The sequence below is a fragment of the Mustela erminea genome, chromosome X, assembly GCF_009829155.1.
Source record: "Mustela erminea isolate mMusErm1 chromosome X, mMusErm1.Pri, whole genome shotgun sequence".
NCBI lineage: Eukaryota > Metazoa > Chordata > Mammalia > Carnivora > Mustelidae > Mustela > Mustela erminea.
Window position 1 is genome coordinate 113,619,131 of NC_045635.1, and position 62,151 is coordinate 113,681,281.

Here is a 62,151-nt window from a genome sequence, read left to right on the forward strand (position 1 = left end):
TGGGGCGCCAGCGATGTGGGCTCAGCCAAGAAGTGTCGGAGCCGACCGCGGCCCCTGGACAGTGACTCCAGCAGCTCGCCACCCACCGCGTCCCCCGCCCCCGAGGGGCGGGCCGGCCTCTCACCTGCGGCGGGACCCATCGCCCCCTCCTCCCAGAGACCTCTTCTGCTCCTGCCAGATGGCGGCCAGGTCCCAGGGGTGCCTGGCAGCCAGATCCAGCCGCTCGTTTTCTTTCTCCCGTGGACCTGTTCGTTTTGCCCAGAACCCAGTTCTCTTCTCAGTTCGCAGCTGTCTCTCTGAGGTGTGCCTTTTGTTCCACACAGTAGTTAAGCCCTGCACTCTGCCCAGCTCTTCTACACTACCTGGACAAACATCTTTTCCTTCTTTTCAATAAATGTCAGACGCTATTAAAAAGAAATTGAGTCTCGGTGAATGGGGCACCCCTGCCTCCCCGGGCCGGTGCGCGGGGTCCGTGGGTGTCGTTGAGCAGGCGTGTCCCCTGCCGCTCTGTGGCTGATGTTGACTCTGACGTGGTGAAACACAGCAGGGGGTCGTGTGGTGGTCCTGGGGACGCACACCCCATCCACCGTCTTTCGGGCCCACGTGCTGACCCTTTCAATCCAGTCAGCCCCATGCCCCTCAAGAAGTGGACCTCCATCTGAGTTTGGCCAAGGGGGTATCAGGAAAAGGCAGCTGGGAGGCCTCTGGAAAACATTTCCTCCTTTCCAAAAAGCCGCTTGAAGGTGCAACACCTTTCTGTGACAGATCAGGAATCCCACACATATGTTGCTGAATACCCGTCAAATTTTATTTAATGCATTCATTATTCAGGGACTCAGCAGAATGACAGGTTCTTTAGAAAAAGCATTTACATTTATAAAGCCTTGGTTGTGTGAGTAGAGAAGGGAATGCAGAAGTGTGATTGTTAATTTAGCACAAACCTGGCTGATGAAATTACAAATTTCTCTGAAAGGCAGAAATGGAAAAATGTTACTTCTTACTCTTCCTCTGCCTGCTAACCTCCGAAATCTACAGTGCTGAGAAAAGCCTTGGCTAGCTCATCTACAGCTGGAAAAGTTAAGTATCCGATTAAAGTAAAAAAAAAAAAGGTGAGCTTACAAGGCAGCACTCAATCAACTCTGCCTCGTTTCTAATTCAGGAATCTCACAATTCTGATTTACAACCCAAAAATGTTTCATTTCACAAAGAAAAATTTCAAGTGTGGTTGTGTTTATTTGCCTGGGTGGCCGTAGCAAAGGACCATAAACAGGGGGGTTTAACCAGCAATTAACTGATTTTCTCAGGGTTCTGGAGGCTAGAAGTTGAAAATCAAGGTATGAGCAAAGTCTGCTCCGTTTGAGGCCTGTGAGGGTGGGCCCTCGAGGCCTCTCTCTTCGCCTGGTATTTGGCTGCCCTCTCCCTCAGTCTCTTCACGTTATTTTCCCTCTATGTGTATCTGTCTCTTTGTTTAAATTTCCCCTTTTTTATAAGGAAACCAGTCCTGCTGGATTAGTGCTGCTCTAATGAACTTTGTAATTTGGGTACCTTCTAAAGACCCTATTTCCACATAAGGTCATGTTCTAAGGTACTGTGGGTTTTGGGGGAGACACAATTTATCCAATAACTCCTCCCATGCTCATATCAGTGTCTTCAAGAGAAAAATTCCCTGGTCTCTGCTGTCCACGTGACTCCCTTTATTCCAGACCCTGTATGTCATTTCACTCTGAAAGGAGTAGAAGATGTGAGGCATTTCACCAGCTTCTAAATAGAGACAGGGAGGGAGAGGGAGAATTTTTACCTTTAACCTCTGTATTGGCCTCTTGAGCATGTACACATTTTTTTTCTGCTGGGCGGGCTTGCACAGGTCTTCAGAAAACGTTCTGTAGAAGCCGGCATACTTGGCCATCCTCTCCTCCCCATCAGAACCGCCCCCCAGTGAAATGAGTCAGACAGAGAAAGATCAGTACTGTACTGGATGATTTCACTTGAATGTGGAGTCTCAGCTAAAACAGATAAGCAAACAAAACAGAAACAGACTCATAAATACAGAGAACCAACTGATTTGTTTACCAAAGGAGGGATGAAATAGGTAAAGGGGCTTAAGAGGCACAATCTTTCAATTAGAAAATAAATAAGTGGGGTGCCTGGGTGGCTCAGTGGGTTAAAGCCTCTGCCTTCAGCTCAGGTCATGATCTCAGGGTCCTGGGATCGAGACCCTCATCAGGCTCTCTGCTAGGCGGAGAGCCTGCTCCCCCCCCCCCCCCCCCCCCCCGCCTGGCTCTCAGCTTACTTGTGATCTCTGTCAAATAAACAAATAAAATCTTTTAAAAAATTTAGAAAATAAGTAAGTCATAGGGATGTAATAATGTACAGCATACAGAATATAGTCAATAATGTTGTAACAACGTGGCATGGTAACAGATAGTGACTAGAATTATTGGGGTCACCATTTCATAATGTATATAAATATTAAATCACTATGTGGTACATTTAAAACTATTACAGTAGTGGATATCAGTTTTTCTTCAGTTAAAGAATTGTCTCCTAATTAGTAGATCTGTATATTTGTCTGAGCACTTGCATAATTTTGGACTTATGAATTGTCCTAATAATTTCTTATACATCCCAAAATCTCTATATGACATTATAATGTACAGACGCAAGAGAGTGCTAGCAACAGAATTCATGCTTTTACAGCAACGTGTTTGAAATTTGAAAGATTAGTATATTGCTGGTGAATTACATTGGTGCATTCAGCCTCTCTCATCTTTAGCACATTATATATCTTAGTTGGTTAACACATGCTACAATGCCTGATATTGGTATAATGCTTTCACAATTCATTTGCCAATCTTCTCTACAAGACCTTGATTAATTGACTTTTCCACTCATTTGTAGGCCAGTCACTTATTATTAAGTACTTCATGTGTCCCAGGCACCTTACTATGAACTATGGATACATTGCTGCAAAAGGACCGTCCAAGTTTTCCAGGAATTTAGAATCCAGTTGGATGTAGTGGAAAAGCATGTCTATGGCGTTTCAGTTTGGGATTTGGTTAAGAAGGGCTTCAGTCCATGCTCAATCACACTAGTCGTATGACACTGGACAAATTTCATTACCTCCTTAAGCCATTGTTTTTTCCTATGAAAAGTAGGTGAAACAAAATTTATATATTGGGTTCCTTATGAGAATTCAGTGAGATAACAGATATAGATATCTGAGCACTCAATAAATGCGACTTGCTATAACCATGATAACAACAATCATTTGTATTATGTTTTTTTAGGGTATGATAATGACTTAGTGCTTGTATATGGCACAGTGGGACTATAAGATAAAGAACATTATTTTAGGGGCACCTGGGTGGCTCAGTGGGTTAAGCCTCTGCCTTCGGCTCAGGTCATGATCCCAGGGTCCTGGGATCGAGCCCCACATCGGGCTTTCTGCTCTGCAGGGAGCCTGCTTCCTCCTCTCTCTCTGCCTGCCTCTCTGCCTACTTGTGATCTCTGTCAGATAAATAAAGAAAAAATCTTAAAAAAAAGAACATTATTTTAAAAGATTTATTTATTTTAGAGAGAGAGAAAGTGCAAGTTGGGGGAGGGACAGAGGGAGAGGGAAAGAGAGAGAATCCTCAAATAGATTCCCCATAAGTGTGGAGTCTGTGAGAGGGCTCAATCCCACAACCCCGAGATCATGACCTGAACCAAAAGCAAGAGTTGGATGCTTAACTGACTGAGCTATCCAGGCACCACCGATAAAAACCATTTAAACCTGCTCCAGTTGAGGCAGGGACCATCTCCATGGAGAAAGTAGTACATTCGTTGAGACTTGACTCGAATCTAAGAGGACCACCCGTCTCTGAGGCTCTGAAGAATGAGACAGTGTGGTTAATATATAAAAGCCAGGAAAACTCTTGTATGCCACGCAAAGGCATATATCAATTACCGTGTAATCACTGGGGAACAATGGAAAGCTATTGACTAGAGCACTGTTGGGATTATATGTGTGTTTTAATGTTCATCCTGGGGCTGACCTTGCACGTAGGTTGTGGAAGGGTGGAACATGGGTCAAGTCCAGCAAAGAGTGTTTTGTGGGTGAAAGCTATTGAGGGCTTCAAGACAAAGAGGATGGAAAGATAAAGGTGATATTGAGATTCATTAGAACTCTTAGGAATTCGTTGGGAAGTGGAAGTTGGGGAAAAGAGGAATCCGGGATGGGCTGAAGTCTCTGGCTTAGGAATCGGACCATTCTTGGATCTGACATGGGCCAGACTCTAGCTTCTTTATTCCTTTGCCTGGGGTATTTTGTATTCTTTGTTTTCCCCTGATTTTTTAAAAGGATTTTATTTATTTACTTGAGAGAGAGCACAAGCAGAGGGGAGGGGCAGAGGGAGAGGAAGAAGCAGACTCCCCGATGAGGAGGGAGCCCGAGGCAAGGCTTGACACAGGACTCGATCCGAGGACCCTGAGATCATGACCTGAGTCAGGTAGATGCTTAACCGATTGAGCCACCCAGGTGCCCCTGCTTTCCCATAATTTTCACCAGGCTAATAAGACTATTTCCTACTTGTTGGATCTGTTTATTTCATTCAGTTCTTCCTGAACCACCAACTCTATTTTAGTGGCTCCTCTCATGGGCATCTCATAGGTCCTCAAACTTGCATATGGCACCATATTGAAATAGGACAAATCTCATTAAATTGTGGATATTCAATCCATTTTGTGGCAGGGTTAAAAATCAACTTTATGGGGGCGCCTGGGTGGCTCAGTGGGTTAAGCCTCTGCCTTCGGCTCAGGTCCTGGTCTCAGGGTCCTGGGATCGAGCCCCGCATCGGGCTCTCTGCTCAGCGGGGGCCTGCTTCTTCCTCCTCTCTCTCTGCCTGCCTCTCTGACTACTTCTGATCTGTCAAATAAATAAATAAAAATCTTTAAAAAAAAAAACAACTTTATGGGTTTCTGTGTGGCTCAGTGGGTTAAAAACTCTGCCTTTGGCTCAGGTCATGATCTCAGGGTCCTGGGATCAAGCCACATTGGGCTCTCTACTCAGCAAGGAGTCTTCTTCCTCCTCCCCCTCTGCCTGCCTTTCTGCCTACTTGTGATCTCTCTCTCTGTGTGTCAAATAAATAAATAAAAATTTTAAAATATCAACTTTAGGGGCACCCAGTTGGCTCAGTGGGTTAAGTGTCTGACTCTTGAGCTCAGCTCAGGTCTTGATCTCATGGTTGTGCGTTCAAGCCTCGAGTTGGGCTCCATGCTGGATGTGGAGCCTACTTAAAAATAAAATAAAAATAAAAATCAACTTTAAATTGAATTGTAATTTACATACATTAAATTCACTCCTTTAAAGTTTAGGTTTCAGGGGTGCCTGTGTGGCTCAGATGGTTAAGCGTCTGTCTTCCGCTAAGGTCAGGATCCCAGGAGGCATCAAGCCAGAGTGTGGCCCCCTGCTCAGTGGGGAGCCTGCTTTTCCCTGTGCTCCCTGCTCATGCTCTCTGTCTCTCTCTCTCTCTCTGTCTCTCTCTCTCTCAAATGAATAACTAAAAATCTTTAAAAAGATAAATGCAACTTTACAGTGTGTGCTATTTTATGTACAGCTTCTGTAGGGGCCAAGGGCAGACCACCCACAATGTATGATGGCATACTGATTATTTTGAACTGAAGCTGCTGGGGAAGCAGCCAGTGCAAAGACACTCAGACCCTCCTCCGTTCCCCCCCCCCGCCCCCGCAAAAGCAGGAAATCAGTCTCTCATATGAAAGTTACCCTTCCTGTACTAAGAAGTAAAAGGACATCCTTATCACCAGAGATAGGAAATTTACAGCCGAGAAGACTGCAGAAACAAACCCTGTTGCTTTTTTATCTCCTGCCTTAGCCCAACTTTCCAACTTAAAACTCCCAACCGTCCATTTCCATCACCCTGATAATTCCTCACAGATCTTTTGTCAGTTTGTAAAAACTACCTGTGTTGGTCATTTCTTTAGGTCTCATTTTTCATGTGTGCGTTAGACAATTTGGGTTATTTTCTCCTGTTACTCTGTCCCATTTAAAAATAATTCTTGGGAACACCTGAGTAGCTGAGTCAGTTAAGCATCCGACTTGATTTCAGCTCAGGTCATGATGTCGGGGAAGTGAGATGGAGCCCCAAGTCAAGGTCCACACCTGCTTAAGATCCTCTCTCCCCCTCTGCACTCCCCGCACCCCTGCTTGAAAATATAAATTTAAATCTTTTAGTCCAGCTGGACGTTTATGAGAGGTAGAGGGAGTATATTTCCTTCCCTATACTTCTCTCACCTCAGTGTAATGTTTTTAAATTCATCTGTGTTAGACCATGAGTCAGTAGTTCATTCCTATTGTTGCTAGGCGGTATTTCATTCAACACATGGATGTACCATATTTGTCTTCTTGATTAATCTGTTTGATGAAAATGTGGGTAGTTTCAACTTTGAGGCACTATAAATAAAGCTACTATGAAAATAATTATGCAAGTCTTTATTTGAGCATATGTTTTCATTTCTAGGGCAAATACCCAGAAGTTGAATTTCTAAATTATATGGTTGGCATATATTTAACTTTGTGAGAAAGTGCCAAACTGTTTCCTTAGATGGTTTTACAATTACACGGTCCTGCCAGCAATATATGAAAGGTCCATTTCCTCCACATACACACCCACACTTGGTATTGACATTATTTTAATGTACTTTTAATTATTTTAATTTTTTAAAAGATTTGATTTATTTGAGAGAGAGAGAGTGAGAGAGAGAGAGAGAGAGAATGAGAAGGGAGAAAGTCAGAGGAAGAAGCGGACTCCCCATGGAGCTGGGAGTCCAATGTGGGACTCGATCCCAGGACTCTGGGATTATGACCTGAGCCGAGGCAGTTGCTTAACCAACAGAGCCATCCAGGCGGCCCCTATTTTTAATTTTTTTTTAAAAAGAGAAAGAGAGCGAGTGGGGGGTAGAGGCAGAGGGTGAAGGATAAGGAGAGAAGCAGACTCCCTACCAAGGATGGAGCCTTTCCTGGGGCTTGATCTCACCACGCTGAGATCATAACCTGAGCTGAAGGCAGACGCTTAACCAATGGAGCCACCCAGGCACCCCAGTAGTTCTTTAGATATAGTATGTAACACCCCTTTGCCAGGTTGATTGATCGATTGATTAGGTACATGTATTTTATTTTTTAAAAAAAATATTTATTTATTTGAGAGAGAGAGAGAGAGAGAGAGAGAGCACAAGCAGGGGAAGAGGCAGAGGGAGAAGGACAAGCAGAGTCCCCACTGAGTGGGGAGCCCAATGTGGGGCTCGATCCCAGGACCTGTAGATCATGACCTGAGCCAAACGCAGACACTTAGCCATCTAAGCCACCGAGGCACCCCAGATACATGTATTTTAAATACTTTCTCTAGGCCTCTACCTTGCTCTTCCATTTTCTGAAAGCTATGTCTGGAAATGCAAAGTTTTTTATTGTTTATATGAAATCCAATTAATAATTTTTGACTTTCATGATTTGAGATCCTTTGAAAAGCAGATGCCAAGATAGAATTAGACATTCAAGAGAATTACTGGGAGAAACAACCTGTGGAGGATAAAGAAATAGTGGAGATGAAAGGCCAGGAAATCTCTGTATTCTACGCCTGAAACTAATAGAACACTGTATGGTAGCTAGCTGGAATGAAAATAAAAACTTAAACAAGAACAAACAAACCAGGTTTCAAAATAGTATAGCTTCACCCCATAGGATTTAATTATTTTGGATAAAGTTAATAAATTTAAGAAGCAATTATTTTTACTAATGGATCTTCTGTATTTGAGAATAAAAAAGGAGTGTAAAGGGGGGGAAAAAAGAAGAGGGGCATCTACCTGGCTGAGAGACAACCTAGAAGATGTAGATTAGCGCTGGAATTGGTCTCCAGACCACAAGTGATTCCTCTTCTTCCTCCTCCATCTATTCTAAAATTCCATCATTTTTCGATGCCACCTTGCAGGTCTTGCTTATCTGGTAGTAAACTTTATCCATTCACCTATTGATGGGTATTAGGTTGTTTTCTTATCTTGGCTATTATAACAAATACTGAAATGGGGCACCTGGCTGGCTCAGTTGGTAGGGCACATGACTCTTGATCTCAGGGTTGTAAGTTCAAGTCCCACACTGGGGGCAGAGATCACTTAGAAATAAAAGTAAAAAATAAATATAAAATAAAATAAATAAATATAAAATAAAAAGAAGCTTTTTAGTTTGATGAAGTCCCACTTGTTTATTTTTGTTTTTTTACCTGTGCTTCTGGTGTCATATCCAAAATAATCATCGCCAAGACCGAAGTCAAGGAGCGTTCCCCCTGCATGTTCCTGTAAGAGATCTGTCAAGTTTTCCAGTAGGTTTTGAGTTAAGTGTTCTTACCACACACACACACACACACACACACACACACACACATACATTAAGGGTGGTGGGAAGAAAGACTGGGAGGTGATGGATATGTATGTCTATGGCTTCAGTGACAGTCATGGTTTTACAGTTGCATACTTATCTCCCAAATCTCTGAGTTGTATACAGTAACTATATATAGCTTTCTATGTACATATCATATCTCAATAAATTAACCAAAGGGGCATCTGGCTTGCTCAGTCAGAAGAATACACAACTCTTGATCTCCAGATTGTGAGTTTGAAACTCATGCTGGGTACAGAGATTACTTAAAAAAAAAAACAAAGAAAGAGAAAACCAAAAGCTCCCCTGGTCCCCTCCCCCACTGCCCAGCACTGTGTGAGGATACAGAAAGAAGGCAGCCATTTGCAAGCAAATAAATGTGTCCTTACCCAACACTGAATCTGCCAGCACCTTGATCTTGGACTTCCCAACCTCCAGAACTGAGAAATAAATTTTTGTTTTTAAAGCCACCCAGTCCACGCTCTTTGTTATTATAGCCTGAACTAAAGTGACTGATAATGGGTGTGAGGTTTCTTTCTGGGGGTGATGAAGACAATCTAAAATGAGATTATGGTGATGCTCAGGACACTAAACCAAAGGCTACTTTGTCCCCTCTGTGTCTACATTATTAAATTTTTTATCCATGTGAGTAACAAAATTTGTGGTGTTATCTTAATTACAGACTTCATGTCAATATTGGCCCCAGCCTCCCCCTCCCCCCAAGAAAGTTTAATTGCCTTTTCTCTCTCATGCCCCCTTTTAAACGAAAAAAAAAAAAAAAAAACAGTCTGGAGACCCTGGTTGGCTCAGTAGGTTAAGCAGTTGCCTTCAGCACAGGTCATGATCTCAGCGACCTGGGATCGAGCCCCACATCGGCACTCTGCTCAGTGGGGAGTCTTTTTCTCCCTCCTCCTGCTTGTGCCCTCCTGCTTGTGCGTGCACTCTCCATCTCTCTCTGACAATTAAATAAGTGAAATATTTTTAAAAAAATCAGTCTTTATGTTTCTCCCTCCCTTGGTGTTCGCTTTTGAGGTAGGGACTCATGGTGGAGGCAGAGATGAAATTGCTGAGAATGGGATGCCTGGGTGGCTCAGTGGGTTAAAGCCTCTGCCTTCTGCTAAGTCTTGATCCCAGGATCCTCAGATCAGTCCCATGTTGGGCTCTCTGCTCAGCCTGGAGCCTGCTTCCCCACCCCTCTCTCTCTGCCTGCCTCTCTACCTACTTGTGATCTCTGTCAAATAAATAAGTAAAATCTTTTAAAAAATTGCTGAGGATGCTGGGAGGGAAACAAACCGAGGACAGCTGTTAGGGGTGAGGTGACAACATCATCTGTGCCAAATGTGTGTTCCCCTCCCAAATCCATGTTGGAGCCAGTGTGACGGTATTTGGATGGAGGGCACTGGTGGACCTTATTAGGTGTGGATTAGGTCATGAAACCAGAGCCACTGTGGTGGGATTAGTGCCCTTGTAAGAGGAAGAGACCAGAACTCTCTATCTACCTACCTCTTAAGACCATGAGAGGAAACTGCAAAAAAACAGCCATTTGCAAACCTGGAAGTGAGCCTTCACAAGACACCTAATGTATCTATCTGTCTGTACCTTGACCTTGCCTTTCCCAGCCTCCAGAACCGTGAGAAAAAAATTTTGTTGAGGGCACCCAAGCGGGTGCATTTTACTACAGCAGCCTGAAGGGAGACACTAATGAAAAAGAGCCTGCTTTCTCCCCTTAAAAATTCCATTTCTTCCTTCTCTCCCTTTATAGAATCTTGTGAAAATGCTAAGGATTGATTCGTGAGAACTATTAACCATGTCCCAGACATTCTTATCACAGTAAAGGATTGGGGACGGTAAAACAAGCATAGATGAAGGAACAATCCTGAAGAGTCACGCTGGCAGGAGGGAGAAAACTGCAGGGCATTTTTGTTGGGAGGTGGGGGGGCGCTGACATCATTCAAAATATACCTGGAAGCCCCGCTCTCCTACCTCCATCTATAGGCAGGGGGACACACAGAGTAGGGAGAATGCTAGACAGATTCCATAAAATGTTTCCAAACACTTTCCAAACCACTTCAGCAGAATCTCTTTAAAACCCAACAGTAAATATACTTTAAACGATCATCTTTATACTTTAAAGATACTATAAATATACTTTAAAAGAAACTATAAATATACTTTAAATGATCAGGCCAACTGTCAGCACCTTGAGTTTGAAGCTCATAATTAGCCTGCTTTCAATTATTTAAAGAACACTGTGAATTTTAAAAACTTCATTTCGTTAAGCTACTCCAATTTTTTGCCAGACTTCAAGACTTTGTCATATTACAGGCCAAACTGCAAGTTAATGGTGGTTTCTCTATTTGGAGGAACAAAAAACCAGTCAAGGCGTGTGATACAGGTAATGTGCCTCCAGCTCCACGTACAGTCCTGTGAATCATAACAAATGAACGGCAAATGCTTACCTATTCAAATGAGGAAAGAGATGGAGAGAGGAATAAGAAGTAAAACCAGCCAACCAACCAACCAACCACTGGTGTGATTATTCTACTATCTGTGTTCCGGAAAATCACCAAAACTTGGAAATGAGACAAAAAGTTGATGGCACAACCTTTAAACACCACACCACGGTACTTACTGCATATAAACCCACCTATGGGTCATCTGACTCAGGATATTTAATTTTGATTGGACAATTGGTAAGGGAACGCAAGCTTTTTAGAGTACTATAAAGTTATACTGTGGATAAGGAGCAATGAGGGATGCCAGGGGGCTCTCAGTTGGTTAAGTGTTTGCCTTTGGCTCAGGTCATGATCCCAGGTCCAGTGGCTTCCCCCTTAGCAGGGAGCCTGCTTTTCCTTCTGACTGACCCTCCCCCTGCTTGTGCGCCCTCCTGCTCCCTGACAAATTAATGAATAAAATCTTTTTTTTTTTAAAGGAGCAATGACTTCCTTGCTGCTTATTAGATAAGTTTATACATTTATTGTTCTATAGGTCATCAACCAACTTTGTACATAAACAAACTCATCTGTGCATGCTTCTCTCCCTACCCCCAGTCCCCACATAATGAAGGTTCTATAAATGATTTTTATTTTTTATTTTTATTTTTATTTTTTTTTAATTTAAAGATTTTTTATTTATTTATTTGAAAGAGAGAAATCACAAGTAGGCAGAGAGGCAGGCAGAGAGAGAGGAAGGGAAGCAGGCTCCCCGCTGAGCAGAGAGCCCGATGTGGGACTCGATCCCAGGACCCTGAGATCAGGGCCTGAGCCGAAGGCAGCGGCTTAACCCACTGAGCCACCCAGGCGTCCCTATAAATGGTTTTTAAAGCACCTATATCATTCTGCTGGTTTCCTGGAAAATGGGTTAACTAAAACTTTAACATGTTTCATCATCTATGTGGGACGCATGGTCTTTGACAATTTGGGTACATTCAAGTGACTTTTTGGAAATGAGAAAACCTTTTCAGAGTAACCTCCTGGTTGAGTTCTCACAGTGCCTTAGGCAAAATAAAGATCCATTTCTTAAGAGGCTTGGAACAATCCTAACTGGTTCAAAGGAGTCATCATCTGGGATTGACCAGTTGCCAGTGGGGTCTCCATCCCCGACCACCAGAGGATTCTAACGTTGATGTTTTATATGCAAGAATCAACAAAGAGAAGAGTGTCTCTAATATTACTCATAGAATTGACAGGGAAAGCTCTTCTGAACAAGACATGGACCCCTTTACAGAAACAGGGAAGGAGGAGTGCCATATTTACTGAGACATTTCTTTTTTAATAGCGTTACTGAAAAGAAGGAAAAGACGTATGTCCAGGTCGTGTTGAGGAGTTGTGTAGAATGTCAGAGTTATAATGCTGGCCAAAAAACACCTAACTAAGAAAATAATGCAAACTGAGAAGAGAACTGGGTTCTGGGCAAAACGAACAGGTCCACGGGAGAAAGAAAACGAGCGGCTGGATCTGGCTGCCAGGCACCCCTGGGACCTGGCCGCCATCTGGCAGGAGCAGAAGAGGTCTCTGGGAGGAGGGGGCGACGGGTCCCGCCGCAGGTGAGAGGCCGGCCCGCCCCTCGGGAGCGGGGGACGCGGTGGGTGGCGAGCTGCTGGAGTCACTGTCCAGGGGCCGCGGCCGGCTCCGACACTTCTTGGCTGAGCCCACATCGCTGGCGCCCCAGGCCGTCGAGGGCGCGCGGTGGACCGCGGTGAACGGCGGTGGCAGCGCGGGTGTCCGGGCGGCGCGCTGCAGGCCTGGCGTTCAGTCTGGCGGAGGCGGCCCGCGGCGGCCGGGCGGTGGGTGGTCTGGCGGGTGTGTAACGGGAGCCCGGCCCGCAGCTGGAGCGCGGGCCCCAGTCCAAGTGCCCACGGGAGGGGCCCGGCTGGCCGCACAGGGCGGCGGCGCGCTCCGGAGGCAGGCCCAGAGGTAGCGGCGGGGACCTGGAGCGCTATTCCTGGAACAAAGGCAAGCACTACGCGGGAGGGGACAGCAGCGCGGGGGAGAGCGCGGCCACTCGAGCGCGGCGAAGGTGGGGGGGCGGGAGGCGCGGCGGGGCGACGCCCGCGGCCATCTGGGCTGCGGCGGCGGCGGCGGCGGCGGGCGCGGCGGACCCTCCCCCGAGCACCCGCCCCCAGGCCCGAGGGGCTCCCGGCCTAGAAGTCCTCGTCCTCCACCCAGCCAAACACCCGCTTCATCTCGGCCAGGAAGCCCCGGTAATCATTGAGGAGGGGGCTCTCCTTCCTGATGTAGGGGATCACCCACTGCAGGGCCGGCCCGGTCAGGCGGGTGATGAGGAACGTCACCTTCAGGGCGTCGCTGGAGAACAGGGTCTCGTCCACCAACATGTAGGCGCCCGTCTGCACGATGAACTCCGGCAGCCGGTCGGTGTCGCCGTCAAACGTCTCCGGGAAGGGAATCGGGTTCCTCCACCGCCGGGTCTGCGGCCGCAGGGGCAGGGCCAGAAGGGCCTTGATCAGCTGCACCCTGCCGTCCATCGCGCCGCGCTCGCGCTGGCTGGGCACTGCTGGGCGGGGCTGACCGCGGTGGGCGGGGAGGTGTGGCGGGAAGCGCGTGTGCGCGGAGGCGGGCACGGGTCCGGGGGCGTGGCCTCTATGGGCTCCGCCCACTGGTACGAGTGGTCGCTAGAGCGCAGGCGCGATCGCGGGGGCGGTGCGCTTGTATGGGAGCGAACGCGGAAGCGTCATGCCCAATGGCCGCTCCAGGAGGCGGGGTCAGATTTGAGGGGCGGGTCCGTGGGTCCGTGGAGGGTGGGCGGCCTGTGAGGGGCGGGGACAGAGGAGGGTCCCAGGACCCTAGGTTTTCAGAGATGAGAGCGGAGCCGGGTGCACTTGGAGAAGGGAGGGCCAAATACTTAGTGTTTTTTGGTTTATTTTTTACATGATTTTAAGATTTATCTTTATTTTTTAAAGATTAATTAATTAATTAATTAATTTTAATAAACATATAATGTATTTTTATCCCCAGGCGTACAGGTCTGTGAATTTCCAGGTCTACATATTTCACAGCATTCATCATAGCACACACCCTCCCCAATGTCCATATACCCACCACCCTCTCCCGTCTCCCCTCCCCTCAGCAACCCTCAGTCTGTTTTTTGAGATTGAGTCTTTTATGGTTTGTCTCCCGCCGGATCCCATCTTCTTTCATTTTTTCTTTTCCTACCCCTAAACCCCCCACATTGCATCTCCACTTCCTCATATCAGGGAGATCATATGATAGCTGTCTTTCTCTGATTGACTTATTTCGCTAAGCATAATACCTTCTAGTTCCCTCCACGTCGTCACAAATGGCAAGATTTCATTTCTTTTGATGGCTGCATAGTATTCCATTGTATATATATATACCACATCTTCTCTATCCATTCATCTGTTGATGAACATCTAGGTGCTTTCCATAGTTTGGCTATTGTGGACATTGCTGCTATAATCATTCAGGTGCACATGCCCCTTCGGAGCAGCACGTTTGTATCTTTAGGATACATACCCAGTAGTGCAATCACTGGGTCACAGGGTAGCTCTATTTTCAGTTTTTTGAGGAACCTCCACACTGTTTTCCAGAATGGTTGCACCAGCCTGCATTCCCACCAACAGTGTAGGAGGGTTCCCCTCTCTTCGCATCCTCGCCAGTGTATAGATGGGATAGAGTCCTGCATCGAGCTCCTTGCTCAGTGGAGAGCCTGCTCCTTCTGCCTGCCTCTCCACCTGCTTGTGCGCTCTTTCTCTGTGTCAAATAAATAAAAATCTTGTTTTAAAAAAAAGTGTACACTAAAAACTACAGAACATTCCTGAGATAAATTACAGCCAATCTGAGTAATGGAGAGGTACATGTTCATGCGTTGAAAGAGTCAATGATGTTAAGATATTAATTCTCCCCAAATTGATCTATAAATGCAAAGTCCCAGCAAGAAAAAATTTAATATGTAAAATAACTGATTCTAAAATTCATTTGGAAATGAAAAAGACATGCAATGGCAAAACTGTATGAAAAAAAAACTTGAAGGATTAGTGCTATTTGATTTCAAGATTTGTGATAAAGCTACAATAATTAAGACAGTATAGTATTGTCATAAGATAGGTTAATGGAAGATAATATGTAATCTAGAAATAGACCCACACTTATATGGACAGCTGAGTTCTGGCAAAGGTGTAAATGCAATTAGGTGGAAAAATAGTCCTTTCAACAATGATACAGGAACAATTAAATTCCATTTACAAAAAAGTACATTGCAGGGGAGCCTGGGTGGCTCAGTTGGTTGAGCATCTAACTCTTGGTTTTGGGTCAGGTCATGATCTCAGGTCCTAGGATCAAGCCCTGCATCAGGCTCCCCACTCAGCAGGGAGTCTGATTGTCCCTCTCCCTCTGCTTCTTCCCCTGCATGTGCTCTCTCTGTGTCTCTCTCAAATAAATAAATAATCTTTTTAAAAATTAGCACAAAATGGGGCGCCTGGGTGGCTCAGTGGGTTGAGCCTCTGCCTTCGGCACAGGTCATGATCTCAGGGTCCTGGGATCCAGACCCGCATCAGGCTCTCTGCTCAGTGGGGAGCCTGCTTCCCCCTCTTTCTCTGCCTACCTCTCTGCCTACTTGTGATCTGTCAAATAAACAAACAAAATCTTTTAAAAAATAGCACAAAATGTTTCATAGTTCCAATGGTAAAACCTAAAGTTACAAAACTAGGAGAGAACAAGAAAAAGCATGTTCTATCTCAAATTAAGTGAGAATTTCTTAATTATGACAGCAAAAACAATGCAAAAAAGGTAAATTAGGTAAACTGGACTTCATCAAATTAAAAACCTGGTGTTCTTCAAAAAACACTTTTAAGAGAAGGAAAAGAAAAAGCAGAGGCTAGTGGAAAATATTTATAAATCACATATTTTATTAATACTTGAATACAGGAGGAGTGCCTGGGTGGCTTAGTAGGTTAAGTGTCTGCCTTTGGCTTGGGTCATGATCATAGGGTCCTGGGATCGAGCCTTGCATCAAGCCCCATATTGAACCCCGTATGGAGCCCCCACATTGGGCTCCCTGCTCAGCAGGGAGTCTGCTTCTCCTTCTTTGCTTCCCCTTCTGCCCCTCCCCCCACTAGTGTGCTCTCTCTCTCTCAAATAAATATAATCCTAAAAAAAAAAGACCTAGGGTGCCTGGTAGTGCAGTTGGTTAAGAATCTGCCTTTGTTGGTGATGCAACATGGGGGGTGAAGGGGGTAGGAGAAGAATAAATGAAACAAGATGGGATTGGGAGGGAGACAAACTGTAAGTGACTCTTAATCTCACAAAACAAACTGAGGGTTGCTGGGGGGGAGGGGGGTTGGGAGAAGGGGGTGGGGTTATGGACATTGGGGAGGGTATGTGCTATGGTGAGTGCTGTGAATTGTGTAAACCTGGCGATTCACAGACCTGTACCCCTGGGGATAAAAATATATTATATGTTTATAAAAAATAAAAAATTAAAATTAAAAAAAAAAAAGAATCTGCCTTTGTCTCAGGTCATGAACTCAAGGTCCTGGGATCAAATCCCACACCAGGCTCCCTGATCAACAAGGAGCCTGCTTCTCCCTCTTCCTCTGCCTGCCGCTCCCCCTGCTTGTGTTCTCTCTCTCACTCTCTGTCAAATAAATAAATTAAGTGTTTTAAAAAACCCTGAATAGGGCACCTGGGTGGCTCAGTGGGTTAAAGCCTCTGCTTCAGCTCAGGTCATGATCTCAGGATCCTGGGATCAAACCCCACATTAGGCTCTCCACTCCACGGAGAGCCTGCTTCCTCCTCTCACTCCCTTCCTGCCTCTCTGCCTACTTGTGATCTGTCTGTCAAATAAATAAATAAAATCTTTTTAAAAAATAAAAATAAATAAATAAATAATTTTAAATCCCTGAATACAGGATGGAGATAGATAGATATCTCAACAGTCAACAATAAAAAAGCAAACAACCCAATTAAAAGTGGACAATATATTTGAACAAACACTTCATAAAAGAAGAGATATGTATGGCAAATAAGCACACCCAAAAAAGATGTTTAATATCATTAATAATTAGGGAATTGCAAACTAAAACCATGAGGAGTAACCACTTCATACCTGTTAGACCGGCTAAAGTAAAAACAAAACAGAACAAACCAAAATTGACAATACTAAGTGTCATTGAGTTTGAAGAGCAAATTAATCTCATACATTGCCAGTGGCAGTACAGAATAGGAGAGCTGCTTTGAAAAATATTATTGGCATCTCATTAGATTCCTTCATGCAACTTTGCAGACTATAATTCCCTTTCTCCAGAAATAACCAGTATTGTGAATTCTTTTTTTTAAAGATTCTATTTATTTATTTGAAAGACAGAGATCAAAAGTAGGCAGAGAGGCAGACAGAGAGAGAGGAAGGGAAGCAGGCTCTCTGCTCATCAGGGAGCAGAGAGCCTGATGAGGGGCTTGATTCCAGAACTCTGGGATCATGACCTGATCTGAAGGCAAAGGCTTTAACCCACTGAACCACCCAGGCGCCCCTAGTATTGTGAATTCTACAAGCATTTAATTTTGCCCGTCTTGACATTAATATAAAAAGGAATCATAAACTTCTATACTTTCTTGTGGTCACTTCTTGTACTGAATGTATTTTCTGTAGCAGTCATTGATATTGCTGTACTAGTAGTTCCTTTTTAAATATTGTCTAAGAGGGGTGCCTGGGTGGCTCAGTGGGTTAAAGCCTCTGTCTTCAGCTCGGGTCGTGGTCCCAGGGTCCTGGGATCGAGCCCCACATTGGCCTCTTTGCTCCATGGGGAGCCTGCTTCCTCCTCTCTCTGCCTGCCTCTCTGCCTACTTGGGATCTCTGTCTGTCAAATAAATAAATAAAATCTTAAAAATAAATAAATAAATATTGTCTAGAATTCCACTGTATGAATATACCACAATATATTTGTCCGTTTGTTTAATCTAGTAATACATTAAAAAATAATACACCCAAATTAAATGAGATTTATCTCAGGAATGCAAGGTTGTCTTCTGTCGCTCTCGACCCGCAAGAACGACCCGTAGGCGAGGTGAGTGGCAAACTTCTTTATTCACAATCTTCAGCGGGGGACCCCCCCCAGTCTAAGACCCCCAAGTATATCTCCACCAAGTGCGAACTATATCCAATCAGAGTATACCACGACTAACAAAACTACCAATCAGAAGGACTATCTATGTGCACGCATCGTGCTCGTGAGCACGTATGTGACTCCATAGGTTTTCTTTGTTCTACAGATCATGCGCCTTTCCCTTGACTCCTGGTATCTATCAAACGTCACCCGCGAATGCACTCACAGTCCTTGGGTTAATCTCTCACTCCTCCCACTCTTCAGGCCTCGCTTAGTACGTGACTCCCTGCATCTGCTCGCATTCCTTAGGCAAACTATCTACAGCCTTGGCCTCTCATGCCTTGCTTAGTACGTGACTCCTTGCTCCTGCTGCATGGCTCTCCACAGTCTTCTTAATTGAAAATCAAACATGTATTTTGCTATACTAACCAAGAATAAGAATGTAGTCTACAGAACAATGATTCCTCAAAGATGTGTGCTTCCTAATCCCCACAACCTGTGAATATACAGGGACAGGGAATTAAAGTTGCAGATGAACTAGGGTTTCAAATCAGTTTATCTTAAAATAGTGAGATTATCCTTGATTATCTAGGCAGGTAAACTCTTAAAAGTAGAAGAGGGATGAAGAAAAGTGGGTTAGAGAAATACCATGTGAGAAACACAGAGCCCACTCACCACTATTGACTTCTAAGAAGGAAGGGGGCCAGGATCCCAGAAAGGAAGTACCAGGATTTTTGTTTGAAAAGATGCATACCAATCTTCTAGCCTACAGAACTGTAAGATGATAAATTTGTGATAATCTGTGATAAATATGTGGTAATTACTTAAGTCCTCAATAGAAAACTAATACAAAGGGAACAAATCTAGGGCGCCTGGCTGGCTCAGTCAGTAGGGCATGTGACATTTCATCTCTTGGGTTTGTAAATTCCACCCCCACCTTGGGTGTAGAGAATACTTAAAAAAAAATGTTTAAGGGGCATTCCCCGGGGTGGCTCAGTAGGTTAAGCATCTGGCTCTTGATTTCTGCTCAGGTCATGATCTTCCAGTCCTGGGATCCAGCCATGCTAGGCTCTGCACTCAGTGTGTAGTTGTCCTCAGAGTCTCTCTTCCTCTGCCTCTCATTCACTCTCTCAATTCCTGTCCCTCTAAATAAATAAAATTTGTAAAAATAAATAGATTAAGGGGCGCCTGGGTGGCTCAGTGGTTTGGGCTGCTGCCTTCGGCTCGGGTCATGATCTCAGGGTCCTGGGATCGAGCCCCGCATCAGGCTCCCTGCTCCGCAGGAAGCCTGCTTCCCTCTCTCTCTCTCTCTCTCTGCCTGCCTCTCTGCCTACTTGTGATCTCTGTCAAATAAATAAATAAAATCTTTAATAAATAAATAAATAAATAAATAGATTAAAAACAAATAAGCAAATAATTATTTTTAAAAAAGAGAGGTGGTGGCTCAGTCTGTTAAGCATCTGAATCTTGATTTTGCCTCAGGTCATGATCTCAGGATTGTGAGATTGAGCCCCTGTTGGGGTCTGGGTCTGCGCCTGGCATAGAGCCTGCTTAAGATTCTCTCTATCCTGCCTTTGTCCCTTCGTTCCCCTCTCTCTCCTTCTCTTAAAAAAAAAAGAGAGAGAAAGACAGAAATCCATGTAATCATCCCAAGAAAAACTGAAACGATATTTGATATCTTTCATTTCCTACTGTTAAAGAATAGATAAAGTTCATGGAGAGCATCTTGGGATTTTTGGAGGCAAAAAATACATTTAGTTGCACTGGTAGAACGCTTTAATTGAAGTCTGTATGGATGCAGGCAGAAGTCATACTACATAGCTCCTCAGAACTTGTAACACAGCAGGTCAAACAAGTAATCATGGTACACATCATTAGTAATAACATATATTGACATTACCAGTCAACGTAATTTGAGAGACAAAAGTATTGAGAGACAATACTTTTTGGAAAGACAAACTATCTTTTAAGTGACAAAAATAAGCAAAGGCAAAGGGACATTTCGCAAAATCATTCACTTATAATATTCCAAGGTGTCATCATTGAAGCTGGGCTAAGAAAACGCAAGGACAGGTGCACAGCCTGCCCAGAGGATGTACATAGGCGCACTCAGCTCTATCACACAGGGACTTCCCCCACTCCACGTGCAGCCGACTCCGCCCTCACCACGAAGATTCGCGTCTAGGCTCCGCCCTTGGCCCCGCCCTTCGCCTACTGCCCTCCTGGGGAACCTGAGTCCCGCCCCTGCACTCTGACTTCCCCTCCGCTTGCTCGCCTTAGGCCGGCCCCTCCCCAGTCAGGCCAAGCCCCAGGGCGCCCACGCAGTTTCGCGCCTGCGCACCACCCTGTGTCATGCCCGCGTCCTAGCGACTACACAGTTGGGTGGGAGGAGCCTCGTGGACCACGCCCCCAGGCCCGGGCCCGCCTCCGCGCACACGCACTTCCCACTACGCCTCCCCACCAGCCCCGCCCAGCAGTGCCCAGCCAGCGCGAGCGCGGCGCTATGGACGGCAGGGTGCAGCTGATCAAGGCCCTCCTGGCCCTGCCCCTGCGGCCGCAGACCCGGCGGTGGAGGAACCCGATTCCCTTCCCGGAGACGTTTGACGGCGACACCGACCGGCTGCCGGAGTTCATCGTGCAGACGGGCGCCTACATGTTGGTGGACGAGACCCTGTTCTCCAGCGACGCCCTGAAGGTGACGTTCCTCATCACCCGCCTGACCGGGCCGGCCCTGCAGTGGGTGATCCCCTACATCAGGAAGGAGAGCCCCCTCCTCAATGATTACCGGGGCTTCCTGGCCGAGATGAAGCGGGTGTTTGGCTGGGTGGAGGACGAGGACTTCTAGGTCGGGAGCCCCTCGGGCCTGGGGGCGGGTGCTCGGGGGAGGGTCCGCCGCGCCCGCCGCCGCCGCCGCCGCCGCAGCCCAGATGGCCGCGGGCGTCGCCCCGCCGCGCCTCCCGCCCCCCCCCCGTCGCCGCGCTCGAGTGGCCGCGCTCTCCCCCGCGCTGCTGTCCCCTCCCGCGTAGTGCTTGCCTTTGTTCCAGGAATAGCGCTCCAGGTCCCCGCCGCTGCCTCTGGGCCTGCCTCCGGAGCGCGCCGCCGCCCTGTGCGGCCAGCCGGGCCCCTCCCGTGGGCACTTGGACTGGGGCCCGCGCTCCAGCTGCGGGCCGGGCTCCCGTTACACACCCGCCAGACCACCCACCGCCCGGCCGCCGCGGGCCGCCTCCGCCAGACTGACCGCCAGGCCTGCAGCGCGCCGCCGGGACACCCGCGCTGCCACCGCCGTTCACCGCGGTCCACCGCGCGCCCTCGACGGCCTGGGGCGCCAGCGATGTGGGCTCAGCCAAGAAGTGTCGGAGCCGGCCGCGGCCCCCGGACAGTGACTCCAGCAGCTCGCCACCCACCGCGTCCCCCGCTCCCGAGGGGCGGGCCGGCCTCTCACCTGCGGCGGTACCCGTCGCCCCCTCCTCCCAGAGACCTGTTCTGCTCCTGCCAGATGGCGGCCAGGTCCCAGGGGTGCCTGGCAGCCAGATCCAGCCGCTCGTTTTCTTTCTCCCGTGGACCTGTTCGTTTTGCCCAGAACCCAGTTCTCTTCTCAGTTCGCAGCTGTCTCTCTGAGGTGTGCCTTTTGTTCCACACAGTAGTTAAGCCCTGCACTCTGCCCAGCTCTTCTACACTACCTGGACAAACATCTTTTCCTTCTTTTCAATAAATGTCAGACGCTATTAAAAAGAAATTGAGTCTCGGTGAATGGGGCACCCCTGCCTCCCCGGGCCGGTGCGCGGGGTCCGTGGGTGTCGTTGAGCAGGCGTGTCCCCTGCCGCTCTGTGGCTGAGGTTGACTCTGACGTGGTGAAACACAGTAGGGGGTCGTGTGGTGGTCCTGGGGACGCACACCCCATCCGCCGTTGTTCGGGCCCACGTGCTGACCCTTCCAATCCAGTCAGCTCCATCCCTCAAGAAGTGGACCTCCATCTGAGTTTGGCCAAGGGGGTATCAGGAAAAGGCAGCTGGGAGGCTTCTGGAAAACATCTCTTCCTTTCCAAAAAGCTGCTTGAAGGCGCAACACCTTTCTGTGACAGATCAGGAATCCCACACATATGTTGCTGAACACCTGTCAAATTTTATTTAATGCATTATTCAGGGACTCAGCAGAGTGACAGGTTCTTTAGAAAAAGCATTTACATTTATAAAGCCTTGATTGCGTGAGTAGAGGAGAAGGGAATGCAGAAGTGTGATTGTTAATTTAGCACAAACCTGGCTGATGAATTACAGGACAATAAAATGCATGTTTCTCTTTTCCTGAGAAAAGCCTCAGCTAACTCTGCTGTGGCTGGAAAAGTTAGATATCCCCTTAGAGTCTGAGAAAAGGCGGGGGAACCTTAGTGCTACAAGGCAGCACTAAGTCATCTCTGCCTCATTTCTAATTGGTGATTTTTCAAGAACATGCAAAGGAATTCACCGTACCAGTGTTTTTTTCCTTTTTCACTTTTTCCCTTCTCTCCATCTGTCTGTTGTTTTTTTTTTTTTTTTTAAGATTTTTGTTTGTTTATTTGACAGAGACAGCGAGAGAGAGAACACAAGCAGGGGGAGTGTGAGAGGGAGAAGAAGGCTCCCCGTTGAGCAGGGAGCCTGATGCAGAACTCAATCCCAGGACCCTGGGTTCATGACCTGAGCCGAAGGCAGAGGCTTAACGACTGAGCCACCCAGGCGCACCTCTCTGTTTTTTTGAACAGGTAAACTTTTGCCATATGTGTGTGGTTGTTCATAGGCTGTATGTGGAGCCAGAGGAACATCTCTCTTATGTATGTGATAGTGTTTTCCTTCCAAGAAATCATGGAAGCATCATTTACTTTCAGTTTGGCTTGTAATAAATCAAAGTCTTGCAATCAGAGGTTATTTTTTGGTTACTTATAAAATAAAGTTGTCACGGTTCACAGAGTTCTTAACACCATTGAGAGCTAGCTAATTATGAGGTCCCAAGTCGAGGTGCTAGCTGTTGGCTTTCCTGCATGAGTTTCAAGGTGACTGTGTTCAGCACATTCACTGTTTGGTTATAAACATAGACCCTGCTTATTTGGTTTGGAAAGTGTTTGGAAACAGTTTATCTATAATCGGTCTAGCATATTCACTTTGATCTGTGTCCACCTGGCTGGAGAAGTAGGTAGAATGGGCAGGGAATTCTGGGTATCCTTCAAACAATGTCCTTAACCCTCCTTCCTCTTCCAACCAAAGCACCCTGCAGTTTTCTTCTTCCTGCCAGGGTGGCTGTGTTAGGGATCATTCCTTCATCTACTCCAGTTGTATCATCTCCAGTCATCTTTCGTGCTGAAAATGTCTCTGAGAGGGTTTAGTATGCAAGAATGAATCATGCACACTTTTGCAAGAGTCCATAAAGGGACAAAGGAATGGCATTTGTAAGGAAGGAAGGTGGTTCTTTCTCTTCACTTGGTCATCTGACCACTCTGCCTTATAGCTGTCATTCTGTTTCCCTGACCTCCTCCTAACACTTGACTCAATTTCCACAGAAAAGCCTTATCTTAGAAAGAGGGAGTGATAGACTGATAAAAGGGAAGATGACTATAAGAGGGGCAAGAGAAATGCCTGACCTTTTATTTATTTATTGTTGGTGGTTGGGGCCAATAATGACTTAAAACCCGTCATTAGGACATGACACAAATTTCGTGATGAATCCACAAAAATTTAAAATGGGAACAAAGTGGGCTTTGGGTGATTCCATGTCCTGAGTCTTGGTCCCAGGGGAATCATAGTAGACCATAGTCGTGAAATGGCCTTCTCCTCCCTTAGCCCCAGAGTGCTGAGTGTATCCCCATATCCAGAGGCAGCCCTAGGGCAGAGACACAGTAGGAAGGGAATTCTAAATGGACCCTTTGTGAGTATTGCTGACCTATCTGTCCACCAGAGACTTGGAGCCTAAGGGGCAAGCAGAAGCAGTTCCAGAAATCGGAGGCGCATTGAAGCTCCCTCCAGGAGCATATGCAATGGTCTGGCGCCCTGCTTGCTTTTTCAGGGGTTGAGACACTGCTATGTCTTCCATCATGGAGCCACTGCAACTACTTAGGTACTTCATCAAGCTGTTCTGAGCAGTAATAAGTCTAAAATGAAGTCCCACATCTGTGCCTGGGTGGCTCAGTTGGTTGGGCGGCTGCCTTCGGCTCGGGTCAGGATCCTGGAGTCGTGTATCCAGTCCCATGTCGGGCTTTCCCGCTCAGCAGGGAGTCTGCTTCTCACCTTCTCGTGTGCGTGCGCACTCTCTATCAAATAAATAAATACATAAATCTTTTTAAAAAAAGTAAAATAAAATGAAGTCCCACATCTCATGGAACCAGGTGGGGAAAGGACAGAGATCAATCAAAACACTCTCAATGAGGGGCGCCTGGCTGGCTCAGTGCGTTAAGCCTCTGCCTTCAGCTCAGGTCATGATCCCAGGGTCCTGGGATAGAGCCTCACATGGAGCTCTGCTCAGCGGAGAGCCAGCTTACCCTTCTCTCTCTGCCTGCCTCTCTGCCTACTTGTGATCTCTCTCTCTCTCTCTGTCAAGTAAATAAATAAAATATATATTTTTTAAAACCCCATACTCAATGAGAATAAAGCCCCTCATGATCTCAAAGTATTTAATGGCCTGAGGAAACGGTCACGACTGAACAGTAAGGGGAAAAACCAGTGTACTGAACAATCAAAACCTGGTGAGGGCACTGGTACCCTTCGACCTGACCACCCCTGCAGGTCATCACCCAGTCCGTACTGCAAGACCTGGGACTTGGCATTTCTGTGTGCGGGGGAACCTTCAACACTGTGATGAGGAGTGGGGTTAAGAGAAGCCACTTTGGCTGGATTCTGCAGTGCTGACCCCATCCCAAAGCTCCTTCCCTTCCCTTGGTTCCTTTTGGTCCTCGTGCTGTCACACCGCCGTCCCCCACTCATCCCCAGGGCTCCTCACGCCCACGCTCTCACGGGTCCCTCACCGACAGTCGCCAAGTCCTTTCTGCCCTGGTTCTCCCTTCAGTGGGTCGCTTCTTCTCCAGCCCTGAGTCACCAGCCCCAGTTCCCATCACCTGCCCTCCGTAGCCTTGGGACTGCAGACGCCCTGGCGCCAGCAGACTCTGGGACCTCTTTTCCTCTTCCTGCTCTTGGTGCTTCTCTATGTCTGCTGGCAGCCGACAGCCTGTCATCAGATGACCAAAGGGGGGAACATTTAGAATTTCAGTACCCCTTTGGACCGACAGCTACAGTAAGCCTATTAATTTGGGCCTGGAGGTAAAGACTGCAGTAGAGGACAGTCTATTTACTTACACTCGAAGTAAACACGTTCTTAGTAAGATCATTAGGCTAGATCCCTAAAATTACTATACAGATTCAAGTCCATATAATGTATTAACTATTTTGACCTGTCAAAATCTCACTCCAGGAAGATTGTTTTCAAATTATGTTCTTGCTAGTAATGTAAAGGAATAACTCTTAGCCTCCATTGTTATTAAATTTGTAATTTTCCATTAAGATGCAGAGTATCCCAATGATAGTCTTTCCCTCAGCAAAATGCTCTTTCGTTTCACCTCTGTCATCAGAAGATGAGGCTCTTATTTATTGTTTTTGACGATTTTATTTATTTGGCAGAGAGACAGCGAGAGGGAACACAAGTAGGGGGAGTGGGAGAGTGAGAAGCGGGATTCCCACCAAGCAGGGAGCCCGATGCAGGGCTCGATCCCAGGACCCTGGGACCATGACCTGAGCCGAAGGCAGACACCCAACAACTGAGCTACCCATGTGCCCCGAGGCTTTTTTAAAATTGTTTTTTCATATTTTATTTATTTATTTGAGAGAGAGAGAGAGAGAGCATGCAAATGAGAGAGTGAGAGAGACCACGAGCAGGGTGAGGGGCAGAGAAGCAGACTCCCCACCCAGCAGGGAGCCTGATGCACCCCAACCCAAGATGAGGCTTTTAGAAAATAGTTACTTTCTCCCTCTCCTCTCCTCTTCTCTCCTTTACGGTAATCAAGACAGTTGGAACCCTTAGGCTTCCACTTTCCAGCCCCACTTTTGTCTCCCCAGTGATGGGGCTGATAGAGACAGATGACATCAGAAAGCATGGGAATAATTCAGCTAGGAATTTTTGTCATGTTTAGGTCTCTATAAGGAGCAATATTTAACTTATAATGTGAAAGCCTATCAACCCACTTTCACATATTGGATGCTAAATGACATTTTAGGGATGAAGACAATGGTGAAGTTAAATTTAGACCTTTTCAAAATCCAGAGAGTTGTGCAAACACTGAGGTGTTCCCCTCTGCCCAAAAGAAGGAAAGCAAGGACGTTCAAGTAATGACTTAGCAGAGTTGCCAAGTACAATGCTGAATGAAAAAGAAATGACACCTGCCCGTAAGATACTCAGAGAAGATAAAAGGATCAGACATCAAACAAAACTTCAGATGGGGGCACCTGGGTGGCTCAATGGGTTAAAGCCTCTGCCTTCGGCTCAGGTCATGATCCCAGGGTCCTGGGATCGAGCCCCACATCGGGCTCTCTGCTTGGCGGGGAGCCTGCTTCCCCCTCTCTCTCTGCCTGCCTCTCTGCCTACTTGTGATCTCTGTCTGTCAAATAAATAAATAAAAACTTAAAAAAAAAAACTTCATATGTAACCCCCCACAAACATGAAGCCCACATTCACATTCACCAAGAAATCCTAAGCAGGAGATTTGGTCTAAAGTGATTCTGAAATGGTTCTGTAGAGGATATAAGGTTAAGGTTAAGCAATATGAGGGTGGCTCAGTTGATCAAGCATCTGCCTTCGGCTCCAGTAATGATCCCAGTGTTCTGGGATTGAGCCCCACATCGGGCTCCCTGCTCTCCCTCTTCTGCCTGCTGCTCCCCCTGCTTGAGCTCATTTTCTCTCATTCTTTCTCTCTAAAGTAAATAAAAATCTTTAAAAAAAAAAAGTTGGGGCACCTAGATGGCTCAGATGGTTAAACGCCTGCCTTTGGCTCAGGTCATGATCCCAGGGTCCTGAGATCAAGCCCCATGTTGGGCTCCCGGATCAGTGGGGAGTTTGCTTCTCCCTCTCCCTCTGCCTCTCTCCCTGCTCATACTCTCTCTATCTCTCTGTATCAAATGAATAACTTAAAAAAAAAAACTTAAAAAAATAAATAAATGAAGATTAAGGGATAGGAACATTCAAATTGACTTTCCATGTCAAGGATTATCTATAATCCTCTGCTCTGGTTTGTTCTGTTTTCACAGAATCACGCAGATGGCCTATCTTGGGAGCCAAAGTCGGGTACAGGTAACACCTTGACTGCTTCCATCCTTCTCAGCTCTTTCTTGTACTGTCATTACTTGTATGGGAGTATCACTCCGGCTGGACCCAGAGTCCATCTCACCTCAACCACCAAGTTGTCTCCCAAGTGAGTTTAATGGATCTTCTGTGTATGTCCAGTTAGACCACTGGGTCCATCAAGGAGGATGCTCTTTGGCAACCCTAGAACCCCAGAGCACTATGGGCCATTTAAACCCACTATTGAGGGCGCCTGGGTGGCTCAGTTGGTTAAGCAACTGCCTTCAGCTCAGGTCATGATCCTGGAGTCCCAGGATCGAGTCCCACAACAGGCTCCCTGCTCAGTGGGGAGTCTGCTTCTTCCTCTGACCTCTCCCCTCTCATGTTCTTTCTCTCTCATTCCTGTCTCTCTCCCAGATAAATAAATAAAATCTTCTAAAAATAAAATTAAATAAACTCACTGTTGAATGAAATGACAATCATACAATTTGTGTGATCAAGGTTATAAAGATGAGGAGCAAAGAATTTGCTGTGTGAGTAGCCCTAGCATCAGGACCAGCCCCATCCACTGCGCCTACAAGAAACCATGCTGATCTCTAGTACTTAGAAGTACTGAGGACTCGAGTGTATTGAGCTTCTACTGTGTATAAAGAAATGTTAGATGTGCCTTGTGCACTTGTCTTTATTTCACTATCAACTTAAGAAGAAGTCCATGTTTCTGTATACTCTTTTAGAATAGCAAAGCTAGAAGGAGAAACAGGGATTGACAAACAAAAGAATATACTCCAGGGGTGCCTGGGTGGCTCAGTCAGTTAAGCCTCTGCCTTCGCCTCGGGTCATGATCTCAGGGTCCTGGGATCGAGCCCCACATTGGGCTCTCTGCTCAGCAGGGAGCCTGCTTCTCTCTCTCTCTCTCTCTCTCTCTCTCTGTGTGTGTGTGTGTGTGTGTGTGTGTGCGTGTGCACGCCTGCCTCTCTGCAGGTATTTTAAGCAGGTGTATTTGAGAACTTAGAGCTAAAAACTACAGGAAGGGCTTGAAAGCTATAGGAAGAGCTGTCATATTATTTGTCATGGTATTAAGAGTATTAAAACTAGGGCCCACTGAAGCAGATGCTGTTAACGTTCTGTCTCTCTCCCACTTTGAACTCTGGACCACGTTCGTGCGCATCAGCTTCTCTTGTGCTTTTCCACCCAATAGCCTGTATTTGTGGCTTCTCGTCTGCCACAGGCTACCAGCATCCCCTTTGTTAGCAAGCATAGAGAGCTGGGGGCTAGGGATTTCAGTTCTCCAGAGCGCAGCCTTTAGCTAATGACCAATAGATGTGTAGTTATAAAAAACCTGAGCTCTCAGTGTGACAAGTCTGAGGTGTGACCCACATGGTCTGCAGAGTTCCTCTGTTGGATTTTGTCAAGTGACCCCCTGTGGGACGTTGCTTGATACCAAGATACTGCTTTGCTTTCTTCCCTTACTCCCCATCAGTGTATTTTTTGGGGGGACCACTTATCGATGTTTCACTTTTGCATGAATTCTTGGTCAAAGTCAGCTTACAGGGAATCCAATTTAAAGGCACTGCCAAGTTGTTTCCCAAAATATTTCTTGGGGCACCTGGGAGGCTCAGTTGGTTAAGTGTCTGTCTTCGGCTTAGGTCATGATCCCAGAGTCCTGGGATCAAGCCCGGCATCAGGCTCCCTGCTCAGTGGGGACCCTGCTTTTCCCGCTCCCTCTGTCCCCACCATTCGTGCTCTCTCTATTGCTCTCACTCTTACTCTTGGCCTATCTCAAATAAATAAATAAAATCTTAACAAAAATAAAGTCATCTCTACCCCCAACATGGGGCTCAATCTCACAACCCCAAGATCAAGAGTGGTGTGCCCTACCACCTGAGTCAGCCAGTCACCCCCATCTATTGTTTTTAATCTTTGTGTAAGTCATAGTGAGCTAGTATGTGTACTATTCCTTGTGTATATTTAGTCACATATTTACCTCTTTAAAATTTTTTAAGACTTTTTAAAAAAGATTTTATCAATTTATTTTACAGACAGAGATCACAAGTAGGCAGAGAGGCAGACAGAGGGGGAGGAAGCAGGCTCCCTGCTGAGTAGAGAGCCCAATGTGGGGCTCGATCCCAGGACCCTGAGATCATGACCTGAGCCAAAGGCAGCAGCTTTAACCCACTGAGCCACCCAGGTGCCCCTAAAAATTATTTTTTTAAGATTGATTTTTTTATGTTGAGAGAGAGACAGAGAGAGCACAGGTTGGGGAAGGGTTGGAGGGATGGAGGGACATGGAGAAAGAATTTCAAGCAGGCTCCACACCCGGTGCAGAGCCTGATGGAGGGCTTGATCTCATGACCCTGAGATCCTGACCAGAGCCGAAATCAACAGTTGGAGTCTTAACTGACTGAGCCAGCCAGGTGCCCCCAAAGTCATTTTTGAGTCTCTCATTTATAGAATTGCCGAGATCTTTGATTTTCCACACAGTAATCCTCTACGTGCCCAAGATGGTAGTGAGGCAATGGTTCTTAGGAAACTATTCTAGTTTCATTTTCTGAGACTTTTTTCCTTCGTTCGTGGGTGTCAGTTCTGCAAGTTCTGATACAGGTGCTTGAGCTCTGCACACGAGCCGGCAGTGAGTCTGTCACAATGGCCACCTGGCCAGTGACAATTTATAAGACTATGACTTATTGGGGTGCCTGGGTGGCTCATTGGGTTAAGCCTCTGCGTTCAGCTTAGGTCATGATCTCAGGGTCCTGGGATTGAACCCTGCATCAGGCTCTCTGCTCAGTGGGGATCCTACTTCCCGCCCCCCCTGCCCCCGCTGCTCTGCCTACTTGTGATCTCTGTCAAATAAATAAATAAAATATTTTTTAAAAAAAAACTATGATATATTGTAATTGTAAGAAACACCCAGCTATCAGAGAGGTCCAAATGTGAAAAATTTGAGTCATAGAATTGATGAAAACAGTATTATTCTGTGGTCTTCCAGCTTCCATTTTGACTGTTCATAAATCAGCTATTGGCCTAATTCTGTGTTTCTTTGTTGGTTGTTTTGAAGATATTATCTTTGTATTTGATGTTCTGTTTCTCTTCTGTTTATCTAAATGGGCATTCCTTTTCTCATATTTAAAAAAATTGAGATATAAATTACATCCAGTAAAGGATGAAAATTTCAAGTGTACAGCTAGATGAATTTTTACATTTGTACACATCAGGGTAACCACTGCCCACATCAATGTATACACTATTTCCGACATTCAAAAATGGTTTCTCATGCCCCCTTTCAGATGATGCCCCTCAAGGGTAAACTGTCTTCTGACTCCTATCACCAATGGTAAGTTTTACCCGTTTTCAAACTCCTCATATATAGTGTGTATTCTGTGTGTCTATGAGATTTATCTGTGCTGTGTATTTCAAGGATCTATTATCTATCAAAGTGTAGGCTGATGGTTCTATGGTGATATCTCATTGAATTTTTTATTTGCATTTCTATTATTACTAATGATATTGAGTACCTCTTTTTTTAAGATTTTATTTATTTATTTGGGAGGGCACAAGCACGGGGAGCAGCAGGCAGAGGGAGAAGCAGGCTCCCGGCTGAGGAAGGAGTGCGACGGGGGACTCGATCCCAGGACTTTGGGATCATGACCTGAGCCAAAGGCAGATGCTTAACCAACTAAGCCACCCAGGCATCCCGAGTACCTCTTTAAAAAAAAAAAAAAAGATTTTAGGGCACCTGGGTGGCTCAGTTGTTAAGCGCCTGCCTTTGGCTCAGGTCATGATTTCAGAGTCCTGGGATCAAGTCCCCCATTGGACTCCTTGCTCAGCAGGGAGCCTGCTTCTCCCTCTCCCTGCTTATGCCCTCTTGCTCTCTCTCTCTATGTAAAATAAATAAATAAAATCTTAAAGAATAAAATAAAAAAATTCAAAGATTTTTTCTTATTTTTTTTTAAGGAATTCTACACCCAGTGTGGGACTCAAACTCAAAACTCGAGATCAAGAGTCACTCGCTCTACTGACTGAACCAGCCAGGTACCCCTCGAGTACCTCTTTCTATGTTTATGGGACACTTTGTTACCCTCTTTTATGAAATGTCCGTTCAAAAATTTCACCTGTTCTTTAGATTGGTTTATCTTCTCAGTGATTGATGGCAGTTCTTCATATATTTTTGAGGTTAATACTCTAGCCAAAGACCATAAGGAACACACATAATTGAACAATTTGGGTGTGTTACTCATTGCAGCAAGGGAGAACACAAACCATAAAGAACCATGGGCTATTTCAGTAGGAAACTTACTGAATGAATTATTTTGGCTTGTGTTAAGTGATTTGGGAGAGGGTTTTTAAAAAGTGGGGCTTTGTTCTGGATTGGATGCTATCGGGAAGTGGGGGAAATTCTATGATTGAGCGTCTTAATAAATTTTATCACTAGGGAGGATAGACTTGGAGTTTGTGCTTTTTACATCTTATTTAAGAAATCTTTGTCAAACCTAATATCATAAAGATATTCGCCTGTATTTTCTTCTAAAACCTTAATCGTTTTAACTTTCACTTTCATATTTTGTTTATAATCCATACTGAATTAATTTTTATATGTTGGGAGGTGGGGGCCAATGATTATTTCTATAATATGGATATCTAATTGGCCTAGTAACATTTCTTGAGAAGACCATTCTTTCCCTACTTAATTGAGGTGGTGTCTTTGTCATAAATCTGGTGATCGTTTAAGTGTGGATTTCTCTTTTTTAAATTATTTTTATTTTTGAAGATTTTATTTATTTATTCACCAGAGAGAGAGAGAACACTAGCAGGGGGAGCTGGAGAGGGAGAAACAGACTCTCCACTGAGCCCGGAACCTGCTGTAGGGCTGGATCCGAGGACCTCTGAGATCATGACCTGAGCCGAAATGCAGATCCTTCACCGACTGGGCCACCCAGGCGCCCCTATTTTTATTTTCTCTAAGATTTTTTATTTATTTGTTTGAGAGAGACAGAGAGAATGAGGGAAACCACAATCAGGAGGGAGGGTCGGAGGGAGAGGGAGAATCGGACTCCGGGCTGCATAGGTTTCCTAATGCGGGGCTCAATCTCAGGACCCTGGGATCATGACCTGAGCTGAAGGCAGACTCTTAAGCAGCTGAGCTATGCAAGCGCCCCTAGAGATTTTATTTTTAAGGTAACCCCTATACCCACCATGCGACTCGAACTCACAACCCCAAGATCAATAATCACCTGCTCCACACACTGAGCCAGCCGGGCACCCAACTTTTGTGAATTTTAAAATTATCATCTACACTTTAAAATGAAGACAAGAAGGGGGAGAAGGACCAGTGGAAATGTATATATCTGTGCATATGCGGATTCATTTAACTACTGGTAATACGTTGTTTCCAGTGTTTGGTTACTACAAACAGGGCTACTGCTTAGGGTCCTGTAGTTACTCACTTCTGCGGTGCCTCTTACCGAGCCAGTGACTGACGCTGCAGTCTAGCCCCCAACCCGGCCCATCAAGCCAAAGAATGGGACTGCGTCCGTCTGCACTCACTGAGGGCGGCTCTTTTTTTTTAAGCATAAAAATATTATGCGTTTGCCCCGCGGTGCACGCATGAGGCTGCTTTCACCACCAGGGGGCACCTTTTATTATTGTCCACCAAGGAGCCATGCGGCTTAGCAGAGGCCTCAATTATATACACATTTTTTTTTTTTAATACTGCAGTCAACATCGTACTAAATTGCTGGTCACTCGGGCCTGTATGTCATAAACTTTACAAGGGATTGCCACATTCATTGCCAATTTCGTTGTACACCGCCACAAGCATTTTATGAGAATTCTCATTGCCTCATATCCCTTCCACACTTGATGTCATTATGTTTACTTCTGCCAATCTAATAGTTTTGAAGTCGGACCCCATTTTCCCCCATTTCAGATCTGTCTGGGAGCTTCCTGGTTGGCGAACACGTGGCGATTTGGTGAGAATGGTGCGCTCTGAGAGGGCCTGGAAGTTCTTGGCCCCTTCCCACACACCTTGCCCTCTGCGTCTCTTCCCTCTGGCTGTCCCTGAGTTATAACGTTTGACAATAAACCCGTGATGTTATGCGCAGAAAAGGCCATGTGAGAACACAGCAAGATGGTGACCCTATAGAAATCAGAGAGAGAGCCCTCAGGAGAAACTGAAGCTGCCCTCCCCATGATCTGGAACTTTCAACCTCCACAACCGTGAGAAATAAATATCTGTTGTTTAAGTTAAAACACACACACACACACACACACACACACACACACACTGATTACCAATGCGATTGTGCATCTTTTCAAATGTGCCTCATTTAGAACTGATTGTCCATGAATCTTTTGGATATCCTTCCATTTGCCCTTGTCTAACTCCTCTCCCCCACCCTGCTCTGTGTCCAGTAGGCTGACCTTCTGCGACTGCATGAATGACTCCCTTGTCCTCTGGCTTCTGTTGAGGTTGTTGAATTGTTAAATTGTTGAGGTCCTTGGGTTCTGGTTGAGTCTGGCCAACGAGAGAGCTTCGTGTCTATCAGATGGAGAGTGGGCTGTGGCCGAGTTTCTTAACCAAAGACCACAAATGCTCTCCAGCAATTCTCTTTATTTTCAAAGTATTATTTATTGTATTGAAGGACGGTTGATACACAACGTTACATTAGTTCCAGGTGTACAACATAGTGACTGGACGAGTCTATACGTTTTGCTGTGCTCCCCACAATCTGTCCCCTACAGCGCCATTACAATACCACTGACTCTGTTCCCTATGTCGTGCCTCTTGTCCCCATGACTTATTCATTCCCAGATTGGAAGCCTGTACCTCCCACTCCCCTTCACCCATGTTACCCATCCCCCACCCCTCTCTCCTCTGGCAACCATCAGTTTGATCTCTGGATTTAGGGATTTCTGCCTTTTTTTTGTTTCTTTGTTCGTTTTTTGGATTCCGCATATACAGGGGATCGTATGGTATTTGTCTTTCTCTGTCTGACTTATTTCACTCAGCATAATACCCTCCGGGTCCATCCACGTGGAGGCAGGGGTTCTCTCTAATAGTTATTGTGTTCCAGTAACTACTCCTGGCACTTACTCCTTCATGCTTTGCTGGGAGGTCCCAGCTCCCCACCATTGCTGGCCCCGGGGCATCTCAAAATGTCTTGTTGGTGTCAGTTTTCGGCAGCCCATGCTCCTATAATGGTGTGATAGTCACCTGTTCTCCTTGCTCCTGTGCTCTGGGCTGTCTGGGGAGTTAGGGGATGTGCTTGGCTCTGGGCTGCAAATTGTGTGCACATTTGCTCCCCGTGAGTCACTGTGTAGTGCAGCGGGAGGGATCAGCGACTACCTGGGGTCAGCTTGTCTCGCGGCAATCGCAGGAGGGCAAGAGGACCAGCCAAACCACACAAACATGTTGATATCCTCTGTTTCGCTCAGGTCTGCTCACATCGCACTGATAAAAACAAGTGCATGGCAAAGCCTAGGTTTGGAGGAACAGGTAGGCACACTCCTTCTGGAGAGTCGGGGCGGGGGGGTAGTGCAAATTTGCAGAACAATGATACAATCACAATTTCCTCCAGCTATACCCACTGCCATCTCCCAGTCCCCTCATTTACCTCTCCGCTCTGATCCACTTGCATGTACCATGTTTCTCATTGGGACCTGGATTAACTCCCTTTCATCCTTGGAAGTTTCTGTAGGTTTTTCCAGTTTTCAGGGACATGCAATACCTCTCTCCCATTTTAGTTCAGCCTTTTTGCTTTCCTTTTTTGGGTGGGTCCTTCTCCCCTACCCTAGGCCCAACCCTATCTTTGGCACCAACCCTTTCCCACTTCTTGTGACTCATGCTAACAACTTAGCATGTTTATTGCTATAGTTTTCTTCATACCTAGCGAACTGTGTGTGTGTGTGCATGCATATTCCAGCTTTTTTAACATACAAAAACGTTTTGCAATTTTAACAAAAGAATAATGCACTTTTCCACCTATTCTGTTCCTTACTTAAAACCTTGCAATATCTCCCCATATCAGCTGGCATAGATCTTTCCTATTCTGTAAAATGCTGAATTATGGGGCACCTGGGTGGTTCAGTGGGTTAAAGCCTCTGCCTTTGGCTCAGGTCATGGTCCCAGGGTCCTGGGATCAAGCCCTGCATTGGGCTCTCTGCTCAGTGGAGAGCCTGCTTCCCCCCCACCTCTCTCTGCCTACTAGTGATCTCTGTCAAATAAATAAATAAATAAAATCTTTAAATAAATGCTGAATTATGTTCCATCATGCTGGCTCCATTCCCCTATTGAGGAGTGAAGTCAGTGTTACTAAGCACTGCCCAGACCGCACCTTCAAGACCAAGGCTCTCCTTCCCCCAGCTGCTAGGGACCCAGGCTGCTGAGAGCCATAGCTCAATCACTTCCCAGGAATTACTGTGGGTTGAAGGGAGCTGCCTTGCCCAGGGGTACCCTGTGGCCTTTAAGTGAGACCATATCTAATGACTAGACAGTGTGGGCATACCAAGGCCTCGGCCTCAACTACTCAACCCCTAACTTTTCTGAATGGCTCTTCCAACTTTAGATATATCCCCATAGAATCAGCCGTATCTTCCGTTTTAACAGTGGTGTCTCTTTAAATTCTCCCTCTGCTCAATCCTGCTTCCCTCCCTTCCTCACAAGTGCTATGAGATCTGTTTTTGAGGGAACTTCAAGTGTGTTTGGAGCTGGAAGTGGTCCGAAGAGCAGATTATGAAATCGGATTTGGGAGCTCGGTTACCTGCCCGCTAGGTCGGAGGCTCCATCACTGTCTATAGGTGAAGTGCTGCAAACCCACGATGTAAAAGTGATGCCACTGTCAAAAAACTGTCACTAGTGGTGACCACAGATGGGACACAGATGGAAGGAAATTAACTGGCAGGTGCAATGTCTCTCAGGGGTTGACCGATTCAGAGGAAGTAGTAACTGTTCACAATTGTGCAAATAACAAGAGGCCGCTACAGCACTGGAGAAAGACAAGGAAGTGCTGGGGTGGTTAACACCAGTCTAATCTTGGCTCCAAAGCCAAGGGTCCCACCTGTGGGCAGAAAGCAGTCTGAGGACTGATCCTCTGTGCAATGCTGCCCGGAATCCAGTTTGTTTTCTACAAGTCAGGCCAATGCATGCACAAGTGAAGCACAGCTCTTTCCCGCTCCCTTCCCACGTTCTGGAAAAATGACCCAAGTCAGAAATAAGAGGGTTGATTCTATGAACCTTTAACATCATACCAGAGTGCGGCCTTGTAAGCCCCCCTTTTCTCAGACTCTAACGGGATGCCTAACTTTACCAGCCACAGACAAGCTAGCCGAGGCTTTTCTCAGGACTGCAGATTTCAGAGGTTAGTAGGCAGACAACAGTAGGAGGTAACCATTTTCCTTTTCTGCAGCAAAAGAAAACTTGCAGTTCTGTTGTCCTATAGTTCATCAACCATCAACCAGGTTTGTGCTAAATTAACAATCACACTTCTGCATTCCCTTCTCTACTCACACAATCAAGGCTTTATAAATGTAAATGCTTTTTCTAAAGAACCTGTCACTCTGCTGAGTCCCTGAATAATGCATTAAATAAAATTTGACGGGTATTCAGCAACGTATGTGTGGGATTCCTGATCTGTCACAGAAAGGTGTTGCGCCTTCAAGCGGCTTTTTGGAAAGGAGGAAATGTTTTCCAGAAGCCTCCCAGCTGCCTTTTCCTGATACCCCCTTGGCCAAACTCAGATGGAGGTCCACTTCTTGAGGGATGGAGCTGACTGGATTGAAAGGGTCAGCACGTGGGCCCGAACAACGGCGGATGGGGTGTGCGTCCCCAGGACCACCACACGACCCCCAACTGTGTTTCACCACGTCAGAGTCAACCTCAGCCACAGAGCGGCAGGGGACACGCCTGCTCAACGACACTCACGGACCCCGTGCACCGGCCCGGGGAGGCAGGGGTGCCCCATTCACCGAGACTCAATTTCTTTTTAATAGCGTCTGACATTTATTGAAAAGAAGGAAAAGACGTTTGTCCAGGTAGTGTAGAAGAGCTGGGCAGAGTGCAGGGCTTAACTACTGTGTGGAACAAAAGGCACACCTCAGAGAGACAGCTGCGAACTGAGAAGAGAACTGGGTTCTGGGCAAAACGAACAGGTCCACGGGAGAAAGAAAACGAGCGGCTGGATCTGGCTGCCAGGCACCCCTGGGACCTGGCCGCCATCTGGCAGGAGCAGAAGAGGTCTCTGGGAGGAGGGGGCGACGGGTCCCGCCGCAGGTGAGAGGCCGGCCCGCCCCTCGGGAGCGGGGGACGCGGTGGGTGGCGAGCTGCTGGAGTCACTGTCCAGGGGCCGCGGCCGGCTCCGACACTTCTTGGCTGAGCCCACATCGCTGGCGCCCCAGGCCGTCGAGGGCGCGCGGTGGACCGCGGTGGACGGCGGTGGCAGCGCGGGTGTCCGGGCGGCGCGCTGCAGGCCTGGCGGTCAGTCTGGCGGAGGCGGCCCGCGGCGGCCGGGCGGTGGGTGGTCTGGCGGGTGTGTAACGGGAGCCCGGCCCGCAGCTGGAGCGCGGGCCCCAGTCCAAGTGCCCACGGGAGGGGCCCGGCTGGCCGCACAGGGCGGCGGCGCGCTCCGGAGGCAGGCCCAGAGGCAGCGGCGGGGACCTGGAGCGCTATTCCTGGAACAAAGGCAAGCACTACGCGGGAGGGGACAGCAGCGCGGGGGAGAGCGCGGCCACTCGAGCGCGGCGAAGGTGGGGGGGCGGGAGGCGCGGCGGGGCGACGCCCGCGGCCATCTGGGCTGCGGCGGCGGCGGCGGCAGGCGCGGCGGACCCTCCCCCGAGCACCCGCCCCCAGGCCCGAGGGGCTCCCGGCCTAGAAGTCCTCGTCCTCCACCCAGCCAAACACCCGCTTCATCTCGGCCAGGAAGCCCCGGTAATCATTGAGGAGGGGGCTCTCCTTCCTGATGTAGGGGATCACCCACTGCAGGGCCGGCCCGGTCAGGCGGGTGATGAGGAACGTCACCTTCAGGGCGTCGCTGGAGAACAGGGTCTCGTCCACCAACATGTAGGCGCCCGTCTGCACGATGAACTCCGGCAGCCGGTCGGTGTCGCCGTCAAACGTCTCCGGGAAGGGAATCGGGTTCCTCCACCGCCGGGTCTGCGGCCGCAGGGGCAGGGCCAGGAGGGCCTTGATCAGCTGCACCCTGCCGTCCATCGCGCCGCGCTCGCGCTGGCTGGGAACCTCTGGGAAGGACTGGGTTGAGGTGGGCGGGGAGGCGTGGCGGGAAGTGCGTATGCGCGGAGGCGGACCCGGGCTAGGGGCGTGGCCCGAGCGGGCCCCGCCCACTTGTCCCGGTGGTCGCTAGGGCGCAGGCGCAACACAGGGTGGGCGCCCCAGGTCAGCCGCGGACCGGCGAGGGTCAGATCCAATGGTCGCTCGAGGAGGCGGGGTTAGAGCCGCGGGGCGGGGCCGACAGTCCCCTGGCGGGTCAGGGGCCTGGCCTGGGGCACAGCCCAAGACGTCTGGCTCTATCTAGCTCAATCTGGATGTCTGTCCCTATTTGGTATAGGAAAGTCCTTAGGCATGTGGGCCTCAGTGGGGCCCTGTTTTGGGGTTTGAGAAGCCCTTCCTTCTCACGTTTACTGACTCTCAGGCTTAGCGTATGTTTGTGGACTCCTGCATCTGGACACTGCTTGAGGGAGGTTCCTCCAGCACAATTTCCTGCTTAACCATGCATTTCTCAGCTAGAGAGATTTTGCACAAGAGGTTGTAGATGTGGTTGCCTTGCAGTGTAATGGGAAAGCCCCAAATATTAGCAAACATCATCCAGAGCTCCGTATTCAGAGAATAATGCTCTAGGACCAGTTAATGTAAAGAGGGTTTAATGTAAAAGGGGCGCCTGGGTGGCTCAGTGGGTTACAGCCTCTGCCTTCGGCTCAGGTCATGATCCTGGGGTCCTGGGGTCCTGGCATCAAGCCCCGCCTGGGGCTCTCTGCTCAGCGGGGAGCCTGCTTCTTCCTCTCTCTCTGCCTGCCTCTCTGCCTACTTGAGATTTCTGTCTGTCAAATAAATAAATAAAATCTTTTTTTAAAAAAGAAATCTCTTAATTTGGGGTGCTTGGATTGCTCAGTCAGTTAAGCTTCTGCCTTCGGCTCAGGTCGTGATCTCAGGGTCCTGGGATTGAGCCGGAAGTCATCCTCCCTGCTCAGTGGGGAGCCTGCTTCTCCTGCTGCTCCACTTGTGCTCTCTCTCACTATCTGCTTGTGCTCTTTCTCGCTATCTCTGTTGCTATCTCTGTCTCTCTCTCAAATAAATAAATAAAATCCTTAAAAAAACAGAAAGAAGGAAATCTCTTAATTTGGTATATAGAAGATCAAAAGAGGATTATCACTATAGAAACCAAGAGACAAAACTAAGAGGTATTGAATACTTTCCAAGCATGATGTTGTACATTTCCACACTGAAAAATAAAGGAAAGAAATAACAGAGATTAATCTATTTTTTAAATTACTTTATTCATTTGAGAGAGAGAGAACAGGAGCAGGGGTGGGGAGAAGAGCCCCATGCGGGACTTGATCCCCAGACCCTGAGATCCTGACCTGAGCCAAAGGTGGCCACTCAACCATTTGAGCCACCCAGGTGCCCCAAGATTAACCTATTGAAGGAGGGGAAACTATTACAGCTTAAATCTGAATTCCTTTGTATGGCTGAGTACAAATTAATATAAATGCATCACAAGCTTTCATATATGGAGGAAATTTCAGTTAGGTAGTGTTGTGTTGATGACTCAGTTCAGAAAAAGCAATTAAAAAGAAACAGTGCTTTGGAATATGCTTGAATAATTATAAAAGCCACTTAAAGAACATTTCTAAATGCTAAGAGGTCTACAAAAGAATATTCAAGCCAAAAAGCAGGCCCAGGTCTGATGCAGAATAGTACAGCATCTTAAAGATGTTGATTTTCTCTGCATGATGAAATTTGGACTGAGGTGGCCCCCCAAGAGGTATAATTGTGGCCTCAGGAGTGTTCGAGAAGGCGAAAGAATTGACCCAGCTGGAACTAGATGAACTATAGGCCCCACTGCTGCCCCATACCAAGAAGGGGACAGCCAATTTGCCTCCATCTGCTTGAGCTGCAACAGTGCCTAGAGCCCCCATGACCTTTCAAGGGCAACGTATCTGTTATGGACCTAGCTAAGCCTGAATTACCCACAAGTTAAAAAAAAAAGCCTTTAAAATATATAAAACGACAGTTTTCTGACATTGGATGGCAAGCAGCCAGGGTAGTGTTCCCTAAGAGTGAAACACCTTGGATGAACCCTTGAATGAACCTTGGTTTCCTGTCGGGAGCAAACACCCAGGTTGCCTGTTTTATCTGTTTGTTTGTGTGTATACATGTGTGTCTGAGGGGGACTGTTTGTTTATACCTGCTGATCCCAAATGGAAAGCAGATCTGAGAAATCCCCATGTTTTCTCTGGCTTCTTTCCCTGCAGATCTTATCTTTCTATCCAAGTCATTTAATAACACACTCCCTCCCCACTACCCCTGAGATAGGGTCTCTTTCCCCAGGCCCAGACCCGCCCATCCCCATCCAGGCCAGGACCTCTTCCTGGCACCTAGAATCTCTCTGGGGGAGTAACAGCAGGGGGATCCAATGCCAAGCACTCCCTGGTGTGTGGATTGGGACAGCTCAGAGAATCTCTAACAGCTGAGAGAAAACACTTGGCGCATGTCCATGAAAAATGAACAAACCTTCTGCAAAATTTTTAAAGAGAAAGGAAAAGAATTTTATTTTAGGGGCGCCTGGGTGGCTCAGTGGGTTAAAGCCTCTGCCTTCGGCTCAGATCATGATCCCAGGGTTCTGGGATCAAGCCCCACATTGGGCTCTCTGTTCCGCGGGGAGCCTGCTTCCTCCTCTCTCTCTCTGCCTGCCTCTCTGCCTACTTGTGATCTCTGTCTGTCAAATAAATAAATAAAATCTTAAAAAAAAAAGAATTTTATTCAAGCCCAAGTTTTAGGACACCAGCCCTTCTTCACAAAGGAAAGAGTGCTCCAGGGAAGGAACATTTGGTGCAGGGTTATATGTGTTTTTCACATAAAGAGTTACAAGTCATCAAGAGGAAGGACACGCCAGAAACTTACAGACTTTATCTTAAGGTTTTCAGTGTGCACAAGGCTGTTTGATGGAATAGCTTATGGGACCCAGGGAGGGATATTTTTGTTGTTGTTTTTCTTATCTTTATGTTTGAAATACTCCTTTTTGGATTTTTGGTTTTTTTTTTTTTTTTTTTTGCTTTGTTTTTAAATGAGGCAGGCATACGATGTGTGCTCTGGGCAGAAATAGGTTTTCTGAGGTTTTGCCAAGTCATTCTGACCTTGGTAAATGTTTAAGTACAGCTTCCCTGGGAGCCCAGGAGCAGGACGTGCAAACATTAAAAGTTGCAAAATTCTTTTATCACTGGACAGCCGGTGGAGCCAGGCATCCAAACCACAACTGAGTTGTGACAAAGGGTCATTACAGGATCGCCCATCACTAGCTTGGAAGGGCCATCTGTTGCCACCTGTGGCTGTGTCAGACCCAAAATGGAGTCTTGTTGGTATTAATACCCTCTATGTCACTGGCCATCTGCTCACGTAACCCCTAAGTCCCTTACAAACTGCTCACCACCCGGAAGAGGCTTCCTGGGACTCTCTGGGGAGAGGGCGCGCACTGTGGGGACAGGGTACTGTCAGCGGTGAGGGCAAGCGTAGCTGGGGAGGAGTGGCTCCCACGCCATGGACAACCCATTCCTTGACACAGAGAGGGTAACAATGGGGATATTTATCAATCCGGTTCCAGCTGCCATGGGAGACCGGGAAGGGAGGTGCCGCTGCCCTCTGCACGCTGAGGAACCCCTCCCGCAGCACAGGAGACGCTGCAGCTGGGGCCCCTCTTGACTGGACGCAAGAACACAGCTGCTCACGCCCACAGCCTGAGATCCTTATGAAATCCCAGGGAGAGCCCCGTGCCCCACTGCCCCCTGGGGGTGGGGGTGCATCTTCGGGCAGAACAGATGGCCACAGTCTTGCTCTCCCTTCCCCTGGCGGGGTGTGTGTGTGTGTGTGTGTGTGTGTGCGCGCGCGCGCGCGCGCGGGGGGGGGGGGCGGGGCGAGGGGCGGGAGTGAGGGTGGGATTTTAATGACAAAAGTGATAAGGCTATTTGACAAATGTTTGAATCACAGTAAGGACATGCAGTTTTAAGTTCATCGGAAATGTTATACAAGTAGTGGGGAATTTACTAATCTTTTTGAGGGACAATGCCACAGATAATTGTCACTGACCTGCCTCTCCAGATTCTGCCCTCACTAAGGCTTTCTAAGACCAGGTTGTGTAGCACAATGAGAAATATTTCATATTTTTAAGGGACCAAGATTCTAATAGAGGCTTGAGCAGGAATTAACTGCAGGCTTGCTGCCTCCAGTTTTGACTCTCATGACTTCTGGACGGTGCTTGGGCAGAGCCAGGCTAGTCACGCTGCCCCTGCCTTGTTCCAGCATGAACAGAAGATGCTCCATCGCCCCACAATATCTGAACACGTACTTGCAATTTTCATCAAGTGGCCACTTTTCATAGGAACTAGGTGTCAGATTATCTACTACCTTTCTTGCCTTAAAAGGGGAGAACTTCAGGTCTGGCCTGGAGCCCCTCACCCTGCCACCAACATCCCACCACCCGGCCCCCGAGACATTAGTGTCTCAAATTACAGAGCTCAGAGCTCTGCCTGGCCTGGTATACACACTTGATGGCAGAACCACACGCTTCCTTGATCACGGTTGCATACATTGCAAATAGTAAAAACCTACAGGTGGGAGCTTCTTCACAACAACAACAAATTTGATCAGAAGAATGCAAATGTTTTACAAAATTCAAGAAACCAAAGCAACGAACAAGTGTCACAGGACAGTGACAAGGGTAGCTTGGAAGAAATCAACTGTAGGTCAGCTAGGTAAAATTCTCAAAAGAAATTGCATTGAAGAGGAACACCTGGGTGGCTCAGTGGGTTGAGCATCTGCCTTTGGCTCAGGTCATGGTCCCAGGACCCTGGAATTGAGTCCTGCATCCAGCTCCTTGCTTGGCAGGGGAGCTGCTTCTCCCTCTCCCTCTCCCTCTGCTGCTCCCCCTGCTTGTGCTCCCTTTCACTCTCTCTTTCTTCCTGACAAATAAATAAAAACCTTTTTAAAAACATTGTTAAAAAAAAAGAAATGACATTAAAGAGACTTAGCAGGAAATCATTCAGTCTTGGGGGTCTAGTTCAATACTTTAAGATTCAGGGATGCCTGGGTGGCTCAGTGGGTTAAGCATCTGCCTTCAGCTCGGGTCATGATCCCAGGGTCCTGGATCAAGTCCCACATTGGGGGGGTGGGGGTGGGCTCCTTGCTCAGCGGGGAGCCTGCTTCTCCCTCTGTCTGCTCTGCCTGTTCTGACTGCAGCTCTCCGTGCTTCTGCTCTCTCTCTTTGACAAATAAACAAATAGGAATCTTTTAAAAATATTTTTAAAAATATTAATAAAATAATCTAAGATTCATGGGACAAAGACTCTGATTGCCTCAACTAGGGTGAGGCAACCAGGATCAAACCACCCTGCTCAGGGGACACTGTCACACAACCAAGAGAAGGGTGTATTTGCAGTGGACGCCCCTCAAAGAAAAGGTGCCTGCCAGATAGTCCCATCAGCCTATGGCCATTGCCTTCACCCTATAGGATACAAATACAGGACAGATAAGTTTTGACATCTTTCCATACATAAAATTCCAAGATCTTTTGTGTAAGCACAAATGCACATATTGGGTTTTTTTTTAAAAGATTTTATTTATTTGACAAATAGAGATAGCGAGAGAATGAGCACAAGCAGGGGGAGTGGCAGGCAGAGGGAGAGGGAGAAGCAGGTTCCCCGTGGAGCAAAGAGCCTGATGTGGGTCTTGATTTCAGGACCCAGGGATCATGACCTGAGCCAAAGGCAAATGCTTAACCCACTGAGCCACCCAGGCGCCCTGAGGGTGAGATTATTTTAAGTATAATTAACATACAACTTTATATTAATTTTAGATATTTTCTTTTTCCAAGAATGTGGAGAACAAAGAGAAAAAACAAGGTAGATTTGACCATGAACTGAATCTAAGTAATGGATGTGAATGTGTTCGTGTGTGTGTGTGTGTGTGTGTGTGTGTGTGTGTGTAATGGTCCTAAGAATGGCTATATAAAAATACAAGAAAAATAAATTAAGACTCTAGAGGATTAATGATAAATAATGTTTCTTTTTGGGGTTTTTTTTTTCAATATTTTATTTATTTGACAGAGACAGAGACAGCAAGAGAGGGAACACAAGTGGGGGGGTGGGAGAGAGAGAAGCAGACTCCCCTCTGAGCAGGGAGCTTGATGTGGGGCTCCATCCCAAGACCCCAGGATCATGACCTGAGCGGAAGACAGATGCTTAACCAACTGAGCAACCCAGGCTCTGCTAACTGTGTTTCTCAAGGAGCAGTTTGTAAATTTTCAGGAAGCAAGAAGAGAGTCTTTCAGGCAGAAGAGAGTCTGCCTGAAAATTGTCGTGATGCCAGCCACTCTGCCTGATTCATCCGGCCCCGCGTATACTTGCTCATGTAATATTAGTCCCAACTATGCCGGGGGAGCTGCCAATTTGGATGATTTTATATACAGCCTCAAAAACAAACTCCACGGCTGCCAAACGCAAGGGCAAACCACAGTTGTGTCTACATGACAAGTTAGAGTTCAGAAAATATCAGTAGATTCAATTTTCCAAGGCTCGTCTATGCGAGCAGAAGCAGGAATCGAAGAGGCCTCACTGGTCGGAGGGCTCTCTGGACCAGGTGGTGAACTGCTCTGCAGCAAATCAGTAGACATGATGACCTTAAGAGAGACCCAGAAAAAGGCTGCTTTGCATCAATTCAAGACAGAGAATAAAAGCCACACCCTGATATCCAGGAATTTGTTGTAAAATTTAATAATGATAATAATGATACAAGTTTTAGCCATTCCAATATACACTGCTAATAATCATCTGAAGTCAAGGGCCGCCAGGGTGGCTCAGTGGGTTAAATGTCTGTTGATTTCAGCTCAGGTCATGATCTCAGGGGTTGAGCCGTGCATACGGCTCATGCTGGTGGGTGTGGAGCCTGCTTAAGATTCTCTATCTTCCTTCGCCTGGATGGCTCAGTGGGTTAAAAGATTCTCTCTCTTCCGCTATCCCTACTCCCCCCTTCTCTAAATAATAATAATAATAATTCAAATTTAATCTCCTCAAGATAATTAATCTCATTATGGCATTTCTAAGATTTTCTTTCTTTTTTTTTTAAAAGACTTTTTATTTATTCATTTGACAGAGAGAGAGATCACAAGTAGGCAGAGAGGCAGGCAGAGAGAGAGAGACGGGGAAGTAGGCTCCCGCTGAGCAGAGAGCCTGATGCGGGGCTCGATCCCAGCACCCTGAGAGCGTGACCTGAGCCAAAAGCAGAGGCCCAGCCCACCGAGCCACCCAGGCACCCCAGATTTTTTTCTTTCTAAAGAGAATTATCTAAACTCATACTTTCATGTTCATCAGCGCAGTCTTGTATTTAATATTTTGCTCCTGGTTTATGGGGTTTTTTTTAAGATTTTTACTTTTAAGTTATCTCTACACACAACATGGGGCCCAATGTAATATTAGTTTCAAATGTACAACATATGGGTTTGACAATTCTATACATTACTTAAGGCTCATCACAAGTGTAGCTACCATGTGTCATCACAAAACGTTATGAAAATATGATTGACTATCCCCTATGCTGTACTTTTCACCTCTGTGACTTATTTGTTTTATAACTGGAAGTTTGTGCCTCTTAATCCCCTTCTCCACATTTGCCCATCAGCAGTTTATTCTCTGTGTTTGAGCCTGTTTGTTTGGAATGCGCTGATCTGTACGATTACTTCTCATTTACATGGTATTTAGTGCTGAGCAATGCTGGAAAGAACTGTGTTCATCTACATTGTAGGCTGCATCAACCGACAAATCAAAGTATTTGTTTAACTTTATCTGAACTTGACAATTATGTCCACACCTCAGGAAGCTCCACTGATAATATAGCTGATAATATAATAGATAATATTATATATAATATTAATAATAATATAATATATAATAATATATATAACATATATTATATATTACATTATATATAATAAATATTATATATATTATATATAACATATATAACATATATATAATATAATATAGCTGATAATATAATATATACCTATCAACATTGTTGATATCAGCATTGTTATATATACCTATCAACATTATACCTATCAGCATTGTTGATATATACCTATCAACAATGCAACTAATTAAGAGGGGAAATAAAAACAGATGGAGATCCCCTATGGTAACTACTGAAATTCAAATGGTGCCCTCCCCCCCACCCCCCGCTCACTAAATATGGGGGTAAAGAAAAATATATATGCTTAGGACTTTAAAAAAAAAGCCCTCTCATTCTCTTTTGTTTTCTTTTATTAACACAATGTTCATTTTACATTTTTTAAAGATTTTATTTATTTATTTGACAGAGATCACAAGTAGGCAGAGAGGCAGAGAGAGAGTAGGAAGCAGACTCCCTGCCAAACAGAAAGCCCAATGCTGGGCTCGATCTCAGGACCCTGGGATCATGACCTGAGTCGAAGGCTGAGGCTTAACCCACTGAGACACCCAGGAGCCCCTCATTTTACATTTAAGACCTTAGATTTATTTATAAAAGCAACTTTGTGACGAATTCTCATCAATGAGGAATCTAAGACAACTATCTAGAAGAGAGTGCGTGAGCCTGGAGGCCCCAAGAGGTGGCACTGATGTGCATGCGACCTTCTGACACTCTCCTTTAAATTGTCACTGCTAAGTTATTGCATTCTTTTCTCTTCTTTTCAAGATTTTGTTTAGTCATTCATTCATTCATTTGTTTATTTAGAGTTTGTGTGATCAGAGGGGGAGGGCAGAGGGAGAGGGAAAGAGAATCTCAAGCAGACTCCCTGCTGAGCACAGAGCCCAGATATTTATTTATTAATTTAAGAGAGAGAGAGAGAGAGAGAGAGAGATATCAATTGCAGGGGAGGGGCAGAGACAGAATCCTAAGCAGAATCCCTACCTAAGGCAGAGCCCAGTGTGGGGCTCGATCTCATGACCCTGAGATCACGACCTGAGCCAAAATCAAGAGTTGGTCACTCAACGAACTGAGCCATCCAGGTAGCCCTTAAGTTATTACATTTCTAAATACCTATTGCTTCCTTTTTTTCAGTTTGTGCTAACTAAAAAATAACCCCAAAACAACTGACCCATTTCTCCCACCCCAGTCCCCTGCTTCTAACAACTACAAATCTGTTCACTGTATCCATGTGTTAAGTTTTGTGTGTATGCATATACAAATATATATACAACTATATATGTTATATATGTGTATATATATGTTATATATGTTTATACATATATATGTTTAGATTCTGCATGTAAGAGAAATCTCATAGTATTCGTCTTTTGCTCTTTGACTTTTTTCAGTCACCACAAAGCCCTGGATGTAGGTTCACCCATGTCGTTGCAAATGGCAGGATTTCCTTCCTTTTTATGGTTGCATAATATTCGTGTGTGTGTGTGATGATTTCTTTATCCATTCATCTGTCAGTGAACACTTAGGTTGTTTCCATATCTTGTCTATTTTAAATAATGGTGCAATGAACACCGGGTTGCATATACTTTTTTCGAAGTAGTGTTTTGTTTTCCCAGAAGTGGAATTGCTAGATCATATGGTCATTCTATTTTTAATTTTTTGAGGAACCTCCGTACTGTTTTCCATAGTGGTTGCAATCTACGTTCCAACCGACAGTGCGCAAGGGTTCCCTTTCTCCACATCCTAGCCAACACTTGTTATTTCTAGGCTTTTTGATGCTAGCCCTTCTAACAGGTGTAAAGTTATATCTAATTGTGGTTTTGGTTTCCAGTTCCCTGATGATTAAATGATGGATGGTATCTTTTCATGTACCTGTTGGCGACCTATACACCTTCTTTGCAAAAACATCTATTCAGATCATCTGCCAATTTTAAAATCAGATTGTGGGGTGTTTTGTTTTGTTTTTTGCTATCGAGTTGTTTGAATTCTTTATATATATTTGGATATTCATCCCTTATGAGCCATATGATTTACAAATATTTTCTCCCATTTAGTAGGTTGCCTTTTCATTTCACTGATGGTTTCCTTTACTGTGCAGATGCTTTTTAGTTTGATGTGGTCCCACTTGTTTATTTTTGCTTTTGTTGCTTTTACTTTTGGTGTCAGATACTCCTGTCTTCTTACATGACCTCCTCTAGGACCATACTAGTCTTCCTCTTAGCAGGGTCAGTATTTAAAGACTGAGCCCCCCGCCCCTGCCTCCCTATTGAGGATATCAGTCCTTCAATACCCTTACAATCCTCAAATATGTATCTGTCGACCTTCCAGTAGTGATCCATAGGATCCTTTCTCACAGGGAGCTATTAATTTACCTGCCGCCTTCCTTTCCTTAATAAACTGGTAAACCTCCGGCATTACCAGTCAAGGAGGGCAGCTTAGGGCACCTGCTTTCTCAGGATGGGGCATTCAGTGTCCTAGTAGCAGTGTCTAGTGTTGATCCAAGGAAGGAAATGAAAAGGTAAGGAGAGCACAGGCTTCTCTTAGACATATGCAGGGAGTTAGGGAGGTGTCTGGGTGGCTCAGCCAGTTGGCTGTCCAACTCTTGGTTTTGGCTCAGTTGATGATCTCATGGGTTGTAAGATTGAATCCCACGTCCAAGCTCAGCACTCGGCTGGGAATCTGCTTGAGATTCTTTCCCCCTTCCTAACTCCCCCCTCTAATCCTCCCCACCCCCCTCTCTTAATTAATTAATTAAAATTAAGTTAAAATTACAAAGTCAGCCACATCCCTGGTGTTGGGGATGTCTGAACTATTTTACAAGCCAATAAAATGGATGAATGCAACAGATCTGAAGATTGTATACTTGGAGTTTTTCATAAGGCTTTCGGGTTCCCTTTTTGAAAGCTATTTTGTATACATACTCATATATAATGTATGAGATTCATTTATAAATAATCCCATGGTAGAGGTGCCTGGGTGGCTTTATCTGCCTTAAGCTCTGCCTTAGGCTCGGGTCATGATCTCCCGGTCCTGGGATCAAGCCCCGCATCGGGCTCCCTGCTCAGCGGAGATTCTAATTTTCCCTCTCCCTCTGCCTGCTTCTCCCCCTCTTTGTGCTCTATCTCTCTGTCAAATAAATAAATAAAATCTTAAAAAAATTAAAGATAAAAATAATCCTGTGGTAGGAGGAAAGGGAAAGGGGCAGAGATCAAGCCTCATCGACTAGGGGGTGATACTTACTATACAGAAATGATGGCAAGGTGCCATTTCTGGTATTATTTTTCAACTTTCCCATGTTTGGTCATTTCCATGACGTTTGTGCAATGCAGTCTGCCATGGAGAGCCACCGAAAATCTAGGTCCTCTTGAACGTCAAGTGCTTTACTAAGCTTGTCATTCTCTGGAGAGCAGGAAAACAAACTGAAGTGTACACTCTGTGCATTGGAAATTGGGCTCAGAGAAAAGGGATCAGAGACTCTGGAAAGGTGTGTCCCACTCCTAAATGCTGAGATTTATTTTTTTTTAAGATTTTATTTATCTGGGGTGCCTGGGTGGCTCAGTGGGTTAAGCCTTTGCCTTTGGCTTAGGTCATGATCCCAGGGTCCTGGGATCGAGCCCCGCATCGGGCTCCCTGCTCAGTGGGGAGCCTGCTTCCCTTCCTCTCTCTCTGCCTGCCTCTCTGCCTGCCTGCCTCTCTGCCTACTTGTGATCTCTTGTCTGTCAAATAGATAAATAAAATCTTTAAAAAAAGATTTTATTTATCTATTTGACAGAGAGAGAGAGAGAGAGAACACAAGTAGGCAGAGAGGCAGGCAGAGAGAGGAGGAAGCAGGCTCTCCACTGAGCAGGGGCTCTGAGCCTGATGCGGGGCTCTTATCCCAGGACCCTGAGATCACGACCTGAGATGAAGGCAGAGGCTTTACCCACTGAGCCACCCTGGTGCCCCCTAAATGCTGAGATTTCTTGAAATGTGTTTGAGAGGAGAGTGGCAAGGCCATATTTATGTTTTCCATGAATCATATTATTGGGGATGGGAATGGATTTGGCACTGGCACAGGGTGGGGCTAAAAACCTGGGAAGACATAGACAGTGACCAGAAACTTGCAGAGAAGCAACAGAAAATAATCTGTATCTAAACCAAGGCAGGCATGATGGGGATTGGAAAGTGGGGATGGATTCCTGAAGCCACGGGGAGTGGAGTCTTGCTACCTGGATACTTGAGGTAGAAGGATATAGTCGACTCAGATCAGACATGACTCCTGATTTCTGGGTGGATAGCTGGTGATCTAGGGAGCCAAGGAAGAAAAGAAGGGCATTTTTTGAAAATACAATTGTCACTTGGAGCATTTTGAATTGGAACTTTTGAGTGTGCCATTAGCAGTTAGATCTGTGGTCCCTCTCCCCCCCAAAAAAAGGTCTGTGGTCCCAGCCTGCTTGGTTACCACAACTACAGCCTGGTCCTCGGCATTCCAGGGTAATGATCTCATTTTTACAAGAGTCAGGAGTTGAAGTAAACTCATCAGAGACTGATCTACAAACTAGCATGTCAATCGCCTTTCATGATGGAGAACTACAATGGTCGCGATAAACCACTAGCATGCATTTAGAAAGCAGAAGTTATTCTTAAAGGAAGGGGTTCCCACGACAGGTGTATTTTAACTGAATAGTCAGGACATAAGGACCTCAGGAGCTCCAGGTCAGTCATATAGTCCTCTAAAGATATATGAGGGTGTGGGGCACCGGGGGCGGGGGCAGGGGACTCAGTCTTTAAGCAGCTGCCTTGGGCTTGGGTAATGATCCCAGCATCCTATGATCCAGCCCCCTATCAGGCTCCCTGATCAGCAGGGAGCCTGCTTCTTCCTCTCCACTTCCCTTGCCTGTGTTCTCTTTCTTTCACCGTCTCTGTCTGTCACAAATAAATTCTTTAAAGAAATAGTTATGTGAGGGTTCCAGAGAAAGGAATGTGGCTGACTTTGCAATTTTAATCCTATCTGCTGAAGAATTTGTTGCGCTCCTTGGAAGTCCTCCTGAAGGAAAAGCATAGAGAGGGAGGAGTGGAGGCTGGAGGGCAGATCAGAACAGGGAGGGATATGGCCAGGCTCTTGTGCTTCAGAGCTCCCAGAGGCACTGCTGAGAGAGACAGACAGACGGACAGCACCCAGAGTCTTGCTGCTGTGGCTGCTGGGGGCCAAGCGGTCAGGCACGCTAGGACACAGGACGTTTCCAGCAAGGCCGGGCCCAGAGGAGACCTGGGAGCTTCCGGGCCCTCCCTGCAGACGGGAGCTGCAGGACAGCCATCAGAGTCACAGGCGGCTGTCTTTCCCAAAGGGGGACCCGTGTGGACAGATGGAATGCCCTCTGCTTCCGGTTCTCCTTCTCTCCTTTTCCATCCCTGCTGTCGCCCCCGCCCCCCAGTCCTCCACCCCGCAGCGCAGGGCTGGCCGAGGAGAGGGGCCAGACGAGGTGCGGACACGGCCAAGGAAAGGAGTCGTCTCGGGAACCAGAGCGCTAGGGACGGTGCTCCCGGTGTGCAGGGCGCCCCGGCGGCTGTGATCTCCGCGGCCCATCCCCTGCGCCCGGCACCCCCGCAGCATGGCAACATCCGGACCCCGAGACAGCCTGCCTGGAGGATGTGGCCCGTGCTCCTCTCGCCGGCCACGAAGCTGGGGCTCAGGGAGCCGCCGGGCTCTTCCCACGGCCACTGGGAAGCTGTCCCGCTGCTGGACCCAGCGACAGAGTCCATGGCCTTGACACCGACACTGGGCTTCCTTTTGGCTTCCCGGAGAAGGAGCAGCCTGTGTGACCGGCTCCGAGGAAGGCTCCTAGCCAATAGAGACCAGTCCTCCTTCCCCAAGACCGCTCCCACGCGCCGGGCTCCGTGCCCAGGGCTGACTCCCTGGCCTGCCTGACTTCCCCGATTGCTCACAGGACCTCGGAATTGCCAATCCGTGTGCCCAGGAAGAACGTGAAGGGCGGAGAGTACGAACGAGGGGCCTGGCACCCGCCTCATAGCCCAAAGAGCCGGGGTTCCAGCCCGGCGGCTCTCCCCTCCCAAGCCGGCTGGAACCGCAAGGCGCCTCCTTTCAGGACGGGACTGGCCGTCTCCGGGTGTTAATGGAGTTCTGAACAGACCTGGGGACCCCGGGGGCCTCCGCTCCCCACGCTGGGTCGGAAAATCACGGTGGTAGCATGCATGTCATCGGAAGCACATGGTCCTTCCTGGGTCTTCTTCGCTCGAAATCTTGCGTCTCCGGTAACTCGAAAACCTACAAATGTCAGCCTCGTGTTTTACCCATTTACAGGAAGCGAATGCTGCCCAAGCGGGATCACCGGCTCTTTGCTCCGGGCCCGGTTCTGGCCTGTGCTACGAGAGCGCCGCCACCTGCTGGCGACTCCCTTGAACTACAGCAGAAAGCCTGGACGGGGCGGGTCGGCGGGGGCCGGGGCGGGGGCGGGTCGGCGGGCGGCTTTGATAAGGGGAAGGGAAGGAGGTCTTGGGGCGACTAAAGGAGGTCTGGGATGTGGGTCTCAAGGGGAGCCTGCAGGGCATCTGCTTTAGCCGGTTCACTGTGATGCCCAGGGTGATCGGGCCTGACTTTTCTGAAATTTGACGTCGGGGAGAAGCCGCCCCGCAGTTCAGCTGAGCACCGCAGTCCCTGCAGGGGCATAACGGGTGGTTTCCTCTCTGACACGCACGGCACGGCTTTGAGGTAAGTGCTCTCTGTGATGTGAGCTTAGAGTCAAGTTGCATTTTTACGGGCGTGTTTTTCCAGGGATGCCAGGACTTTCTTGAAAATAGGATCGTCTCTCTATTGGACTGCCTGGGTGCTTCTGTCAAAAGCCCGTCCTCCGCGCAGTTCCGAGCATATTCTGAGCTCTCGGTTCTGTCCACTGATCTCTATCTTTCCGCAGTAGCACAAGGCCTGGATGAAGGCTGTGAGTCTTGAAATCAGGTACTGAAAATCCCGAAACTCGGTTCACTTTCCAAATTGTTTGGCTCTCCTCAGCCCTCTGCATTTATGTGCAAACGTTGGAATCACCTCGGTCATCTCTTTAAGAAGCCCTGCTATGTCTTTTCCTTTCCAATCAGAATGCTTGTATTTGGTGTGGGGTGGGGTGGGGGGGATGAGGAACTTAGTGCACTGGCTAGGATCTCCCCTATAATGTAGAATAGAAATGGCAAAAGGGCACAGCCTGCATTGTTCCCGAGGGCAGAGAAAATATTCATTCTCTCACCATTAAGTGTTATGCGCACGGTAAGATTGGGTAGACCCTCCTTACTGGGCTGAGAAAATGCCTTTCTATATACCAATTTCACTGAAAATGATGCTCGTGGACGGGTGTTGGATTTTGTCAAATCTTCCGGCACCTACTATAAGGGTCAGGTTTTCCCCCTTCTTATATTAATATGGAGTAAACCGTGAATTGACTTTAAGATGAAACCAACGTTGCATTCTGGGAGAAATCCCACTTGGTCCCGGTACGTATCTCCAGGGTGTTTGGACCCAGCCTTGCCTGGTCTCTCCACTTTCCATTCACACAGCATGTGGTCCCAGTGGCTGAGAAAAGAGAATCGCATGGTTGGGGGTGAAGAGCCACCAGCATGTTCTAGGGCCGCAGCCCTGCTCGAAAGCCTTCCCGGACAGGCTCTCATCTTCCCAAGGCCCCCACCGAGGAGCCCCCCGGCCCCCTCAAGCACACACAGGGGCACGGCCCCAGCCCATTTCTCTACGGCCAGCATATTGGCTGTCTCAGCCAGGAGCGGAGGAGACAGTCCCTCCTTGCCATCCACCTCTCAGTGGCCACGAGAGCCGGTCTGCTGCCTCCCCACTGCCTGGATGGTGGCAGGGGCGGGCCCTACAGGAGGCAGGCTTAGAGGTCTGGAGCTTGGGGCCCCTGCGACGGCAGCAGTGATCCTTGTGGGTACAGAGGCTGAGGCACAGAAGCAGGAGGCACGGGCCCTGACAGGCTGCTGTGACCACAGAACATGCACAAGGCAGAGACTGTGAGAGAGGCAAGTCTTCTGCTTTGTTTCGTGTGGCGGGCCACGCGGGTGCTGGTGACCTTGGGACCTTGCTCGGCCTTGGGACCAGGGCTGTGGCCTTCCTCCACGGGAAGGTGGACCCTCAGAGGGCGACAGCCTAAGGCAGCTCGGTGCCCTGCCACGGACTATCTCCATCCTTCTGACCCCACTCAAGGATCTTCTCCAGAGGGGCTCCCCTAACCCGGTCCCGACTACAAGGGTGGCTCCATCTCGTGGTTATGGGGGAGGCGTGTGCCCCAGTCCCCGACAGCTGGGTCTGCATTCCCCTAAGCCTCTGATTCTCCTGTCCCACCCCAGTGCTGACAATGCTGGCAGAGAAGCCTGTGGGGGGAGGGCTTCCCCTCCCCTGCATGTCCCCAGCATTTCCAGCAGACTCCTTCCTGAGTCCCCACATGCTGGGTCTCCCTGATTAGAGGGTGCATTTGACTTTGTTTCCCAAACACACGTGTCTTTGATGCCAAGTGGTCAAGTCCTAGGTCAGTTGCTGGAAGCAGGCTTGGGGCCACATGGAAGGGGCTGCGCTTTGTATCCTGAAATCCTGCCCCAGAGTTGGGAACTGAAGGGGGCTGACTCAGGGGACACCAGGGCAGGCATCACTATGTCAGGGGCACCCACGAACACCGAGAAGTTTTGCTGGGGTAGACGGCAGTCCTACCTTGACGCATGGATCCGATGAGCCGAGCCCGTGTCTCTGCCAAGCACCGGACTCAGGGCCGTCCAAGCATTATTGCCACACGGCCCTCAGAAAACCCCGCAGGGAGGTGGCAGTGTCATCATGTCCCCGTTACAGCCAGGAGCAGGGGACACATGCCCAGGGGTGAGGGGGCACCCAGTAGAGTCACCCAGACCCCGAGGCCCAGAAGCTGTGTGACCCTTGGGCTGGGTTGGGGCCAACAGGGACTGAACAGAACCATCTGGACTAAGCAGAGGGAAGCTCAGGGTGCTGGCAGGGACTGGGCTCTGATCCTCCTGTGGTGGCAGGTGTCCCAAGGCTCTGCCTTGTCAGGGTGCTTTGGTGCCTGGTAGTTCCCAGCGGGCAGAGCACCCCCAAGGCCCTTACCCCAGGCTGTGAACCTCCGGGGACCATGACTCTGTACCCTCAGGAGCCCTCCCCGATGGGGACGGGTCGGGGGCCTTCCCTTCTTCTAGCTCAGCCCCTGGGCACCCCCCGGGGACCCTCCCCATGGCCAAGCTTCTCTGGGGACTCAGTAGGCTGGAGCTCTGAAGGCACAGTTTGGGTCTCAGCCAGGGGGAAGGGCAGCAGGCTTCTGGTCCCCAAGGTTTTATCTTTTCCAAAACTGGGCACCCACCTTGCCGTTAGGGAGGCCAGGGGCACCTCGCCACCTGCCATGGCAGACGGACCTCCGGGTGACCCAAAATGATGTGCAAGGAGCTTCCTTCACCCCATCACCCCAAGCCCACACTCAAGCTTCCACTGTAGTAAGCACTTTCTGAGGCCGGGCTCTGAAACAGAGAGAATACCTAGGTCTCCGGTTATTCAAATAAAGGTTGAGAACGAGACAAATCGCCACCGTCTGGCCAGGCCCGTGCAGCGGCCTTCTCCTCTGGGGCCCCTGGCCTGCAGGCGGTCCCCCAGCATCACTGGGCAGGCCTCCACCCTGCAGCCCTCCCTGGCTCTCCCTCCCCTGCTCCCAGTCCCTCAGGGGACCCCACACCAGGAGAGGAGGCCTCCAATTTGACTGGATTTTATTGAACTCAGGGAGGGGTGTATCTTTTTAACTTAGAGGGACAAGATTCGACAACAGCAGGAACACGAGCGTTTCTCTGAGCAGCCCGTGCTGACCAGGACAGTGAATCACACACAGGAAAGGGACAGTCATCTTCTTCAGCCCGTCTCGGATTTTGCAGAAGCTCTGCTGTCTGGAACACAGACTGCAAATAAATAAAGTGCATGGAGAGCCTGTCAGGCAGCAAGGGCCCAGTGCGGGTGGGGGTGGGGGAGGGCAGCTCGATAACTACTCAAGGCCAAACCCTACTCAAGGCCAATCCTGTCCGAAGAGCAGGGGCAGAACCACAGGCCAAAGAAGTACAGCCCCTGCCCAGTTGCTCGGGGGCCGTGCTGAGACTTCCCGGACCCCCAGGGCAGACTGGCATGGGCTGGGGTGCCCCGCGGGGCAGGCGTCTTGGGTCAGGGCCCTGGGGCTTCCCACTCTCTCTGTGAGGAAGAGGATTCCCAGGCCCCAGGCAGCTCCAGCTGAGCCCCAAGGCCCCGGCCAGGGAGCGGATCACCCCGAGGGTGAGACGGGGCCTTGCAAGGGGCATATCTGTGGATCGGCCCTAGGGAGGCCCTGCGGGGCTCTCACACGCTGTCCCCAGACATCTGTGGATGGAGTCGGCAGGCCGGCAGGCTCCTAGACACGATCCTGGGTGGAGAGGATTGGGGTACAGGAGGTGCCACCTGGACCAGGGACCGCAGAACCCTTGGCACGAGGTGAGAGCCATCACACCCTGTCTGTGGGAAGCTGCAGGGCACACATGGTGGCCTCATTGGGCCTCGGTCCCCAGGGTGAGGCAGGCAGAGCTCTTCACTCAGGACCCATCCTCTAGAGGGCGACTAAGGAGGGCAGAAGGGTGACACAGGGCCACTCTGTCCCTGGGGCTGGACAGACTGCTTCGGTTTTCAGTCCCAGGAATTTGGAGCCTGGGGACCGAGAGCAACTGGGGACAGAGTGGCTGGGGGACCGGAGTCTTTCCTGGCCCCCTTGAGGCCATGGCTGGCCATCCCGGTGGGCCAAGGAGCCGCACATCTGGGGCCTCAGGGCCAATCCAAGCCCATCCAGAGGACGTTCTCTGGCCCGATCCCAGACTGGGGGGTGACACGCCTGGGGACCCATCTCAGGTTTATCCCTTCACCCTCCTGGTTCCAGCCTGTGCCCAGGGGCCCTGCCACCACCCCACCCCCACTCTGCCACCCAAACCGAGAGGCCCGTGCCACCCAGCTGCCGAGGAGCTCTTGGTCCAGCCTGGGGTGGGGTGGCAGGGGAGGCCAGGCTCTGTGGGTAGAGCCCTCCGCTCTGCAGGGCATTCTAGGACTCTCCCCTGTGTCCATCTCAGCTCCGACGGTCTTCCCTGTGGCCTCCCACACCACCCCAAGAAGAGCCAGTTCCCCACATTCCCTACCCTGGACCTCGTTCTCTCCCCCTAGGTCCCCCAGGGGGGCCTTGAACTCCCCTCCCCCACAGAGCCAGATTTTCTCAAAGACGGGGCGCAGATTCAGCCCCACTCCTTTGTATCTGTAGGACAAGGACCCATCTCTCCCAGTCCCAGAGCCAGCTCTTCCAAACATCAGGTGGGGAGCGCAGAATGCCCTCAAAGTGTCGCTAGGAGATGCAGCGCTGAGGTGACAGGGTCACGTCCTTCCCCATGCCAGAACGGGACCACCGGCTACCCCAGCGGCCGGTGCCTCTGCCTGGAAGGTCCTTTCTCTCCTCCCGGGCTAGGCCCTTTGCCCCGCAGCTCCCCAGGCAGCACTGGGCCCAGGGGCCGCCTCTGGGCAGGGATGGTAGTCTCTCGACCAGGCCACGGAAGGGGTGGGTCACCACCTACGAAGACTGGTTCCTGAAAGACAGAGAGATGGAGACTCCACAGTGGTCCCACAGAGTGTGGGGCGCCTTTCCCCAAGGGCCTCCTCCTCGCAAGCCGCTGCTCCGCCCGCCCTCCGCTCCCCAGCCTGCAAGCTGCCCTGGGCTCAAGGAGACCCCCATTTCCCTGGCTCCTCTGGGCGCACAGGGACTGCTGGATGCAGCCTTCAGTGGCACCAGGAGGGCAGACCTAGGGGCAGACCTAGGGGCCGGTGGGAGGGTGGCCGCAGGGATAGGGTCGAGCGGCCTTCCCACTCCTCTGGGTCTCCAAATGGCCAAGTGCCCAGCACCAGAGGACGCCCCCAGGACGGGAGGGGAGCCCCAGGCACAGAAGGAGCAGGCCCCCAACACAGGGCTAGAGGCAGCTGCCCAGACCCCAGGGGCCTGAGGGTTTAGAAGAGGCATCCACCAGGGCTTTGGCCAAGAACACAACCCCCCTCCCTGTCTGGCTCCCCAAGGGGCTGAACGCTGGCAACATCTTTTCCTTCTGGAGCCTTCCCCGGCGCCTCCCCCAGCCCATTCCCCTCCATTCCCTGGGGTTCAGGTGGCAGCACCAGGGCCTCTGGGGAGAGCAGGGCGGGATGGGCTGACGCTCCGAGACGCCCTCGCCGCCCCCGCCCCACCCGTCCGGGAATGAGGACCAGAGAGTATGGGGCGCCTGTGGCCTCCCGCCTGGGCAGCTCAGGGGCTGGCTTCCTGGGGTCCCGTCCACAGTGCCCCCTGCCACCGAGACGTCATGGCAAGCGCCGCCGCCAGCCCGCGGGTCCAGCCTCTGGCCTCCTACCTTGTGGATCGGGGCCAGTCAAGTCCCTGCTGCAGAATTTTTCCTTGCGGCTTCCCCGGCTCTGGCCAACGTGAGGCAACAGGTCGGCTGCCCTCGAATCGTTTTTTGGTTTGTTTGGTTTTTTCCCCTCGAGTCCGACAGTAAGGGCCCGTTTGCAGAGTTTCTGTGCAATAGGTCACCGGCCACGCCGCGGGCGGGCGGCCGGTCGTGGCCGGGGCCCGGCCGGGTGGCTGGGCGGCCGGGTGGCCGGCGCCCCCCCGCGGAGGTCTAGGGCCCGGGGGCCCGGGCCGCCCCGCCTCCTGCCCCCGCCGCGTCCCGCCGGCCGTCCTCCATGCCGGCGCCCCTACCCGGCGCGGCCCGGTGCGCGGGACCCTCCGGCGGGGGCTGCGGCGGCGCCCGCTCACTCGATCCGCACCTGCAGGCGGACGTTGAGCATCACCGAGGCCACCACGTAGAAGTAGGGGAAGTTCATGCGCAGCCGCCAGGCCAGGTCGAAGAAGGTGATCAGCGTGCGCGTCAGCCCCTTGCAGAAGGCGCCGTACGAGCCGTGGGCCGCCGCTGAGCGCGACAGCCGCACCGCCAGGCCCGACAGGGCCGCCGCCGCCGCCGCCGCCGACAGAGCAGCCGACGCCGCCATGGGTCCGGGCCGGCGCAGGCCCCGCTGACCCAGGGGAGAGCGTGCGGCCGGGCAGGTGGACGCGAGGCCTGAGGCGCCCCGCCGGCCGCCGGTGCCCTCCCGCCCCACCCCCGTCACTCCTTCCCAGGCTGGGTCCGGGATGCAGCCTCCGCGGCCGCCTCCACGCCTCCGCCGCCGCCCCTCCGGAGCAGCCTAGGGCGAGCCCCGCCCCTCGCCGGCTGCAGGGGCGGCCGCCGCCAGCGTAACCCCGCCCCTCGTGTAGCCACGCCCCCTCCCGGGCTCCGCGGAGCGGCCGCCGCCGGCCCGGGACCGCCCACAGGACCTCCCTGCCAGCGAGCCCCGCCTCCTCCTGGGCGCCCAAGGGCAGAGCCCGAGGACTGGAAGGGGTTGGAAGGTGGTATCCCCAGGGATCGCTTTTGGGGCGTGTCCTTGAGAGGAGCTGTCGGAGCCGGTGTGTGCGGCGGAGTGTCTGGACTGCCAGGCTCTTTCCTTGCAGATGGCCTCCTGTTTACTGTATCCCCCGTCCCCACTGTCTCCGCACAAAACCCGGCCAGGCAACCCATTGTACCTTTCTTTAATCCGCGTGTCTCTGCTAATTCAGCGGCACTGAAGAGTTTCAGGAAAGCACGGGCGCGTTTTTTTCTTTTTGCTGGTCATGTATATAATTATCCCATTGTTCTTCTTTTACCTGTTAAGGAGGAAAACTTTCCCTGTATACTCTTGATTCTATGTGTGCACACATCCTAGGTGTGTCTTTTTTTTTTATGATTTTATTTATTTATTTGACAGAGGGAGAGCGATCTTAAGTAGGCAGAGCAGCAGACAGAGAGGGGAAGCAGGCTCCCCGCTGAGCTGAGAACCCGATATGGGGCTGGATCCCAGGACCCTGAGATCATGACCCCAGCAGAAGGCAGAGGCTTAACCCACTGAGCCACCCAGGTGCCCCCACATCCTAGGTTTTGAAAGAAATCAACAACAGGCAGATTAACTGCAGAAAAGATATACACATCTATTAATTTTTGATATTACCTGCATGGAGACATCACAGGGAAAAAATAGTGAACACCTAGGCAGTGAGATCTGAAAGCTTATATACCATCTTAATAGGGGAAGGGGAGCAGAGATGTAGGCAATTTAGGGGAGACTAAATACCTTTAGGAAACACTAGTGGGTTTTTAGTTAGAATAGATAGGAGATATGATAGTTTGTGACAGAATCTGGATGTGGTGTGGAATTCTCATTTCCCCGCCTGTGGTCAGAATCAGTTTCCCCGGTTGATGAAATTTCTAAGGAGGGGTTTTAGGACAATTGAGTTCCTTTTGGAGGATCTATCTTTAGGCCCATAAGGGGATGTTAATCTTAAAATAGTCAGTGTTTACCAGCAAAAATATGTTTATGTGGGAATAGGAGAGAATTACAACGAAGGTCAAGGAAACAAGGACTTAATTGCAGGGAAATCTGGAGAACAAAAGAAAGGAAGGTTTTTAAAAAAAAATTATTTATTTGAGAGATGTGAGCAAGAGAGCACAGGAGCAGGGTCAGAGGGAGAGGGAGTAGCTGACTCCCCTGCTGAACAGGGAGCTGGACTTGGGGCTGTATCCCAAGATCCTGGGATCATGACCTGAGCCGAAGGCAGATGCTTAACTCATCAAGCCTCCCAGGTGCCCCAAGAAGGCCCTTTTATAGAGGAAAGGGGGAGACTGGGATTGCTGTTGGAAAGAAAAAGTCCGTTAGAGTAAGCTCGGAGTTCCCAGTATAGTAGCTTTTCATTGCCTTAAGTTATGACTGCCTCCCATTGGCTGGGCTGCTGGGGGAGAGGGAAGGGAAGACACCTTTATTTTTTCCACTGGGATGGTAATAGCTAATGCAGTGTCTTATTTGCAAAGTATGTCTTTTCTGTTGGCGTCTGCAATGCACAAGGAATGGTAGGACCGAAGAGCTCCCCTTTTCTGGTCTCCTGACTCTACTTAATTTTTATTTATTTCTTTATTTTTAAGATTTTATTTATGCGTTTGAGAGGGAGAGACAGAGCACCAGCAGGAAGAGCAGCAGAGGGAGAGGGAGAAGCAGGCTCCCGGCTGAGCAGGGTGTCTGACATGGGACTCAATCCCAGGACCCCAGGATCATGACCCAAGCCAAAGGTGGAGACCCAGCCACCTGAGCCACTCAGGCACCCTTCCTGACTCCACTTCAGATGAGGTTATTAATTTTCACAGGGGTTTCAGAGAAAGCATCTCCCTGCGTTTGTTGTTTTTCAAGTGATTTTTTGGCTCGAAATAATATACCAAAGTGGCAAATTTTGGCGTGGCATATCCTGAACTCCTTCAAACCACATAGTCATTTCTAAGAACTCCTCTTAACCCATTGTTGGCCCTGGACACTGTAAGGAGTCTTCTCATGTTTTCTTCGGCGTTTGTTCATAGCATTTCTTGCTGGTGTGCTTAGAAGCACTTCTTTGGTTTCATCTAATCTTTATTCTAAGCCAAATCCAGCTCAAGTTTGATCATTTTTTAAAAAATTTTATTTATTTGACAGAGAAAGAGAGAGCACAAGCAGAAGGAGCAGCAGGCAGAAGGAGAGGGAGAAGCAGGCTCCCCACTGAGCCGGAAGCCCAGTGTGAT

At 48.7% G+C, this 62,151-nt stretch overlaps 1 protein-coding gene and 1 long non-coding RNA gene across 3 annotated transcripts; one reads left to right on the forward strand and one right to left on the reverse strand.

The window, feature by feature from the left end:
- The first annotated feature begins 22,703 nt into the window (after positions 1-22,703).
- LOC116582470 lies at positions 22,704-31,702 on the forward strand. Its single transcript, XR_004282440.1, has 4 exons — positions 22,704-22,734; positions 27,254-27,296; positions 30,572-30,618; positions 31,239-31,702. It is a non-coding gene; the product is annotated as an uncharacterized LOC116582470 (long non-coding RNA).
- A 25,173-nt stretch (positions 31,703-56,875) lies between these two features.
- LOC116583312 (small integral membrane protein 10-like protein 2A) lies at positions 56,876-59,766 on the reverse strand. 2 transcript variants are annotated; one of them, XM_032331385.1, is made up of 2 exons: positions 58,894-59,766; positions 56,876-58,086 (listed from the first exon to the last, which is right to left on the reverse strand). In XM_032331385.1, exon 1 carries the CDS (start codon positions 59,528-59,530, stop codon positions 59,294-59,296), a length of 237 nt encoding a protein of 78 aa, XP_032187276.1. In that variant the 5' UTR covers positions 59,531-59,766; the 3' UTR covers positions 56,876-58,086; positions 58,894-59,293. The 2 variants fall into 2 exon arrangements, with proteins under 2 accessions (XP_032187276.1, XP_032187275.1); XM_032331384.1 differs by having other exon boundaries at positions 56,877-58,086; positions 59,309-59,766.
- Between the last annotated feature and the right edge of the window lie 2,385 nt (positions 59,767-62,151).

Bases quoted from the DNA above. Each gene is read 5' to 3' on its own strand.
- LOC116583312 (XM_032331384.1), bottom strand. From the start codon at position 59,530: ATGGCGGCGTCGGCTGCTCTGTCGGCGGCGGCGGCGGCGGCGGCCCTG. The intron at 58,087-59,308 runs GTGCGGATCGAG...TCTGTCTTTCAG, and splicing joins TGCTCAACGTCCGCCTGCAG to GAACCAGTCTTCGTAGGTGG.